This window comes from Castanea sativa, chromosome 2 (assembly GCF_040712315.1).
Source record: "Castanea sativa cultivar Marrone di Chiusa Pesio chromosome 2, ASM4071231v1".
Classification (NCBI taxonomy): domain Eukaryota; kingdom Viridiplantae; phylum Streptophyta; class Magnoliopsida; order Fagales; family Fagaceae; genus Castanea; species Castanea sativa.
Window position 1 is genome coordinate 5,609,252 of NC_134014.1, and position 72,089 is coordinate 5,681,340.

At 33.6% G+C, this 72,089-nt stretch overlaps 2 protein-coding genes and 1 long non-coding RNA gene across 7 annotated transcripts; all 3 read left to right on the forward strand.

Annotated features, from left to right (window-relative positions):
* The first annotated feature begins 14,953 nt into the window (after positions 1–14,953).
* LOC142624790 (uncharacterized) lies at positions 14,954–17,927 on the forward strand. The gene is made up of 3 exons (XM_075798540.1): positions 14,954–15,672; positions 16,881–17,300; positions 17,522–17,927. Exons 1-3 carry the CDS (start codon positions 15,368–15,370, stop codon positions 17,925–17,927), a joined length of 1,131 nt encoding a protein of 376 aa, XP_075654655.1. The 5' UTR covers positions 14,954–15,367.
* LOC142626008 (vacuolar protein sorting-associated protein 55 homolog) lies at positions 17,886–18,871 on the forward strand. Its single transcript, XM_075799771.1, has 3 exons — positions 17,886–18,026; positions 18,115–18,199; positions 18,440–18,871. Exons 1-3 carry the CDS (start codon positions 18,017–18,019, stop codon positions 18,621–18,623), a joined length of 279 nt encoding a protein of 92 aa, XP_075655886.1. The 5' UTR covers positions 17,886–18,016; the 3' UTR covers positions 18,624–18,871.
* Positions 18,872–37,058: 18,187 nt separating this feature from the next.
* On the forward strand, positions 37,059–50,756 carry LOC142623767 (uncharacterized). Of its 5 annotated transcripts, XR_012842226.1 has the most exons (5): positions 37,059–37,898; positions 38,676–38,790; positions 39,035–39,075; positions 40,343–40,405; positions 50,445–50,756. It is a non-coding gene; the product is annotated as an uncharacterized LOC142623767 (long non-coding RNA). The 5 variants fall into 5 exon arrangements; XR_012842223.1 differs by having other exon boundaries at positions 38,676–39,075; positions 50,445–50,750; XR_012842224.1 differs by lacking the exon at positions 50,445–50,756 and adding an exon at positions 48,336–48,447 and having other exon boundaries at positions 38,676–39,075.
* The last annotated feature ends 21,333 nt before the right edge of the window (positions 50,757–72,089 follow it).

Consider the following 72,089-nt stretch of genomic DNA (forward strand, 5'->3'; position numbering starts at 1 on the left):
AGAGTTTTACTCCTTATTAATTTTGGACTAAACAAAAATAATTTTATTTAAAATGATAATTTTATTTAAATATTGTGCTGATGTGAAAAATTGTGAGAGTTTCAGAGGTTTCGGTATCATATGACTTCATTAATTAATAGTGCAATTAAGAAATCATTTGTAATCTTCTAAGAAGATCAATTCAATGTTTTTCTAGCTATTTTTATTATTGCCATAAGTGAGGAAATAATATGCCCAATCAATTAAGAACACCAAATCAAAAAATACATCAATAATTAAGATGAATTGAATTATATAAAATATTTTAAAAAATAATAGAATTTAATTAATAATTGACCTACGTTAACAGAAAAATAGATACATAAAAAAATAAAAAATAAAAAGAAGGTAGCTATTCTCGCTGAAAAAACCAAATCTTTCCTTGAGGCCCAAGGAAGCAACTATATAATCTATTGCTAATTATCCATTAGAAAACCTTCCTAACGAAACATAGCCTGACAACTCTTGGCCACAGGGCTGGTGGCCGTCACTGTGGAAGATTATTGTTATGTGGTTGTTGTTGCCCGAGTCAATGGTTGAGTCTCCAAAGGCGAAGATGACAATAATATTTGGAGTTGTTGTGATATGAATAATTGGCAGAGAAACTAAGGAAAAAATGAAGAAGATTGTGAAGAAGATAGCTTTCTTAGACTCCATTGTCTTTATTTTGTTAACTAGAAAAGAAAATTAGATTGTTTTTTAGAAGAATGAAAGAGAATTTATGATAGGGTTTTGGATTTTTAGAGTTTGGTATAAATTATTAGAATTGGATGCTTTTTATGAGTCCATCTAAAGTGATTGAGTTCCTATTAGATTGGAACTATTTTTGTTACTTCTCAGTTTATGTCACTCACGTTTATTGATGCCCATTACTTGTACGTATTTTACCTAATGATTAATTAATTTTTTTGCATGAAAAATTTCAGATTTATATATATAACATTAATAAATGGCACGAAATGCAATTGAATTCTTGGTTAATTTTGGGTTTTTATTGATTGATTTTAGCATTCTTAAATAATAGAGTAGAGTAGACTTAGTAGAGTTTAGTTCAACTCAATTTCTTTTGGATTCAAACTTAATTTGTGAAGGTTTGGAAAAAAATCATGCTAACTCAATCATATATCACGTTGTTGTTGTTGTTTTTTTTTTTTTTTTTTTTACATGTAGTAATTTGGTTTTTTTATTGATTGATTTTAGCTCTCCAAAGTTGGAGATAAATTATCAATGTTTGAATTTGAGTTTAAGTTGGACTTGTTAGAGAGATAGAGTTTTACTCCTTATTAAATTTAGATTAAACAAAAATAATTTTATTTAAAAAAATGATAATGATGAGTTTGAGTTTAAGTTGGACTTGCTAGAAAGATAGAGTTTTACTCCTTGTTAAATTTGGATTAAACAAAAATAATTTTATTTAAAAAAATGATAATGATGAGTTTAAGTTGGACTTGTTAGGGAGATAGAATTTCACTTCTTATTAAGTTTGGACTAAACAAAAATAATTTTATTTAAAATGATAATTTTATTTAAATATTGTGCTGATGTGGAAAATTGTGAGAGCTTTAGAGGCTTCGGTTATATATATATATATATATATATATATATATATTAAAAAGATAGAGTTTCACTCCTTGTTAAATTTAGATTAAACAAAAATAATTTTATTTAAAAAAAAATGATAATGATGAGTTTGAGTTTAAGTTGGACTTGTTAGAAAGATAGAATTTCACTCCATATTAAATTTGGATTAAACAAAGATAATTTTATTTTAAAAAATGATAATGGTGAGTTTAAGTCGGACTTGTTAAAGAGATAGAGTTTCACTTCTTATTAAGTTTGGACTAAACAAAATAATTTTATTTAAAATGATAATTTTATTTAAATATTGTGCTTGTGGGGAGTAAAAGGACCCAAGTGGGCCTATGGGCCTTTTGGGCTGTAACATGGAGGGCCGACCTGTTCCAGGATTAAATTCTATGAGTTGGCCCCTACGCCGAGGGTCCGAGGATACAGCCGAGGGAGAGTTTCACCTCGGACAGATCCAAGAGAACTCAAGATTTTATTATAAAGGTCAAGGCACAACTCTGGAAAGACTAATGGATAAAATGGGACATCCTGAATCTTCTAGATGCACTAGTATTAAAGAAAATATCAAGAGTAAAGGCTGCCACCTCTGCATTAAAGGCTCTGCACCTACCTCCCTGGCCGCATTAATGGGGAGGTGACCCCTGAACAGTGAGGTGAAAACTTCTAGTCACTGGTCAAAAAGTATCAGGGAAAGAAGTATAAAAGGGGGGTAAAGGCCAAAGAAAGGGAGGCGGTAGCTAAGGAAGAAGGAAGAAATTGTAATCTTTAAGGAAGAAAGAGAAATACAAAAGAAGTGGTCATCGGCTCGAGTCCGAGGAGATTCATTGCAATTATTGTTCGTTATTTACCTGTATTTGTTTATAAAAGCCTGTTATCGAGCTCCCAGTACTTCTAACCTAGGTTTCAAGTCCACACTCTACAAATTTTATTGTTTAAGGCTCATTGGGCCTGAGCCCGTGATTGTTTTTGGGTCCAGGTGCAATTGTGCACTTACAGTGCTGATGTGAAAAATTGTGAGAGCTTTAGAGGCTTCGATTATATATATTAATTAGAGAGATAGAGTTTCACTTATTGTTAAATTTGGATTAAACAAAAATAATTTTATTTAAAAAATAATAATAATGATGAGTTTGAGTTTAAGTTTAACTTGTTAGAGAGATAGAGTTTCACTCATTGTTAAGTTTGGACTAAACAAAAATAATTTTATTTAAAATGATAATTTTATTTAAATATTGTGCTGATGTGAGAAATTGTGAAAGCTTCAAATGCTTCGATTATATATATATATATATAGAGAGAGAGAGAGAGAGAGTTTCACTCATTGTTAAGTTTGGATTAATTAAACAAAACTAATTTAATTTAAATATTTTACTGATATGAAAAATTGTAAGAGTTTCAAAGGCTTACGTTTTATATATATATAGTCAAATAGGCTTTTGTTAACGTTTTGGGACAGTTTACATTGCCGCGGGATAGAGTTGGTCTGTCCTAAGCTGGAGAGAAACATAATTTTTGCAATGACATGGTCAATGTAATATATTTTTGCTTCCGAGTGATCAATAATAGTGATCAATGTATTATATTTTTAGTTTTATTCATGTGTCATGCAGAAATTTTTGCATTAAAGAAACTTTTAAACCTTTAAACATTCGATTATCTCATAGCCAAAAATTATCCCATAACACATGAATAAAACTAAAAATATACTTAGAAATTCAGCATAAGTCATCATTGTAAATTGAGTTAATTTTTATATAAAACTTAAAAATCTTTCACCTACTTAATTAATCTAATTAAGTAATGTATGACTTATCCAATTTTATATGAAATAAATCAATATATAAAACAATTTTTTTTTTTGATGCAAAACAAATTTATGATGTTAAAAAATTTATAAAAAAGAAATTAATTTACGAATTTTTCTATAGTTTTAATTTTGTTATCTCTTGCATAATATGCAAAATTTTGTTCATCTTTTCAAGCAAAATAACAAAAGCAAATATAACTATATACGAGTGTATTCATTTTGTGATATAGATTTATATAGTATCATCTTGGTCATAGGGTCTACCCCTCCAAGAGAAGATTTATAGCTCTATCCCTAGTCGTGGCACACACCAATAGTGTTTTTTGCTAACAATGTGCTGTGCACATCCTTCTTTATTTGATCTGTATGAGTATATCATGTTAGTCACACCCTTCACTTCTAGAACTCCTGGTAGTCCCACCTGTCAAGATAATTTGAGAAACCTCAAAGTAAGACAGAAATCAATATTGAAGCCAGCATGTTACTCAAGTTTGTGTGCCTACTGTTTTGACCATCCTCACCGCTGGCCTTACCTCCTTTATCTGAAATTCCATATAATTATCATATAAAACTATTACAAGGTACAAATTTCCCATAAAAAATGGTAACAACTCTCGTAAAAAAATAAGGTTCATGTTAACGAGTGTCCTTAAGGCATTGGTTAATAATCAATTTTAAGAAAATTTTGGCACCACTTTCATGGGAAATGGAAAAAGCAGTCAAAACATTAATTTTTTTTTCTTTTCCTATAAAAACTTTTTTTAAATAGATTATTAATCAATGCCCTAAAGGCATTCGTTAGCATTTCTCAAAAAATAATAATAACAATAATTCCATTGGTAATGACTCCCATAAAAAAACAATGGTAAAAATAACAGCATCAATATATATCACTTATAACAAGTTACAAATTTCCCGGGAATACCGAATTCGCTGTGACACCACATTATGTTTCCAACATGATTTTCGAATATGCAAAATATATTAGATATTTTCATTGGATTACCATCATTCATAGCATAGTATACGCATCTAAAATTTACTGCATTGGAAGGCCAATCGGCTGAAGGCTTTAAGTGACACCATAGATGGGCCAAAATCAATTGGGCCACTATCAAAAAAGTGAAATTCCCAATTGGCCCAACTAATCACAGGGAAAAATTGAGGCTTTGTTAATTTATTAAAGGTATAGAACATGTGTAGTCCTAGCCCAACTTTAAAAAAGGAATGGGCTAAGGTTGATATAAGACTGGATTTTAGTGGGATCAATAGCCGTAGTGGTAAATGAATGACACGTTTTCATACCCTTTTTCCACTTCAGAACTAGTTTCATTTGGCCGGGCTTTTAAGTAGCTAATGTAGTCAAAGCCCAGTTGAAAATTTCAATCTCATTTTTCTATCGTTTTTGTATTTGTTTTGCGCTAAATTTTGTCTTGTTGGTGTCAAAATTTTTATTGCTGATGCTGTGGTCACCCAAAGAAATCAAAAGTGATGCTGTTTCGATGCTAGGCATGTAATGTTTTTTTTTTTTTTTGCTAAATTAGGCATGTAATGTTAGACAACTGGTTAAAGGTTAAGACATTTGCAGACAGGGGCGGTGTACTGAAAAAAGATGGTAAAAAATAATTAAATATTTTAAGGAATTATTAGCGCAAATTTAAGGGCACTACGTAAACTTGTATGTGTTGGGGGGATTTCTTCTATCTAAAGTTTGGAGTTGTAACCAAAAATCCTTAGAATCTGAGGTATAATCGATCATTTATGTCTAATTGATTTTATTTTAATTAATAAAATTGAGTATATGAACCAACTTTATAGCCCATAAGGAGGGATGGAGGAAGTGAAAATATTAAGAGAAAGAGAGAGAAAGAGAGATATTAAAAGAGAAAGATGCACTAATGCACTAAGCAATTGGTTTATTCTTCCATTGGTATCTAATGTTGAATTACAATCATATATTTATAGGAGACTAGCTCTAATCTCATTGGCCCATATGACCTCATCTTACTGGTTCTATTATTCTTCATTTGCATAAATAATTCCAACATGTGCTAAATGCAATTAACATGCTTGGAATTGTAATTAACTAACTAACTAAATCTTAATACAACAATTACTATCCATATGCTTATAGTATTCCTAACATTTCCCTCCCCTTCAAAACATTTTGCCCATAAGGTGTTGTCGTGAAACAACATCTTCATCAAAAGAGATCTTCCAATGAACCAATATCTTAGTAACATTTTGATCACCATATTTATGCATTTCTCTTTGACAAGCGGTCTCGTGTATATTAAGGTTTCTTCTTCGTAGATCTTTAAACTTTGCTTGAATTCTTAAGCCTTTAATGGTTCTTCAATCTTCAAGGTTTCATTGGTTCTTTGGATCTCGGATTGTTCTTGTATCCTCAAGAATTCATTTTGTTTTAGAACCATTAAAATTGTTGGCGCTTGCATCTTGGATTCTTGGATCATCGACACTTGGATTGCCAATTCCTGAATCATAAACTCTTGAATGAAAGCCTCCATTGGTTTATCAAGAATTAGTTCTTGGAAAATTATCATCATTTTCTTTATTGGTTCTTTAGACTGAACTTCAAGGGTAGCATGTACATGTATATCATCATCCACTTTAACACAAAAATCAACATCCTGGCTTGCAATAACAGCAGTAGATTCTTGAAACTTAATTTGTTCTTCAAGTTCCATTGAATCAAGAGATTGTAACTCCTCTTCTGTCATGTTCTTGAAATCCTCTTGTGATCTTGAGAGCTCTTTATTCATGGCCTTGTTAGATTTAGTCAAGGTCTTGACCTTCTCTAAAATGACATTGTGAGATTCGTACAAAACCTTGACATTCTCTGAAACTTTGTTCACCATTTGCCGTAATTCTTTCCAAAGTTCTCTTTGGTCACATTTGTCCGTATCAAAATCAACGGCTTTGATACCAATTGTTAGGAACCTGGTGGTTCCTAATGAAGATGGATAGGAATTCTAGGAAAATTAACTTAATTCGAGGTAGTCATCCTCTATAAAGAAAGAGAGAGACTAAGAGAGAGAGAGAGATGCACTAATGCATTAAGCAATTGGTTTATTCTTCCATTAATATCTAATGTTGAATTACAATAAAGTAGTTATAGGAGACTAGCTTTAATCTCATTGGCCCACATAGCCTCATCCTATTAGTTCTATTATTCCCCATGTGCATTAATAATTTCAACATGTGCGAAATGTGATTAACATGCTTGGAATTGTAACTAATTAACTGTAAATGACTGAACACAATTTACTGTAAATATTGTGTCTTTAATTTACTGTAAATGATTGAACACAAATTACTGTAAATATTGTGTCTCTAATTTACTATTGAAAGCTTGGATTTGTATTAAAAATATAAGAGCTATTCAGACCCCAAATTGAAAGATTACAACTCAGTTGATTTTACTCTAACTTAAACCAAGTGTGAAATAGAGTAAATGCGAGCAAACAAACAATAAAACTAGTTTAAGTCATATTCATCATATAACAGCAGTAAAATGAAGACTAAAAGAGTAGGGAAGAGAGATGCAAACACAAGATAACACGCCGATGTGTTATCGAAGAGGAAACTGAAGAACTCGGCGATAAACCTCTTCGTCGCCCTCCAAGCGGTAAATTGATCCACTAGACAATAAGTTGGGATACACAAATGCAGGAGACCGTCCAAGCCTAATCTACCTAATGCACCTAAACCCTTTAAGCTCTTACTCCAACAAGGCTTCTCGGAACCGTGTCTTGTTTAGCTTTCCGGATCCCGCAATACCCCCGATTGCATCCGCCAAAGCTTGGCTTCTTGCAATACTTCCTAGCAGCACCAAAACCTCACTTGACACTCAAATTGGGTGTGATAAGTGTTTGGACTATCAACCTCGAAAAGATATGGATATGGATACGGATATGGATATGGATATGGAGAGGTAGGAGTATGAGGAAAATCACAAAGAATTGTATAGATGATTGTGGGTATAACAATCACTAACTCTTAAGTGTGTACGCTAGGGTTTTCTCTCTGAAAAGCACTCCATACAATATGTGAGTAATATGGGTATATATAGTGTGAGTGAAGACATGGTGGAGCTAATAAGCCAAAACAGCAAAACATAATGTTTCGCTGGTATTTCACGGGAATGCCTAACCTGCGAACTACTCACAAAAACCAGCTGTCACCAGTTGTCATGACTCTCTACATTCCAATCATGTGCTCTGCACGTGGCTTACTTCGCAGAAAGTTTACTCGCGAAATACCCGTGAAATCCATAATTTCTTCAATGCACGCTTGAGTCTTCACACTCTCTCTCACACACGACCCATACAATGAAATTCCACATAAAATACAAGGTAAACATGATTGAACAAAATTACAATCAAATTTGGCACGGAATTAAAGCCAACACAAAATAGTTGTAAATAAAAACTTTACAACTGTAAATGACTGAACACAATGGTTCTGAAAAGGGAACATAACACTATAACTTCCATCAAACAAAAAGACACAACTGTTTGGTACTTTTAAATATATACGTGGCATTAATTTATGTAATCATGTGGTGAAATAAAGAGTGGTTAACAAAAAGTCAAACGTTTCGTTTTTATATTATAGGATCATGTTAATAGGTGTCCTTAGGATAATTGTTAATAAACTATATTAGGAAAGTTTTGATATTATTTTCGTGGGAAATATAAAAATCTGTTAACAAAATTAATTACTTTATCGTTTTCCCACAAAATTTTTCTAAAAATAGTTCTTAAACCTAATTTAGGACATTTTTTTTTAACATTTCCTTATATTATATGAGATAGATTCAAGTTACACTTGGTGTAACTTCATAAGAGTTACACATTTTTTGGACCATTGATTACTATTAGATTTAAGAGTCAAAAAACACTCATAGTAATGTCATTATTACTCCCTAAAAATTAGTGATTTAGGCATTAAATCTTCTTATTAAAGGGGGAAAAAAAACTATAGCATTAACTCTCCACTGTCTTCCATGTCATCATCTTCTTCCTCTCATCCTCTCTCACATCTTTCTTCTTACACTACGTACTTTTAGGCCATCACCATTGATTTCTTAATAGTATTTTGTCTCGAGGTACTGGAATATTTTAGAAGTATATGTCCAAAGTCACATTAGTTTTGGAGAAATATCTTATCATGACATCCTCCATTGTCGAAGGCTTTGTTCTGTTGTTGAGAGTAAATCTTTTGGTTCCATTGCTCTAATGGAATGTTGCTCATAGCAAGTTTAATAAAGTAAATGTTGTAAATCGGCATTGCAAGCTATTGGCAAATATTGGCAAATTCATGAAGATGCATTTCTTTTTAATGTAACTGTCGTCAATTGATACTTTTCAATTTCCTTGGGTTTGAAGTTTAATAGCCTGATCAATGCTAAAAAGTAATAATTGGTTCCTCATTGAATGTATTTATTTCTAGTATCTGCTATCCTTGAGTACACTTCCTATCATTTGGTTTGGTATATTGTTTTTGGGAAACATTTTTGGCTTGTTCTATAGGAGTCGCTAGGTGTTGTGATTTATTTTGATCTTTAATTTTGAGTACTATAGTAATTAGAAGCGGGAGATGACATAATGATGCGATTAGAAGTATGGGGGTGGTCTTTGATAAAATAAAACTCATATTTCGGTCACTCTTGGAGAGATAGTGGTGCTACTGATCAGCAGTGTTATGCTATGTTTGGATGTTGGGGGAAGGAGGGGGAGTAGAGTAAAGGGAGAGAGTAATTTAATTACCTTATTTGAATGTTTTTAAGGAAAGAGGGGGAGGGATTTGGAGAGGGAGGGAGTAATTTAATTACCTTATTTGGATGTTTTTTAAGGAAGGAGGGGGAGAGATTTGAAGGGGTTTGAACTATTTCTAACCTTTCATTTTTAATTTCCCCAAATTGGAGAGATTTGGAGGGAGAGTGGAGCATAAAAATATTTGACCAAATGAATTATCAAATTTACCCTCACCATATTAACAAAATTACAAATGAAAAGATTAATTATTCTCATTCCCCTTACTTAATTTTAAAAACATCCAAACAAGGTAGAGGATAACCATTCCCCTCTACTCTCCTCTCCACTAATCTCCTTCCCTCTACTCTCCTCTCTCTCAAAACTTCCAAACATAGCATTAGTAGTCAATCTTCTATTAATACGACCTTTAGTTTTCACTTGAGAATCATCTCTCCGACTAGCCTAGTGGATTTGGTGGATGTACACGCGCACTAGAGGCATTTAAACATCTTCAGGGCTGCACGAGTTAGCTAAAATTCTGCTTTAGATTTCTTTTTGAGTTTTAAGGAGAGAACGATTGTTGAGACTAATTATTTCTAAAACCCTCATGAAAAATTTTATTCAAGGTATTGCCAAAACTCAAATGGACAAAAAAAAATTTCTCCGTTTTTCAAACCATATACTGTGGTTAAGTAATGGCAAAACGATACTCGCTCCATAATAATTGAATTTGCAAAATGGTAATCATGTTTAGTAAAACAAAATAAAGATAGCTTGCATTTCCAATTTAATCTTGAGAATTTTATGAATGGTGGAGGCCTGAAAGTATAGTTCCAAAAGAAAGACAAGAGGAAGAAGATGATAATATGGCAGAAAAAAAAAAAAAAGAGTTAATGCTGTGGTTTTTTTTTTATTTTAATAAGAAGAGTTAATGCCTAAATCCCTAATTTCTAGGGAGTAATAATGACACTACTATGAATGTTTTTTGACTCTTAGATCAATAGTAGTCAATGGTTCACAAAAGGTATAACTCTTGTGAAGTTACACTAAGTGTAACTTGAATCTATCTCATATTATATATAGATATAAACAATAAAAAAGATGTTATGATATTTTCATGTGAAAATGATGTTGTACAAGTACTAATCAAAATTTGTGATATTTTCATGTAAAAAATTGATGTTGTACTAATCAAAATAGGTGAGATGATAGCCCAAATTAAATTAATGAAGCCACTTTGCTTGAATTCTCAATTGACTTGCCTATTATTTTGACCATCCTCACCACTAGGGCACTAGGCACAGTGTTACGAAACATTATGTTTCTAGCATGATTTTCAAATATGCAAAAGGTAATTTGATATTTTCATTGTTGTACCATATCATTAAAAGCAAAGCATGCGTCTAAAAAGACTATATTGGCAAGGCAATCGGCCAAAGGCTTAAGTGACATTGCAGATTGACCAAACCCAAATTAATTCGCCACTATCAAAAAAGTTTTTGTAGTACCATTCATCTCAGATATGAATCCTCTGCATATATAGAACCTGCCGATAGTTTTTTGCTTCTCAAGGTCATAAATTGATGCTATAGAAATTATTGGACCGACTTGAATCATTGAATGTCGAATCCTAAAGTGGAATTCCCAGTAGGCCAAACTAATCACACAGAAAAATTGAGGCTTTGTTAATTTATAAAAGTTATAGAACATGCGTAGTCGTAGCCCAACTTTAAATAAGGAATAGGGTGGGGTTGATATAAAACGGGCCCAAAGACTGTAGATTTATAATCAGTAGCCGTATCAAATGAATGACACATTTCATGGCCAAATCGGCCCAATACCACCATTTTTAAAAAAATGTAGGCAGAAAACACTGTTTCGGAAGTATTTGGGGATATACCACTTTTTCCAGTACTCGAGTTTGGTGAACTCGAGTACCGGATTTTACACTTCCACCGTGGCATGCCAGCATAGAATTTCTATTTTAAAAAAAATTCACCCAGTACTCGAGTTCACCAAACTCGAATACTGTATGATCTGGTACCCGAGCTTAAGGAACTCGAGTACCAATCTGGATTGACGCTGGAGCTGCTGATGGGATAATGCCGATTAATACTCGAGTTTTGTGTACTCGAGTACTGTGAATAGTACCCGAGTTGTAGAAACTCGAGTACCAATCTGGATATGCAATTTTGTACCAATCTGGATTGTCGGCCAACATGTGATGGGAATCCAGAATTATACTCGAGTTTCCTCTACTCGAGTACCTTGAATGGTACCCGAGTTCTTAAAACTCGAGTACTAATCTGGATTGCAATTTTGTACCAATCTGGATTGTCCGCCAACATGTGATGGGAATCCAGATTTATACTCGAGTTTCGTCTACTCGAGTACTTTGAATGGTACCCGAGTTCTTGAAACTCGAGTACTAATCTGGATTGCAATTTTGTGTAGATGCCCATTATACTCGAGTTTCGTGTACTCGGGTACCTTTCAAAGTACTCGAGTATAACAGACTCGAGTATTGCTCACTAATAGCGGTCATTTCTAATCTCTCATCTCTCATTTCTCACTCACTTGTACACTCTCACTCTCACTCTCCAAACCCCAAACCCATTTCATTGCCGGCAAACTCGGACTCCAAAACCCGTTTCATCACCAGCGCCGCCGTACAAACCCCAAACCCGTTTCATCGCCGGCAACCTCGCACTCAAAGGTTAGCAATTTTGGTAATTTTTTTTGTTCTTTCCATGAGTTTTTAAGTAATTGTGGTAATTTTGATTATCAATTGTGTTATTTTTTATAATTGTGTTGGATCAAAATTTTTGTTCATTGTTGTGTAAAATGCAGAGGAAACAATGAAAATTGTTGTGAAAGTTTAACAAGAAATGAAATATTGTTGGCTAGTTTTTTGTTTTGTTTATATGTTTTTTGAAAACATTGTGAAACGAAAATGAGAGTAGAGGAGGGTGCATGTTGCATTGTTGTAATTAAAAGGAGTCAAGAAATTGAAGTGAAGCTAATTCTATTAAACTATGATAAGTGTGTCTTAACATAAATAAATAAAGGGTAGCTCTGTAGATCTCAATTATTTGATCTTTTTTGATTTGGGTGTGTCTCTTTGTTCCTTGTTATGAAGTTTTAGAGGGGAATTATTGTGTTATTTATGTTACGTGGTTCTTTTTATTTTAGTTTTATTATGAAACTGTTTGATTCATTCTGTTGTTGATATGTAGGAATTTTTTTATTGCAATGAGCTGTGTTGTGTTACGTTTATTGGGAAATTCAAATTGTCATTGCTTGATAGTCTAGAATAATCCAAAATGCAATTTGTTTTGGATCAATGTTGCTAATAGGAAGTGATGATATGTATATATATATATATATATATATATATAGAAGGATGCGAGTTTGTATTTGTTGGGTCATGAATGGATTTGACATTCTTTTCCTCTTTTTGATTTCGTAGTTGTGGAAATATTCCCTATAGAATTATATTAGTTTGTGACTGTGCTATGTTGAATCATGGATATCGTGAATTTAAAAAACATGAATTGAAAGAACTCACTTATTAGAAAGAACATATTAGTTTTAAAAATAGAAAGAACACATGAATTGAAAGGCTTAGATTAGAGCCCTTTAAAGAAAATCAATCAAGTGCTTAGTGATTAGTAATGATTGTAAAAGATGAGCAACACCAAGCTGAAAGGTTTAAGTTATTTACCAAAGACATTAAATGGGCCCCTAAGAAACCAAAAGACATTTAAGAAATTTCACACACACTTTGAGAGCTTAGTGATTATTAAGTACATCCATTCACCAATACCACCAACTTTAAAAAATTTGAACCATGATTTTCCCACTACAATCAATACATTATCAGAGTTCCAATCCCCTGAAGTTTTCAATTCGTGCTCAAACATGTAAATCAGAATGATCTAAAAAACAAAATAGGAGAAACATGTAGAACCCATCACTTAAAACAATAGAAACTTAAATGGAAATCCAGTTGGAGAGAAAAATGTGAAAACCGGTTGAAGACTAACCTTTAAGATGACCAACAATCTGCTTGTTGTCTTCAGCGATAAATTCCCCCAAGTGATGGCTGAATTAAATAGAAGATTCAGTCTTGGGGGGCATCTAACCTAGAAAGTTTTAGGTAGAAGTTAATTGGAGAAATATTCACCGAGGCAAATGATAACAACGCGTAAGCCAATTGTTGGGTTGCTAAATTGGGCAAGGGAGAGAAGATGCAGCAAGTGATAATACCACTGTTATAAACTCAACTCCCAAGAGGGTCAAAATTAAACATTCAACATTGTGCTTGATATAACAAGTAGCACTACTTTGTGCTATCCCAGAAATGCAACTTCTCCCAACAGTTAAATACAATCAAGGTCATTACTTGAGATGCTTTAAACAATCAGGAAATTTCTTGCAGATTCACATGAAAAAAAAAATCAACAAATTATTTATCAAATGTTTCTGAAAAGAGGCAAAAGCTGAACAATCATGACCTGCAGTCTAGAATGCAACTGCAGAGAGATTGAGCATAATTGATGCAAGGTATCAATTACTAAACTGTGTCAAAGAAACTGTCATAACTTGTGTGTTGCAGTGGCTATTGGAAATTGCCTTTACAACTACTGAGCCTAGAAAAACCAAGTATCATCAGGTTGACATTCGTAGTCAATACTACATGCATTGTTGGCCGAGGCCGTAGAATTTACACTCAATTCACCGTCACCAAACCACCCTCATAAGGCAAGCATTATCATTACCATTATAGAAAGATCTATGCTTGTAGTTCTCGTTAATCTGCTCTATTTGAAACCAACTCGTTGCCAAAGTGTAATGATATTTTCCGGTCGTGCAAAACCAAACCATTTGCTGTTGTCTTCACTTGTTTTTGATGTTAAATTCCAGAATTTGTGCTGTGTTCTGGTGGTCATTTCAGAGTAGTACTCAACAAGCTTAACTTTTGAGCCTATCCATCATCATGCTGGCCTCCTCCATTCTTTCTCGCCAATAATCTCCTACTTTCAGATTGTGGACTATTTCTTTCAGATCTATAAGATTGCATCCCGGCATCCTTCCCAACTTTCGATCCTTCATCATCTCTTTTACCCTAGCAACATCCTCCCATTGACCTGCCACAGCATAGACATTCAGCAATAGTTGATAGTATGAGGGATTTTGAGGGTCCATATCAATGAGATGCTATCATTTTGATTTAGCTTATGGGTATTTGATGAATATGCTAATGGGCCATTAATCACCTTTAATTGATGCCAGGTATGGACCCACATCGAGCAAGACCCTCTATAGGGACTGTCTTGACGAGGCAACCCATGCATCGTTCAAGTTTGCTTTGGGATGCTCCTTTGGCAGGCGAGGTATGCACTTGTGTCCAAAATCGTAATCAATATATGTAGTAGAAAGATTTTGGGCATTATGTTTGAAGTGTAATTATTACGTGGTTAGTGAATGCTATTATTAATACTAAGCTGCTTTGTTTGCAGGAAGTGCCAGGTGTTCTGACTTGTCGTCACCGAGATAAAGGTCTGTTTGATGGTGGGTTAGATCCACGGATTGCCGCTTATATCACAGATGCGGGGTTAGATGGGCTACTTCGGGTCCCACATATGGACCTTGACCATGCACTGATCACGGCCTTAGTGGAGAGATGGCGGCCAGAGACGCACTCATTCCACTTGCCCCACGGTGTGAAGGAGGATCCTAAAAAAAAGCAAGAGCCTTCTTCACTTGACAGATCTATTACAGGAGCTGAGGGGAAGTCACCATTGCCTCCATCCTCTGACCTAAACGTGGGGGAGCTGCAGCAGCATTCTCCACTTGATGAGAAGGTTGTTGAGAGTGAGGGTCATTGGCCTCCTGTGGTAGAGCAGGATTCTGTATCTGAAGCGGGTTTGTTCAGAAGAGTCTGGAGAAAATATTTTGGCGGCGTGATGGTGGTTCCCAGAATAAAAGGCAAAGCACTATAGAAAAATGCTCTACTTCTGGTGTTAGCTCTGAGGAAAAAAGTCAAAGCACTTCTGAACAGCATTCTGCTTCTTTAAATGGCTCAGAAAAGGCAAAACTCAAGGAGAAACATGCAAAATCAACAAGTCAGGAAGCTAATCCAATATGCCAGATGCCACATTATTCTACCAATAATGATTCAGATATGGACAGCAAAACTGCTATAGGTTCTCAAGCATATGGTGACACATCAAGAACAAATCCAGGTTTCTTCAACAAGATTGTATATTGGTGTAAATTTTGGAGAACTGACCCAAATTCTGATATATTGAGTGATCAATCCAACCAAAAACTAGACCAGATTAATGATTATTCCAAAAGGCATGAGTTATTTTCTGAGGATTCTTTTTGGAGTGACATGGAATCTTTTATGGGAACACCCAATGCTTCAGTTATTGTCTCCCACTCATGGACCAGGTTTTATGCATTCACTTATTTTTCTTTGTTTTTATGCAGTTTTCTTCCTCATGCTGCTGATGACTACATTTTATCCAGCTTCTGCTGCTGTGTAGTTTAAATATTTGGTTTTGTTCCTCGTTTTCTTAGCATTGGCATAATATGAACTAGTCAAGAGAGAGAGAGAGAGAGAGAGTTCAAATTAAACTACATATAGTGACTAAATATATCAGATGCCTGGTCCTTCTGTTGGGATTTGTTTACAAGATTTTTTTTTTTCTTCATAGATTTGAGTTGAGGTGCATTAGATGGAATGATATTTAACAAAAGGTTTACAACTCCTGCCTTTGAGTATAGAAAGTTCTCTTAAATAATTAGGATATAAAAGAATTACAATTGAAAAGAGAATAGTCTATAAAATCTACAATGAGGTGCATACTTTTATTTTCTTGGTCAGTGTCAATGAGATGCATACTAATTCAGAGAATAAAAACAATGATCTCAAATACAAGGATTTTGGTTCAATAACCAAGACCCCCACCCCCATTAAATGTGTGATTGTTTCCCTTCCTTCCATAAAATCCACATTCAACAAAGAGAGGCCACATTCCAAGTAAATCAACTTCCTTGTTTGATGAACCAATTCCTCCATCCCACAAGTGAATCCACCACTCTTTAAGGCATCACCCAGTGAACCCAAAACACAAAATAAATGAAAGACTACAACTCATGAGCAACTGCACAATGCATTATTAAGTGATCCACAGTTCCACCACTACATTTGTGTGGGTTTTCTTATCATTTCACAGGTCAAGTTTTTTTCTCATCTACGCAAAGAAAGCAACTTCTGAAGCCTTGAATCACCAGATACTCTTCCAAGGAAAGCTCATTACATTGGACCCTCTTAGAGCCTCAAAAATAACTATGATGTGAGGGTTTTCATGTGTAATGTTTTGGCCTATTTGGTTTTCTCAACAAAACTGCAACTTTTGGCATAGTTTGTATCACTTGATGATCTAAATACAGATCTCAACTGATTGATGTTAATTCTGAAATTGATATTTATACTTTTGTGGTCAATGGCATTGTTGAACCTAAAAGTGCTCCAACCTTATTATTTCCTTAAATGCTATGCTATGACAACTCCTTCTGGTGTTTAAACTTGATAATTTTCTTGCACTTAATTTACCATTTGCTAATATTATTCTGCTATATGTGATTTGTGTCAGGGAAGAGATGGCACAAAATCTGCAAAATGAAGGGCCTCTGGCTCATAGATCTCTAACTGAAAGTGACCTCCTTCACTTGGTGGATTTGTTAATATCTGAGAGGAAATGGGTGGTGGAATGCCCCTCTCAGACATCACCTTTCAAACTCACTTCTTCCATTGGAAAGAGTGCTATGATTCAATCTCGCGGATCAAATGGGTTGAGCTCAATATTTTCAGGCACATCACCAAAACATGATGAAGACTTGAAGTATCAAAATATTCTTCATACTGGAGTTTCTCCACCCATCATTAACAAGAAACCTTCTGTCCGGTCTAGAAGTGATATATTAGCTTATTGTCAGAAGCTTGTGACTGAGATATTAAAGGAGTATCCAGTGGGCTATGACATGGGCTCCTTCAGAAAACTATTCCTTGAGAGGTATGGCGATCCTCTTGATGGGTCCAACTGTCTCCAATTTCTTACACAATCTTTCTCTCATATTGAGTGTGTTCATTTAAGCATCAAAATTACAAATAAAAGCCCTCCATATTGGGTTGTCATCTTTCTTTTTTTTGGTGGAAGTTTCTCCTCTTTCATTAGTTCCAGAATAAAAAATTTTCTTTTTCCAGCTTACTTGACTGTTAAGGATTGGTTGCCAGATTAATCATTCATTTTATACAGGAAATATTGGATGAAGACGATGAGAAATTACGAAATCTTAAACAAGAGTGGGGTGTTCAGATATATGCGGCTGTTGTTACAGCATTGAAAGAGATGAATGAGTATAATCCAAGCGGCCGATACATCATTCCTGAGCTTTGGAACTTCAAAGAAGATAGGAAAGCTACATTAAAGGAGGTCATCAGTTATATAGTGAAGAATATCAAGGCACTTAAGCGCAGCAAATCATTCATCTCATATTTGAAGGGAATTTCTAGCTTTTGGCTACTTGGCACTTATTATATCAGCAATGATGTTATCACCAATGATTTTAGTGATGCATCACCAAAACAGAGAGGGATTCCTAAAATGAAAGAAAAGACTAGAGCTATTTATGGCAAATAATTCAGGGTCTCTTATTTATTATTTTTATTTTTTGCTCGACTTTTCTTCGCTGTTGATAGGCTTGTGCAATATACGGCAATTGGTGGCCCATGTTATCAGGTTAGTGAGGATATTGCAAGTTCATTACCTCATTTATGATTTTTGGTACATTTTAAAGGTTGATGATTTTGATTTATTTTACCTGCAGCTCTCATGTATGTGCTGGTGCCTATGCCTTGCTTATTCTTTGGAGGTGGTTCCACTCAGTTTCTGACTAGCTGGGATGGTGGGGGGTTAGTATTGCTTAAACTAAGCCCTTTTAACATTAATATTTTTTTTTTCACGATGTAACCTGTATCCGTGTATAAACTTTGTAAATGAAACTTTGATATACATGTGTATGTTTAGTAGGTAGTGGCCTTTTTAATACTCGTCTCATACTGCTTCCAATTGAGACTTTTTATTATTATTATTATTATTATTATTTATATATTTTATAATTTTCTTTTCTGTTTGTCAATTATATAATGCAGTTGGATAGATGCTGCTAAATTTATGACTGGAGCATCGGCTGTGGGGAGCATTGTGATTCCTATTATCCTTAGACATGCTCATATGATTGAGACAGGAGCTATGCTTATCGAGTTCACATCCTTCTTCATTTTTGCTTGCACTATCATGTGTTTCCACCGAGCTAGTCTTGAAGAAGACTGGTGATAAACATCAAACATGGTGCTGAACACTTACCCCAGTGATCGTGTAACTATTTTTAAGATTATGGCGTAAATATATGGCAAAGATAGAAAAAAATTTCCTTCTTTGTAAAATCTGTTCAATCAACTTGTGTTTGGCTTTAATCCCTTACTACTTTGGGTTCTTATCGACATGGGAGTTGTGTTTGATATGTAATTTTGGCTTTTCAACATTGTGATATATAAAATTTAAAGGCTTCATTTTGTTATAAATGTGATGGACATGTTCCAATATAAAAAAATTGTCCCTAATAACATTTTCTTGGTAATCGATAATGCTCTATAAAGGTAGCATTCAGCAATGTACTCCAGAAATTAAGGCCCACGTCACACAGCTCGAGTATTAAATGGCATGATACACTTAAAAAATGGGGGCCAACCCAGATCAATACTCGAGTTTCAGGGACTCGGGTACTGTGTTAAAAGTACCCGACTACATGAAGCTCGAGTATCAAACGGCATTATTCAGGCATTATATGGAGGCCAATCCAGATTGGTACCCGAGTTTAGTGGACTCGGGTACCAGATCATACAGTACTCGTCAAACTCGAGTACCAGGGGACTTTTTTTTAATCCGAAATGCCACGCTGGCATGCCACGGTGGACCTAGAAAATCCGGTACTCGAGCTCACCAAGCTTGAGTACTAGAAAAAGTGGTATTTCCCTAAATATTTCCGAAATGTTTTTTGCCTAAATTGTTTTGAAAAAGATGGTATTGGGCCGATTTGGCCCACATTTCATACCCTTTTTCCACATGAGAAGCAGTTCATTTGGACTGGGCTTTTAAGTAGCTAATATAGTCTAAGCCCAGGTGAAAATTTTAATCGGGCCTGCTACTAGAGGTTCTTCCTCAATTACATTCATCCCCACAATAGATTACTGGTTCATTTTTCTATTGTTTTTGCTTTCGTTTTCCTCTCAATTTTATCTCGTTGGCGTCAAACTTTAATCGGGCAGTAGTGTACTGAAAATAGATGGTAAAAAAATAATTGAATATTTTAAGGAGTTAATGGTGCAAATTTAAGGGCATGCATACCCTTATATGTGTTGGTGGATTCCTTCTTTCAAAAGTTTGGAGTCGCAACTAAAAATCATCAGGATTTGAGGTGTAATTAATTACTTATGTCTAATTAATTTTATTTTAATTAATAAAGTTGAGTATTTGAACCAACTTTGAAGCCCATTAGAAGGAGAAATTATACGATCTTCATGGTGAATCACGTCATTTGTCCACCATTCCAGTAAAAAACTTTCACCTATTTAAAATTGTTGAGTCAGTATTCAGTTTTTATTATAAACTCCACAATTTTAAACAAGTGGGAGTCTTTTACTGGAATGGTGGACCACATTACTTGTTCACCATGAGAACCTTATAATTTCTCCATTAGAAGGGATGGAGGAAGTGAAAATATGATAGAAAAGAAATCCTGCGTCTAGGAAAGATGCTAAACACCTGCACTCCCAATGCTCCCTTCTCTCTTTTGTTTGGTTGTAACAAACCATTCCCAAATGCAAACTATTCATGGTAGCTGTGAACCCACTGCTCTACCTAACATCAACTAGAAATCGGATTACTCACACTGTGAGTTCCATTAGATCACTCAGTTGAAGCATTGTCCTTGGCAAATGTTATCTTATTTGCTCTCTCTCTCTCAAGGACACTCATATGCCTGCCCATATTTTATGTTTAGGTTTATTCCCTTATGAAACTAAATTCTTCAGAGATCTAAATGATCCAAGGCCCAAACCAATAGAAACAACATTGAAGAGAGGGGTTTGAGAATGAGATGAGAAAGAGGAGAGATCAAATTGTCTTTAAGGACCAAGTTAATTACTTTTAAAAAGTTTTGAACCTAATTAGTATTAGCCCAAATCTCAAGGTAGTTTATTGGAATTTACCCTTTTAATTAAAAAGAAAAAGATAAAAAATATTCCAAAACACTGAGTCATTCAACACATGTAAAACTTGGCCTCAGGGTAGCTGAGTCCCAGCGGAAGTGAGAAACACTTCCATTAGACAAGGCTCCTAATATTCCACCAACAAACGTAGCTGAATGTTTGGCCACAATTCCTATTCAAGCTCCACCAAGATGTCATCGTCTACTCGTAAATAGAAAGTGAAATATTTTCATGTTTCCTTGATACATGCATGCAATTTGTATGGTCAATCCCAATGCGTATATTAATTTATCATCAAGAAAACTATACTATTCTCTTAGGAGAATGGACAGCACAAGGCAACACGTTTGAAAATCTATGTATAATAATAATAATAATAATAATAATAATAATAATAATAATAATAGTAGGTAAAACTTAAACAAGGTTCAATTAGAATTCAATTTTGTACCATATGTTTAAATTTATGTGGAGATCATACCATAATTATCAACTTAAGTTAATGCTATGTATCCGCTTAAGTTTTTTAGTCTTTGTATCAAGTGAGTTAATGAATGCAAAATACTAAGAATTTAATATTAATGAGCTATAAAATTTAAATAAAAAAAAACTAATTACATATACTTACTGAAAATCACCACACAACAAAGATTACCACATGTTCTATCTTATTAAAATTTTTTTTAAAAAATGATCATAAGTAGAAATAAATTTAGGTAATAATTTTAATATGTGACTAATTACGTTTACTTTTAAAAAAAATTTGACGAATTATTTATATTTTTATGATAAAAATTGTGTTTAATTTTAAATGTATCTATATATATGCATGTGTTGCATTCTATTTTTTTAAAAAAATAATTTGACTAATTATTTATATATTATAATAAAAATTGTGTTTAGTTTTAAATGTATCAATGCACTTGCATGGATTACATGATAGTCTATATATATATATAATAGGTAAAATTGAGAGAAAATTCAATTATATTTCAAATTGGAATTCAATTAGAGTCTAATTTTGCTCCATGTGTCCTATCTAATCTAAGTTTTTAAATTTTTGTGCCAAGTGAGTTAATTCAATATAAAAATTGGATTTCAATTAGAGTTTAATTTTGCGACATGTGTCCCATTTAATCTAAGTTTTTAAATTTTTGTGCCAAATGAGTAAATTTATTGTAAAAAAAAGAGGAGTCCAATATAAGTAAACTATAAAAAAACATAATTTTTGAATGATTTTATATTTATGACCTTTTTTTTTATAGAGCTAAAAATAATTTAAGTTTATAAGTCATCTATATATATATATATATATGTATATATATATCCCATCTAATAAAAAATCTTTAATTTTTGTATCAAATGATTTAATTTAGTGTAGAAAATGAGGAATCCAATATAAATAAATCATAAAAAACTTAATTATATATATATATATATATATATATCTAACACTATATATAAAATTAGAGGAAGAGAGAGATTGAATGATTTTATATTTTTGAGCCTTTTTTTTTTGTATAACTAAACACAATTCAAATTTATAAGTCATCTAACCATATCATAAATATCCAATTCAAGTGAGTTATTGTGTACAAAAATCATAGAGTGTAGAATTAATGAACATAAAAATATTTAAAAAATTGACAATTTATATTTTCTACCTAATAACATTCTTCCAAGACTTTTTAAAGAGTTAATATATATATATATATATATATATATATATATATATATATATATATATATATATAAAACAATGACTATCAATAATATTTAAATTATATAATAAGTAAGAATTATACTATGCATCTTAATGTGTATCTTTTAAGTATATCCATGCATATGCATGAGGTTATAAGTTAGTATATATTAATAGGCAAAGCCTAGAGAAAGTTCAATTAGAATTTTAAATTAGAGTTCAATTTTGTGCCATGTATCCTAAATTATTTATTTTTAAAGAAAGTTTTATTTCTTAATTTTAGAATAAAATGTGGGACCACATCATAGATATTCATCCAATTGAGTTATTGAGTACAAAAATTCAAGAGTCTAGAATAAATGAACTGTAAAAAAAAAGTGTTTCACAATAACAAAAATTAAGAAGTAATAAAAAATAAAATAAAAATAAATAGTCAAGGACAGTTTATATTTTATACTTAATAATATTCTTACAAGACTTATTTTTAAAGAGTTAACAAAATATAAGAATAGTTATCAGTAGTATTTAAACTAAATATATATATATATATATATATATATATATATATATATATAGAAATTATAATATGCATCTTACTGTATATTTTTAAGTGTATCCATGCATATACATGTGGTTACAAGCTAATTCAAGTAAGATGCAAGGAAGCCAGGATATGCTTTTAACTATTCATTGTGCAAAAGGAATCAAAAGGATAAATCAAATAGGACTTCCAATCTTCAGGGCAATGATTTCACAGGTGTCAATATAGATTGCTCAAATAAATCATATTTTAAATAAGTTAAAAGTAAAATGAGGATAAAAAAAAATAATAATTAGAGATAAAATGATTATAAAAAAAACATGAGACAAATAAAAAATTCAACAAGATAAATTTTAGCAAAATAACCTTGAAAATAATTAATAAATAGATGTTGTGGAGAGTGTGAGCCAAAATACCAGGAAACCCATATGCAATGGTTGCAAACCTTCAACAAATAAATTCCATCAGAGTTATTTCTAGTTTTATTTTATAACACATATTCTGTCTTGTTCTGTTTCAAAACCAAGAAAAGTTTCTGTTGCCCGTTGCTATTGCAACATTTGTAACTTCTACAAGGTATATTATCACATTTGAGATTAAAAAGAAAACCCCCCAAAAAAAAAATGGAGATTGAAAAGAAAATAAGGTTCCAAAATCACATTCCAAATCAAACTAACATCAATGGGACAAGTCCAATCACTAATCAGTTGCATCCAACGATAGTTCAATCACCAAAAATAATACTCAAACAACAAAATCTATTAACAAAAGCAGCCTATAAATGGCACATCTCATGAATCTAAGTTTTGATATTCATCAATTCATTGGACAACATTCACCATAAAATAATTGTAGAGAGGCATTCAGCACAACAATAGTTCAAATCTAGTGTTAGAAACCTAGTAGTTCCTAATGGGCGATGGGTATGAATTGTAGGGGGTTAATGAAAATTATAGGAAAATTGACTTAATTCGAGGTAGTCACCATCCATAGAGAAATAGAGAGATTAAAAGAGAGACAGAGAGAGGGAGATGCACTAATGCACTTAGAAATTGGTTTATTTTTCATTGATATCTCATATTGGATTACAATCATGTATTTATAGGAGATTAGCTCTAATCTCATTGGCCCACATGACCTCATTCTATTAGTTCTATTATTTTCCATGTGCATTAATAATTCTAATATGTGCTAAATGTGATTAACATTGGTTCTGTTATTCCCCGTGTGCATTAATAATTTCAACATGTGCTAAATGTGATTAACATGCTTGGAATTGTAACTAACTAACTAACTAACTAAATCTCAATACAACAATTATTATCCATATGCTTATAGCATTCCTAACATTTCCCTCCCCTTGAAAACACCTTGCCTACAAGGTGCTGTTGTGAAATAGGATCTTCATCAAAGGAGACCTTCCAATAGACCAATACCGTAGTGACATTTTGATCACCATATTCATGCATTTCTCTTTGACAAGTGATCCCGTGCACATGAAAGTTTCTTCTTCGAAGATCTTAAAACTTTGCTTGAATTCTTGAGCCTTCAATGGTTCTTCAATCTTCAAGGTTTCATTGGTTCTTTGAACATTGAAATATTCTTGTATTCTCAAGCCTTCATTTGATTCTAAAACCATTAAAATTGTTGGCGCTTGTATTTTGGATTCTTGGATCACCGACACTTGGATTGTCAATTCTTTAATCATAGACTCTTGAATGGAAGCCTCCAATGGTGCATAAAAAATTGGTTCTTGGAAGATCATCATCACCTTCTTTGTTGGTTCTTTCGACTAAACTTCAAGGGCAATGTGTACATGTATATCATCATCCATTTTGACACAAAAATCAACATTCTGGCTTACAACAATAGCAGTAGATTCTTGGAACTGGATTTGTTCTTCGAGTTTCATTGAATCAAGAGATTGTAACTCCTCTTCCGTCATGTTCTTGAGACTCTCTTGTAATCTTGAGAGCTCTTCCTTCATGGCCATGTTAGATTCATCCAAGGCCTTGAACTTTTCTAAAATGGCATTGTGAGATTTGTACAAAGTCTTGAAATTATTTGAAACTTCATTCACCATTTTTAAGATTTTTTGCTGGTTCTTTTCACTCGTATCAAGATCGACAGCTCTGATACCAAATTTTAGGAATCTAGAGGTTCCTAATGGGGATGGGTATGAATTGTAAGGGAATTGATGGGAATTATAGAGTAATTGACTTAATTCGAGGTAGTCACCCTCTATAGAGAAAAAGAGAGATTAAGAGAGAGAGAGAGATGCACTAATGCACTAAGAAGTTGATTTATTCTTCAATTGATATCTCATATTGGATTACAATCATATATTTATAGAAGACTGACTCTAATCTCATTGGCTCACATAGCCTCATTCTATTAGTTCTATTATTCCTCATGTGCATTAATAATTCTAGCATGTGCTAAATGTGATTAACATTGGTTCTATTATTCCCCGTGTGCATTAATAATTTTAACATGTGCTAAATGTGATTAACATATTGGAATTATTAATGCACATGGGGAATAATAGAACTAATAGAATGAGGCCATGTAGGCCAATGAGATTAGAGCTAATCTCTTATAAATACATGATTGGAATCCAATATGAGATATTAATGAAGAATAAACCAACTTCTAAGTGCATTAGTGCATCTCCCTCTCTCTCTCTCTCTCTCTCTCTCTCTTTTAATCTCTCTATTTCTCTATGGAAGGTAACTACCTCGAATTAAGTCAATTTTCCTATAATTTTCATCAACCCCCTTACAATTCATACCCATCCCCATTAGGAACTACTAGGTTCCTAACAAGTAGTATCAGAGCCGTCAATCTTAAGATGGATGAATATGACCGGGAAGAAATCTTAAAAGATTTACGACAAATGGTGAATGAAGTTTCAAAGAAGGTAAAGGCCTTGACAGAATCTAACGAGGCTATTTCAAAGAAATTCAAGACCTTGGTTGAATCTAACAAGGCCATGAATAAAGAGCTCTCAAGATTGCAAGAGGTTTTTGAGAATTTGACGGAAGATGAGCTACAATCTCTTGATTTGACCGACCAAGAATCCATAATACATGAACCTGTTGCTGTTGGTGTGGAGCAAGAACACACTGTTGGTGTGAATACAAGTGATCCAATGGGGTTTGATGTTGGCCAAACTCATGCTTCGACAAATGGGGTTGCTTATATAATCATGAATGAAGGCAGGGACTTAACAGTCATGCATGTTGATGGCAATTCCATTGAATATGGACTTTGCTATGGGGGCTACATCTTGCTCATTAGTGGCTATCACAAAGCCAAGGAATTAGATGCTTCTTTTCTTGGTGGTAGTTGTGTGATAAATGATGGATTCCATAGCCGAGATGATCACAATTTTTATAAGAAATTGAGTTCTATATTGCTGAAGGTTAAGTTCAATACGACTGCTTTGCGTTATGCTCCTATGTCATGGGCTATGATTAATTGCTTTGGAGCTATTCGTATAATCAACAGTCAAGATGTTTTAGTGTATTGGGTTAGTGGCTGGTTTTCCCTAATGAAGGTGTCATTTTACAACAACACCTTGTGGGCAAGGTGTTTTCAAGGGGAGGAAAATGTTAGGAATGCTATAAGCATATGGATAATAATTGTTGTATTGAGATTTAGTTAGTTAGTTACAATTCCAAGCATGTTAATCACATTTAACACATGTTGGAATTATTAATACACATGAGGAATAATAGAACCAATGTTAATCACATTTAACACATGTTGGAATTATTAATACACATGGGGAATAATAGTTACAATAGGATAAGGCCATGTGGGCCAATGAGATTAGAGCTAGTCTCCTATAAATATATGATTGTAATCCAATATGAGATATCAATTGAAGACTAAACCAACTTCTTAGTGCATTAGTGCATCTCTCTCTCTCTCTCTCTTAATCTCCATTTTTCTCTACGGAGGGTGACTACCTCGAATTAAGCCAATTTCTCTATAATTCCCATAAATTCCCTTACAATTCATACCCATCCCCATTAGGAACCTCTAGGTTCCTAACATCTAGATGATTGGAAAGAAAAAAAAAATGGAAGAAGCAAGCTATAATAATAATAAAAATTTAATAGGTGAGGACATATTACTTATTACAGCAAGGAAAGAGTTATTCAGCTAAGTGGAGAACTATAGGTTACCCAACACTGTGAGTTTTGTATGCAATACACAGTTTAGACAACTATAGACTATATAATGCTTAAGCATGAAAGTGCATATTGGACTATCGTTGGTTTGTATACTATGAGCATAATTGCTCTTGGGATAACATTTCACATGATATTCACAAGCATTTTCAATTTTCACACTAAAACATTACAAAATAAATTAAATTAAATTAATAAAAAATTTTAATCATCCTAAAGGCAAAATTCTCATATACCCAGATGGCAAAGCACCAGGTAGCCATAAAAATAAAAAACCCTCAAAGAGTTCTATAGTTTTTCACATGCCTAGAATCCCAAAACTCAAAACCCCTCTAAGCAATTCTTCACATACAAGCTAATACCATTAGTTACAAAAGAACCCAGATGCTAAAACTCAGTTTTACGTATTTTTAGTCCAAAACAAAAGACAAAATAAAGCCCGAGAAGAACAAAAAACAGAAATTTAAGATACCCAAAAAGCCACACAAAAAAAAAAAAAAACCTGCTGAACTCTTCATAAATCAGTCCCTTGATGGCCATGGCCATGAGAAGAGGATTATTGTGGTCAGACTCAGAGCCATCGTATTCGCACTTGATGTTTTGACAATAATCTCACCATAGAATTAGAAATCCCATGTCAAAAGGCCATACCATGCAATTGTGAGCATGTAAATTGAGAAAGTACTTACTTTTCTTTTCTTATCAAACCGTATGTTATAAATAACCCAAATTACCAAAAACCACCCAGTTTAACACGTATTGGCACAATAAAATTTTGTGGATGAAAATGTAATTTCAAACGGGTACCAGGTTTCCCTAATTCTCTCCATAACTCCTTCATGTCTATATCTCGTGTTAAATTTTGTTCAAATCGATTTATTATTCGATTCATAAACTTATTTCTTTATGTATAATTTGAGATTATAAAATTTAAATATTTAATTAATTATATAGCATCAATCTTTGAACTTCTTGAAACACCAACCAAGGTCCAATACCAATCGTACTAAACCTTTTTTCATTAAAAAATAATAATAAAATAAAAAATAATACTAAGCCTTTTATTGCGAAGAGGAGAAAACTTCTTCTTTTTTGCTACGATTAATTGCAACTATAAACATAAAACAAACATTTGCCTTATATTTCTACTACACAACGATTTTATTTATTCATTCTTGCAAATATAGAGTCAATAAAAGTGACAACACAACTCCATAGATGACTAGACTCGTTTGTTACCGTTGTTCAAACAACAGTTTTTAATGTTTAAACACCATTACATGTATTTTCACACAATTTTTCATTTACACATATTTCTAAAAAATACACACAACATTACTAGAACATCATTCTCAAACGGGCCAAAATGGCTATGCTCCATGATCTTCAATGATGGCAACTGGAACCATTACCGGGTCCGGGCAAGTAAGTGCATGGATTAGGCCCAGAAGGTGTAAGCGGGGCTCGATCTTCTTGTGAAACTGATCCCACCTTAGTTGTCTCAAGTTAATTTGACTTCATGATGACAACCAAAGGCCTTGCGGCTTCAACAGGCTAGGCTTGCTGTTAAACATGAGCAACGTGAGCATCATCATGATCATCATCACCACCTTTACAATGGTGGAGAAAGTTTTCTCCGAAAACATGTTTTGCTCCATCAAGATATGGTTTTATGGGTTTCTAATCAGCTACAAGATATAAGATGTGTATTTTCAATGTATGTTTGTTCAATGTACAAATGGGCTTTATTTATAGTAGAAAAAAAAATTCCATGGGACAAATCACGAATTTAAGAAAAAAAAAAAAGGGTCACTAATGTGTTGGACGCTTTCTTATTATATCTATTTATTCCATCTTATTCCTTCTCCAATGAATACATCCCCAAGAGTTAAAATTTTTAACCTACATATACAAAACCCAAATCAGAAAGAGATACTCTACTCTATTTGTATATATAATATAAGTATTTAGTATTTTTAGTTTGGTAATCCCAATTTTATAAATCCCACCTTAATGCTGATCTAAACTCCATTGTATTCAATGCTTTTTGGTGTCATTGCAAATAGCCAAAACTTTTTCAATATATAAACTGTACAAGAAACAATTATTGTCCTTGCTGTTTGTGCCTTTGGACAACTATGCCGCATAGGGTAATTGTTAATAAATGATATTAGAAAAGTTTTGACAACACTTTAATAGGAAATATAAAAAATTGTCAAAAATTAATTACTTTATCATTTTTCTATAAAATATTACTATAAAAATTTTTTAAAATGCTTTTAGGAAACTCGTTAACATTTTCAAAAAAAAAAAAAAAAAATCTATTTGACTCTCTTTGGCTATGAGATAATATATTATTGTTGGATATATATCAACAATTTATTTTTGTGATTAAACAAGAAGGAACAACATACAGATCTAATTATAAGTAATAACAGAGATAGATATGATAGACAAAAGCAAGAAAAAGATACTATATATATATAAAAGAAGAAATCTGCAAATAATTAAAAACTCTTAAACCAAATGCGTGAAGGATGAAGATTCAAATCAAGTCTTGTGTTTGACACAATCTCGTTAAAGCAGGTTTTGCTCCTCACACAATCTGTGGTGCTTTGAGATTCATGGACGTCTGTCTCTCAGGATAAAATGATCTACAACACGGAAAATAAGTACACAAGGTCCGTGCTTTGTGGACTACTCTATGCCTCTTTCTCTCTCTTTGACTCAAATGAATGCACAAAACTATTTTCTCTCTGGAAGAGTTTCTCAAAAGTTGTTTTTCATGAATGAAGGATTATGAAAAATACGTTACTGAACAGGTACACTGTTTCAAAAATAACTGCTGTATATAGACTTATTGACTAAAAAATAAAATATTATTATTATTAATTGGATAAGTGGGCTTAGTCCACACATGCCTATATAAAAGATAACTAAACTAAAATTATGAAAAAAAAAATCTTAGCTCAATTTCATTTCTTGATTTATTAAGACCTTAGATTTTGTTTATATATTATCTTTAGAATAAGATTGAACACGGTCGTATATAATTGGGTAATTGAAAGATGTATGAGTTTTATATAAATTCTTAAATTTAAATTGAGCATTTATTTGGTATATGTAGTATAAGTTTTTAGCTTTAAATTTGAGTTAAGCATTTATTTGGTATCTGTAGTATATATTTTTAGTTCTAATCATGTGTTTTGTGATAATTTTTACTTTAATGAAACTTTTAACCTCTTAAACATTTAAATTTTTATTTCTAAAACATAACTTCATTTACCGCTCATAATACTAACAAACTTGTGGAAGACACTAGATGCCTAACTTGTATAACAACTATTTGACTAACAAATAACAAAACAATACATCAATCAAGAATCATTTTAGAAAACTACCATTCCATTTACTTTCTAAAAAAAAAAAAAAAAAACTCAATTTTCTTTTCAATTGACGGTCATGTAATATTTCACTCTTTCCTATCCCAACGATCAACGTACAACTTACATACTAGAATATAAGAAAAGAAACAATAAATTGAAGATAAAATATTTTACTCAAGAATATTATGAGTACACTAAGTGAAAAGTTCATTCTTGGAACTTGGTTGACAAAACCTAAAACTTCTTAGAAAATATTTTATTACTCATATCCATTTTGAATTGATAATGAAGTTTCTTTAGCTAGATGCGTTAAATATAATTGCATTAGAACCACTAAATATTTCACAAAAAGAGTGAATTTGAATAAAGTTTTATATAATTTGTATAATCTACTTGTAATCTTATTTTTTTTATTGGATATTACAAATTTAACTCTTCAAAAAAAAAAAAAAAAATCCTTAAATGAATTTTTTTTTTCAAGGGAACCAAAACTTTTTTTTTTGGGGGCTAAACTCTTAAAAATTTTGATTTTAATAAATAACATTTATAATTTATTAAAAATTAATCTGACTAGGGAGCACCAGCCCTTAGTCCCACCATAGCTCTGTCATTGCATAACCTCGTTCCATTATTAGGGGTGTCCAGGGGTTGGTCCAGGCTGAGTTTGTTCCCAACCTGCAATCGACTCAACCAAATTGGGTGAAGAACTCCTAGACTCACCCCTGACCAAGTCAGGTCAGACTGGTTAGATATGCGTCGGGTGGAGGTTAGTCTCAGTCAGAGTCAAGGAGGAGGAGATTTGGCCGAAAGTTTGCCAAATTTAATGAGATCTCGTCGAATCTACACGATATCTTGACTGATTTGACTAAAGAATGCCTCAAATTGCAAAGAATGACAACTTTTGGTGGCTGGAGATTGAAATCGGGTTTTGATGCAATGACTTGTCAACTGACCCACTAGAATTGGTTTCTAGAGGTTGAAAACCGCCATTGACCATCATAGGCATTAGATCGGGCAGTTTTTAGGTTGGCCTGGTCAGTTCCACGGGTAGGTTCGACAATGCTAACCATTATTATATACATGCAATAAAATTATTATTACGAAGAGAAAGCAATTTTTAGGTATAATATAATCATTTGGAAAATACAGATGCTTTGCATTTTCTTACTACATAACAATTTTATTCTTGTCAAGAATTTTGTAGTTCAGTAGCATAACATATACTCTTCTTTATTAAGAGAATTATGATTCAAATTTCTCTTCCTTCGTTGTACTAGTAAATTATATTAAAAAACAATTTTATTCTTGCAATTAAAAATAAACATGACTAACAAGTTGGAAGCTCCCCCATATATATCACCATAGGAAAAGCTCCGTTTTCTTCAATTATGGCAAACATTGTGCAGGTATGTACGTACATGGATCAGGGCTTGAAGGTGGAACTAGTGCTCGATCATAAGGGATTGGCACCTCGGTTGCCCCATGTTTTGACTTCATGATCACATTCAAAGGCATCGCAGCTTCAAGAGGCTTGAATTTGATGCTAAAAATAAAGAATGCCAGAATCACCACCTTTACAATGTTGGAGAGAGCTCTCCCAAAAAACCATGTTTTGCTTCATCAGGAGAGGATGTGTATTTCCAAATGTGTATTTTTCATGTTTCACAAATGCACGAGAAAGTGGATTTTTATAGAAATAATAAAGCAACCCCACCCAAAGGTTGTTAAACACGTCACAATGGCCTTTTTTTTTTTTCCCAATCTGACTCTGACGCTATGCATCACATAATGAGAAAATGGTATTAAGGAATGTCAATCATATATATATATATATATATATATATATATACTAGTCTCATCGCACGCGCTAAGCACGTGCGATGAGACTTTTCTTTTTTAGTGGTCCTATTTTGTAGAAAAAATTGTATTTAATTATTTTTTATATATATATATATATATGATTTTTATTTTAAAAATATAATTTATAAGTGAATAAATCAATTTAAAAATTAATAGGAGAGTGGTCTTATTTTTTAGGCAATATTTTAATGGGAGTTGGAGTTGCATTTTTACCGGATTGTTCTTTAGTTTTGTCTCTACTTAAACATAAGACTGTAGGGGCATCTTTGAACTAAAAAAAATGAGTTTTTACCGGATTGTCTTTTAATTTTGTCTCTATTTAAACATAGGACTGTAGGGGCATTTTTGAACTAAAAAAATAAGAATCCAAATAGGGGAAGCCTCTTAAATAGTAGTATAGACTACTACTACTATTTAAGGGGTTTCCCTGTTTGGATTCCATATTTTGGATGCTTAAAGTACCCTCATCATATTCATTTACAAGTTTTCAACTAACGAGGATAAATATGTAAATTAAAACTCCTACACTTTAAAACTCACAAACTCACGTATGCTTTGCAGTTTCTATCTCACTTTCTATATCTCATTCTTCTTCAAATTGAAGATATTTAGTTTAGCTCTACATCATCCTTTCTTTTTCTTTAGATTAAAGACATTTATTGTCAGAGGCTCTAATAAATTTTCAAGTTCTATCATTTGCAAATTCCTCTTTATTTTCTTTTCTTTGGTTCATGATTGACTTTCTTTGAGCTCTTTTTTTTTTTTTTTTTTTTTTATATATGTATCATGTTAACTTTTTTTTTTTTTTAAAATGTAATTTTGAAATGAATGGTTCCTTCATATACTCTATCATTGTACTTCTTAATGAATTGTCATTTCATGTTGTCGGTATTGTGATTCAAAGACAGGGCTGCCTTATGCTACAAAAGAAGCATTCAACCAACAAATTTTCAGGTTCTATTTTTTGCAAGTTTCTCTTTGTTTTCTTTTCTTTGGTTTATGAATGACTTTCTTTGAGTTCTACTTTTTTTTTTTTAAAATGTAATTTTGAAAATTTGATTAATGATCAAAATATAAATGATCAATTACTATTTCCTCACTTTTTTTTTCTTCCCTTCTTCGTATTTTTTTTTTCTTTTTAAGATTTTTTTTTACCATAATTGGATATGTTTTTGGCGTTAAAATTTTTTTATTTAGTTTTTTATTTAAATAGTTGATGATGTGGTGATTAGATTTTAAAGAGTCCATCATAGAGTTAAATTCTAAAAAATCTTTATCTTCTATTTCTTCACTCTTTTTTTCCTTCTTCATTTTTTTTTCTTTTTAAGAAATTTTCTATACTATTATTTAAGGGACTTTCCCTGTTTGGATTCCTCAATTTTGATGCCCAAAATATCCTCAAATTTACCAGTTTGTAAAGCTTAAATAGTAGGGTTACACATGTAAAATTATCAATTTAAAAACTCCTAAATTTTAGATAATTTGAAAAAATATTACCTACAAAATAAGAACACTCCTACTAACCCACTTTTTCTAACACATGTTTCTAATATTATATTCTTAAAAAAACCTCACGTTGAGTAAAAAAAAAAAAAAAACACAACGAAATAGTAAAATTTCGAATATTTTATTCTTAGAAAAAACCTCACGTTCAGTAAAAAAAAAAAAAAAAACTAACTAACAAAATACCCTTAATTTAATAAACTTATCTTTATCTCTAAATCATAAGAAATGGTTTAAAATATTAAATTGATAAAAATTGAAAACAAAAACCTAATGAAAAAAGTCATGTTGTATCAAAAAAATTATCTACTACGTTTCTATTTTGAAAAAAACAAATCCTACATTTTGTAAAAAAGAAACTGCCCTTTTTTTTTCAAATTCAAAAAAAGAAAAAAAAAAACCGTTTGAATTCCACTCCCACATTTTACTCCTAACAAATTGCTTGAATTCCACTCTCTCATGTTTTACTCCTAAGAAACTGCTTTACTTTACTATCAGATTTAAAAAATTTAACTTCTCTTTAACTTCTTTTGCTTATCCAGTTTTTATCTATCTATCTATACTACTATTTAAGGAGCTTCTCCTGTTTGGATCAAATTTTACTTTTGTTCCAAAATACTCCTACAACTTACATTTAAGTAAGGACAAAATTTGGTAAAAGTACTTCTTTTAACTTCCACATAAAACACTATCTACAAAATAGGACCACACTTCCAATACACTTACGTTGGTTTTCAAATTGAAATAGTTTCCTCTTCAGTTCTCCAATTCTCTCAATTCTGTGTTAATCTTCTTTTCACTATTAACATTATTTTTTTCTATTTGCTCCTGCTCAACGGTATGTGTCTCAACATTGTGTATGTTAATGTACATTGGTTTTTTCTATTTTGGTTTTTTAATTCATGAACAACTTCTTATATTCTACAAAGAAATCAAATATTTCAATCTCACCTTTAATTTCTTTCACATATTTCTTGAAGAAACATGCACTGGGGTGTTGATTTTCAAGATTTTCGTGTGCTTTGTTCTCCAACTCCAACAGACTGTTTGAACTTTGGGCTTGAAGCGTAATCAATTGCCAAAATATAAGTATCTTTGATCACCTCTATTTTGGATGCCTCATGCGTGTTGGGTTCTTTGTGTTGGTTTATGTTTGCTTTCACGTTTTCTTATATTCCTATTGTTTCACAACTCATATTACTACTCTTCAACGTGGATTGAATTCCATTGCCAATAGTATACTCTACTATATAAAACTCTCATTAATTAGTTTTTAGTTATTAAGATCGTTTACAGTAAACGTTCTTAGCCACCTGCATGAATCCTGATGAAAAGAAATTGCAGATGATTTTAATCTTGAATACAACAAGAATCCTAGATGATCTTAATTTTTTTTTTTTTTTTTTTTGAAAGCCTAGATGATCTTAATTTTCTAAGCGTGTAAATTGTAGATAAACCTTTTTTTTACCCGATAAGTATAAATCAAGTTTGGAGTCTACAATTGATTCCGTATGAAACAAAATTATACTTTGTCCCGGATTCATTGGATAGCAAATTTCCAGCCCTTACTCTACTACCGAAGTGACGGGATGGTTGTTGTTGCAACTTGCAATTACGTAGATCAAGATCAAAGTATTTAATTTTCTTTCAAAAAAAAAAAATCAAAGTATTACATATAAATAATAGAATGTAATTCTATTATCCTTTCCATATCATTATCTTATCTTATCTTATCTTTTTAATCTTTTCTTTTCTTTTCTTTTATTTGGTCAATTTGATGGGTGTTTAATATTTTCTTTAATTAATGACTATTTTTTAAGAATGGAAAGGATATATATTGATTTTTTTTTTTTTTTGTGTGGTTATTGAGTTTGACTCATTATTTTAGTGTATGTGTTTTAAGTGGTGCCCTCTCTTCCTCTAATTATTTTAGTCTGTTATTTTTCTTACATTTAAGCTTTACTCTCTATTTTTTTGTATTTTTTTAGGGTGACATATCAACAATTTGGTTAGATTGCATAGCAAGCACATTGGATGAATTCGGGTGAGCGAAGTGGGAGTCAATCTATCAAGTAGTCGTTAAAAAAACATTTTTTGTAAATATCCTACCATATGAAATTTAATATTGTTTTGTGCCTTTCATTGCACATTTGTTGATTCTGTAAGCAATTGCGATATATGCAAATTTGCTAAAACAAGAATGATACTGGAGAAGTTATCTTTAAAGATTAAATTTAAAAATTATGGTGAAAATTGCTTCTAAATGGTAGACTAATTTTTAGGGGTAAAAACCTACACCCTTAAATATATCTTATATTTAATAGTTTAAAATGTTACATCATTTTAAATTTTAATGTACATACATTTTGAAAATTGGTAAAATTTAATTGGATTCAAAATAACTTACCAAAAGACAAAAAGACTCCAAACAAACCATGCCTTTTGAATTTGTACAAAGTGTGAGTCCTTCAACGTTAGTTTCATATTTTTTTACAATTTCAAGCAAAAAAAAAAAAAAAAACATGCCAGCACTATTTTACATTTAAAATTTAAATGTAAAACTAAAAAAAAAAAACCAAACGTTGGTTTCATGTTTTGGTATTTTAATAATATATATGCCAACACTATTTTACATTTAATTTTAAAAAAAAAAACATGTCTCAGGTATTTTTATTCCTAAAATTTTGCCTATTATTTAGATATTATTTAGAAGCAACTTTTTCCATGATTTTATAATATTATCTTTAAAGAAAAGAGGAAGAAAAAAAAAACGTTTTATAGAATTTTACCCAGGTATTTTTTATTCATTAAACTTTTGGCCTTGGGTTCAAAATATTAATACATGCACAAAAAAAAAATTACATCTTTTGATATTAAACTTAAAGAATTGGTGGACTCCTCAAATGGTAATTATTTATACTAGCCTCTAAGCACGCGGGTGAGGCTCTTCTATTTTTTGAGTAAGGGTTAATTTAGAGCATTTATTATAATTTGAGATTACTACATTTTCCAATCACAAAAAAAACTTAGGAATGTAATGAGTGTCAAGCGTTTGTGGTGAAATAATTTTTTTATCACACCCTTAGATTTTTTTTTTGTGATTGAAAAATATAATAATCCTAAATTATAATAAATACTCTAAATTAACCCTTACTCAAAAAGTAAAAGAGCATCTGACGCGCATGCTCAGATGGTAGTATATAATAGCAGAAGTCTTTTGAGAGGCACAATTAAAAAACATAAATTATAAACACTGTTTGGAGCGTATAAAAGGAAAACTGACCGTAAATTACAATAAAAAATTGCTACACGGAAAAAGGAGAAAGAGAGATCGAGAGAAAAGAGATTCAAGGAAAGGCTTAAAGATTCAAAGGTAGAAAGGGAGAGAGAATTCGTCAACCACACGAAGAGAAATATCTAAACCGGCCATCTCCATCAGTTTTCCCACCACCAATCATTTGAACTAACAACGGTAGAGAGAGACAGATATAGAGAAATAGAGAGACAGAGATAGACAAAAGGGTGCCACCTAGATCTTCTGCCATCAATGTAAGCCTCCACTCACTACCCGACTATCTGAATCAGAATCGCTACTGGTAAAGTTCTGTTTTAAACTTAAAAATTTAGGGTTTTTGGTTTTTATTTGGAGAATCAATTGGGTGTTAATTATGATTTAGATTGGTATTTTAGGTCAGATTTGGTTTTGATTAAGGGATACGGTAAACAGAGAAACAGAGAAAGAGACTGAACAGTAAACAGAGAAGTTATACCATACGAAAAACTCAAAACTCAAAACCAAATGTTACCTATTCATTCCTTGAGTCTAAAAACACAAGCATCCACTGTTTCCATTCGTTAAACACAAACACCCAAAGGAAAACCCTTCCCTGCCGATTTGCTTTGCACTCTGTTCTGTTTCTTCTCTGCAACAGAGTGCAAACTTGCCCACTTAGATTTCTACCACCAAGTCAGTTTAGAGCCCCAAGAGAACGATCGTTACATCGTTTGAAGATTCTTTTAATAACCATTTGGAATAAGCCGATAAAGAAGGAGAGAGGACGATAGAGAGACGAAAAGTCTGAATAATCAGTAGATGTGAGAATTATTTAAGGGGCACCATTACAAGTTTTGACAATCGGAATCGCTCCAGGTAAAGTTCTATTTTTAATTTTACAAATTGAGGGTTTTTTTTGGGAGAATTATTTGTGCATAATTTATGATTTAGATTTGGGTATTTTGGTTTGATTGGTTATGATCTAGGTTTTTAGTTCAGGAGTAGTTTTGTTTAATTAGTTTAAACAGATGGGTTAGATTTAGGTTCGAGGGATTTTGGTTAGAAGTTGTTTTGTTTAGGGTATCTAGCTTGGCTTAAATTGGTTTTAGGTATCTAGAATCAATTTTACCGATTTGGGTCGCTTTGATTTTGAATTTGCTTTCCCATTTAGAGTAACATGAAGATTTGCTCTGTCACTCAAAACGCAAATCTTTAATAATCAAAACCACACCAAAGTTTTATTTTAAAATTTTATTTTTTTGGGTTTGTTGTTTCTGAATAGTCCCTTTTTACAAGCCAGTGGAAATCTGCGGTGAAATTTTATACAAATTAGATTTACTATGATTGCCCTGTTTTTTAAATTCCTTTCACTTGGATATCCCTGCAAAAAAAAAAAAAAAAAGTATCGGTGTATGTTCTATTAGTGCTCTCAATCATGTTATGATATTAGAATTGTGATTAGATTGGTCCATGAAAGAATCATCCTTCAATTGTGTTCTTTGTGTATGGTATGTTAGTGCTCTCAATTATGTTATGAAACTAGAATCATAGCAGATTGCAATATAGAAAACCAGAAAACCATAATTTCACTTAGAAAACATTATAAATTGCTATACACTCTAAACTTTTAGATTTTACAAAATAATGTTGCAGAGAAAAGAGGGGGCAGAGCAGCAAAGCAATAGATCATATGGCAGTTGCAGTGACTATTGAAAGTATGGAGGGAAGGTGTTTTCTTTTGTCTTGAATGATTGGGTTTAACGTTAAGGTGAGATGTGGCATTTGGGTTTGAGTTTTTACACGCTCAAAATTGATCCACGAAAGAAATACCATATTGCCAAGTAGTTTTTCTGCTGCATTATATTTTGATTTTTTTTAAAAGTTGTTTTAAAAGATTATCATGAAATTTTAGCTTGAACTGATGATGTTTCAGGCAGTCTTCTTATTACACAATGTCATTTATATGGTGAGATATGTCATTTTGCCTTACTTTGTTCAGTTCTCTTTTAAAGGGTGTTGCTGTTGCATTTCCAGTTTATTTTGCAACACAGAGGTAAGTTCTATGAAGGCAACAATTAGTTAACCCTTTTGAAAGTTTTTATTTTTACTTCAAATATTTATTTTTTTGCCTTTTGTTTCAGTGCGTAAAAAAAATCATAGTAAGTACATATGTAAATAAGAGAAGCGTTACATTAATGATAATAGCTGTGGTGATAATTGTTAAGGGTGTTAGATGTCACTGCAATGCTAGCAGCATGGTGTGAAAGAAATTTCAGGTGGTCATAGAGAGAGCAATTGTTTAGAGGTTATCAATTTGGTGGTTGTTATTGTAGTGTTGAAGATAGGGAAGACAATGCTTTGAGGAATTGGAGGAGATGCTCATTATGGTTGAGCTTAGTTATGTTGTACAATATTGATATACAGTGTTAGTACTTTTTCCTTTTCTTTCTAAAAATTGTCTGAGTGTCTTATCCATAATATATGTTGGGATTATTATGGAGAAGGAAAGGAGCATCCTACATTCTATATGTGAACTTGATGCAATTAGCATCTACATGTGGGTTGAAAAACACCATAATCATGTTTAATTTTATGATTTCATGAAAATTTCAAATAGATTTTTTATTATTACATGCCAAAAGTTAGATGAAGCTTGCTTTAGTCTTTATATGTCGTTTTTGGATTTTTTTTTTCCTCTGAATGATTATTAATTCTTTTTGTTTGCGTCTCATGTTATTTTCGCTGATAATAAGAGAAAAGAAATAAATTTTAAGAATTCTTTTATTTTCTTGGAAATTTCAGATTTTAGATAAAGGCGTTTGATTTTTATAGGAATTGAAAATTTATGGAATATGTTAGTGTATTGGGTCAAATATTTTCAAATCTTAGCATCTATCTAGAGATGATTTCTTTGAATAGAAGGGTACCCCATACATAGCACAGGTATTAGGCTAGCTATATACAAAAGCAGAAGTTTTGCCCTACAGAAAAATATGGAGACAGAGATAGAGAGAGACATAGATACAGTCTGTAAGATCCCGCTGACTCAAACTTCTTCAAAATCAGTCCAAAGGTGAGGTAGAAATGGAGGCCAGCATTAGATACCCTTTCTTCCATCAATATGACCCTTGATTATATTTTTGATTCCATTCAAAATATCAAATCTATGCTTCTTTATTTTTCTTATTGAAGATACATAATTAGTCATAGAGCGAAAGATTTAATATAGTTCCTAGAGCTGTATATCAGTGTATGTTTCTATGAAAACCTTTCATCATATACATTGGAATTTAACAATGGATATGTTGTTTTCATTTCAGTATAAGTGTTGGTTTGTGGTGTGATGACAAAGTGAGAAGGAGTGTGAATTTGAGCTACTATAGGTAAAGTTTTTTTTCCCCTTTCTTTCTTAGATTTGGGTATGAAATATGAATTAGTTTTGAGTAATTTGGTTGGATTGATTTTTATTTAGGTATTTGGGTTACATTAGGTTTTGATTTGATTTGATTTTTTTTTTCTTTCTAAATCTGTCTTTCTCAATTTAATTTACAATAAGCCTATTTAATTATATATGCTTTTGTTATGTTTTACAAATTACTACAATTAAAATAGATTTGGGATTCACTATAAAGAAACAGAATGCTTACTAGGCTTCCCACAACTCATTCCCAACAGGTATAAGTATGTCCCAAATGCGTATTGTTGCGTTTTGTTGTTTGAGTGAAATAATTAATTATTGAATTTGAGTTCAATTATTATTTTTTACATATTCTGGATTATTTTCATAAAACCTAAGTTCTGTATATGTAAATTTAAATGCTATTTAAGAAGAATAGAAAGTAGTTTGTTCCTCTTAATATTCCTCAAGTTTCTTTTTTTTTTGGTGCTTGATCAGTATTTTTCCCCCTAAAATAGAATTAAATTCTTCTTTCATAAGAGACACCTAGTGAGCTGATACTAATTTTTGTGTTTGGTTGGAGTACTTGGTAGACCCTATTTGAGTTTTTTATTTTTTTTTTTTTTTATCAATATGCTTGATTTGTTCTTCCCCCACCCCCTATATTTGATGCTTCTTTACACAACTTATTGTATGGCGTCTACAAAGCACTATAATGGCACTCCAATGCCCAATCAAATAAGCACCGGTAGCAAGGGAGAAGGTAGCATAGGTTGTATCACTAGTAATTGACATAGCATTCGAATCAACATCTAAGCCAGATATATGGTTTTGATATTAACTTATGATGTTAGTGTTAGGATGTGTGTCCTTAAATCCTATTATATGATGCTATGTATGACATTATGTATGACGTAATGTTGTGATTAATAAAGTTGGTTTTATTATTATCTAAAATAATGATAACATGAATATATGGACATTATCATATAGTTTATGAGATGCATAGTATGTGATTTATGTGAAAAGTCACAGAAAATATAAATCACAAGTTATTTGTAAACTCAGAATTTCAGTTCGTAGTTGGTGATGAAATTGGGTATTTCATTTGCAAAGACTATTACATAACAACTAAGATGATTTGTCTTGATCATGGAAATGTAGATTTCTAGTTGGTATGTTGATATGTTGATATGTTTTAAGAGTTAAAACATATTGAACTGGACTATTGTAAGATTTATTATTTTCCTAACGACTGTCAAATGAATAATAAATCTCATGACTTTTATTTATATGAACTCTTAATCCTGAGAGGATAATGGACATGATCATGAAATGTAAGTTGCTTTGATATATCAGGAGTGAGATCTAAAGTCACGATCAAAACCTTGTATGTTGGGTAGTCACATTTAGTATTGATAGAACATATATTCTCAAGATGAAATTCATAGTCTCTTAATGGAGATACAAAATATTCACTTGAGATAATTTTAATGGGTTTGATTATTTAGAGTGTTAGGTCTAACAACTTTAATAAGGAGTTACTAAAGTATATATTTATGAAATTGGGAATTCATAAATATATGATGAATAACATAAAGGATTAAACTGGGTACTCAAGGATTAAGATGTAGTAATTTACAAAGTGGTAGTTTATATTCATGACTTTGTATTACTACGAATATTTTATGAAGGGGTTGCATGTATAATAAAGTCTTAGGACATAATTTATAAATAAGACCTACAGTGTAACTATATTTTTATAGTGGTATTAAATATAGTTAATGGTAATTTTGGACTTGTCAAAAGTTGATAGAAAAGCTCAAGGCCCATTAGAGCTAGTGTCTTATTGGTCACTTTTGATCCAACTCCAAGCCACACACTAAAACCCAATTGGAAAGGCTCAAAAGGCTAGCCCAATTAGATAATCAATTAGATACAAAGGGAGAAACATACAAAATTTCATGTGTGTGTGACATTATTGTGAAATGGTGTGTATGTGAGTATGAGACACTCTTATTCTCCCTTTGAAAACTGATTGAGAGACCACACTTCTTAGGCGTAAAATGGAATTGGAGCGAAGATTAAAATTGTTCTTGAGTATTTTTGATCTTTTATTTTGAATTTCACCGCACTAAGGTCCGCTCTCTTGATCTTGAATTCTGAAATTTACATAGTACATGTTATCAATTGTGAATGAAATAGATCCGTTAATTTTCCGCTACGTATGTTTTGTATGAGATACAAAACATGATTATCAAACAGTTAGGTTTTGTTTAATTGAAAAATATCGCATGGGAAAAATGTTTCACACTTCTTATACATATTCATGGATTTGTTGAGGGTCTCCATATTAAGAAGACTTTAGTCAAAACCTCATACTTAATATTTGTAAACAAATTGTATTATAAAAAAAATTTAGCTAATGTGTTTTCATTATCATCACAAGATGAAGATAGGCTAAGGGTGGTATAGTTATCTTATGGCCTGTTTGGAAGTTTATGATAGGCCAAAAACGTATTGACTCATTGTGATGAATTAATTGATTAATTAGCCAAGTTGAATTAATTAACCAATTTAACATACAAATGCATGGTAACACAAACAAATCACCAATAAATTAAAGTGCAGCAGAAAATAAATTTGACACGGTGATTTGTTTACGAATGGGGAAAACTTCCAAGGCAAAAACTCCACCGAGTGATTTTAAGGTCACTACTCCTGAGAATCCACTATTATCACAACAAACAGTTACAAGTAAAGGAATTCAAGTACCTTATATCAACCTACAGTCGAACCCTTACACCAATACCTAATTGGACTTGTTTTGTAGTAACAATCTCTCATTTTCAATGCACAACTCCCAGTACGTGACTAATCAATTTGATGCGCGGATCCCAGTACGCGGCTTACTCCTTTGCACGAATCCCAGTACGTGACTAACTTCACAGCAACTCTTTGATTGTTGTAGTTGATTTGCAGCAGCTTCACATAGAAACACCAATAAGATCTTCAAAGTTGGCGCAAGAGACTTTGCTTGGTTACAAAACCCAAAGGCGTACCAGAAACGCAGCAAGAACTCTTTCTTTTGTAGGAGAAGGCTAGGGTTTCAAAAAGAAAACCTTATGAAACTCTCTAGGGTTAGGTTTTTCTTTTTCCACCTTTTTTAAATAGGAGCTTAATGGGCTCTCTTATTCCAAATAGGTTTACACAAACCTTGAGCTTTCCTAATCCAATAAGAATTATACAAACTCATAAACAAATAACCTTTTAGAGTAAAAATGTTGCTGGCTATAATCTAAAACCTGTAAGTTGGATCGATCGAGACATCTGTCGAGATTTAATGAATCTCGACAGATCGAGCTTTTGTCAATGAGGTATCGAGACTTGCAATTTGCACTTTTCTTGAGCAATTCTTGAGTAATTTTCATGTCTTTAATTTAATCACTTGTAATGATCATCTTGAACCTACTTAGATTTATCCAAATACAAGTAAAGTGCGTTTTGTCAAAGGATATGCCAATTACATAAAAATATGTCCCAACAGTTTAGAGAGGGAGGAGAGTAGAGGGGAGTAGAGGAGAGAAGAGTAGTGGGGAGAAGAGTAGAGGGGAATAGTTATCATCCACCTTGTTTGAATGTTTTTAAAATTAGTAAGGGAGAAGGGAGTAATTAGCCCTTCCTCTTATTTAGATGTTTTAAAAATTAGGATAGAAAGGAGAGGAAGTGATTTAAATAGACAAATTTACCCCTATTTGAAAATGGACTTGCAACATTGGTTTATGATTAATTTGTTAGATTAAATAATTATGACTATAGCATGCAATATTTTTTTTGATAATTTTTTTTTCCTAATGTGACTTAAATAATTAACATTGGTTTATGATTAAATATTTTTCTGCTTTTTTATTATACTAAAAAAAACCATCCTTAATTGATAATAATTAAAGGGGTAATTACACATAATCCACTTGTGGTTTGGGCAAAAATCACTTTGCTTACCCGTGTTTTGAAAAGTATTACTTAACCTACCTGTGGAATGTTTCCGTCAATTTCCGTAACCCATCTCAAGTCCAGCCATTACAAAAACACCTCTTAACCCCAAAACACAACATAACGCGAATCAAAACACCCAAAACTCAGACACTTTTCGAGAGAGAGACCTGTGGTGATATCAACGTGTTCTTCGTGGTTTGGAGTGTCTAGAGGGGGAAAAAACACAAGTTTCGCAACATCAAAGCTAGTGAAGGTAGTTTTGGAAAAGAAAATCAAGGTATTTGTGTCTGTTCTCGATTTAGAGTTTCAGATTTTGTTGAAGTGCCAAAATAAAAACTAGCAAAAAAAGAAAGAGAAACAAGATCAAAAGGGAGAGTTTTGTGAAAATTAATATTTGGACCCTATATTCAAAACTCTTAATTTCACGATGACGGAGAAGCTGAGGAAGATCCAGACTGCTTCTGTTTAGTTTTGAATTTTAGGAATTGGGGTTTTTTTTTTGGTTGAAAAATAGTCGTTTTTGTGCCCCTTGCTGATTGTATAATGGAAGCTGTGAGGAAGAGGCATCATAATTCTGCAGTTGCTGTAGCAGCTGTAGGACTGATTCCAAATCTTCTTTTGTGTGATCATATACCTCTGGATTTGTATCCTCTAGCACAAGATTTTCAAAATCAGAAGCAATATAGCTGCTTTCTTCACCTTCATCGCAGGTTGCCACTTCAGTTTTCTCATCCATTTTTTTCTTTAAGCGACAGAGGACAAAGGCTCTCTGGTGAGGAAGAGTTATTGTTGGTTGATACTCGTGCATAACCCAGCTGGTCTTGACCCCATCACCAACCGCAGATGATTGATTTTCAGCTATGAAAGCTAGGGTTTAGGCATAGGTATGGTTTTTTGAATTTGGGTGCCTGTTATTTCTAGCTCCCATGTAAAATCAACCAATTGGGTCAAATGGGTTTCTTCCCAAATGGTTGATTTCTTTTTGTTCTTCAAACTGATTCAGAATCTTGTGAGATTCAGAATCTTGTGAGATTTGGGAACCATAGAAATGGGTTTGGGAAAAAGTTCTAATTTCTTGAATTTGGGTGTTTGTGGTACTTGGATTTTTGTTTTTGAGGATTCTAGAGAAATGGGTCAAATGGGTTTGGTCCAAAAGATATCAAATTTGCGTGTACATGGCATTAGTAGCTATTGAGGAATCGAGGATGAATGTGTCTAAATCTGAGGTTTCTAGTATTTTGTCTCTTGATCTTTGTGAGGGATTAAATGAATTAGTCAAACGGGTTGGTGATTGAATCGAAGAGATTGAATCGAACGTGTAAATGGCCGGAAGAGATTGAACTGAAGAGTGTTTTTTTTTTTTGTGTGTATGTTCTTCATGTTCCTCATGTTTAAAATTTTTGTGAATAGATAGAGAGAAAAATACCACTTTTTGATTTGTTTATCTTACATTTTTGCTCTATTTTTTGTTTTGGGAGGAGAGAGGCATAAAATTTGAGCAAAAATACCTATTTATCCATAATTTTAATAGAGGTGGGTTACGGAAAACAAACGGAACATACCACAGGTGAGTTAAGTGATACTTTTCAAATTACGGGTAGGCAAAACGATTTTTGCCCAAACCACAGGTGGGTTATGTTTAATTACCCCATAATTAAAATAAGAAAAAAATGTTTAGTTTTTATGTTTACTAGAAAAATCAATTGATAATAATTAAAAACATTTTTCTTTAATCAGTTAATAATTTTTTTTAATTATTTTAATTGATAATAATTAAAATAAGAAAAAAATGTTTGGTCGTATTGGAAGAAGAATGGCAGGTTCTCGTTGCTTTCGAATATGTTTAGGTCCAGATCCGAGAAATTGGAATCGGATCCTATGGTTTCGACTCGCGAGCCCTCGGCTGCTACTACTACTGCGACTACTGCTGATTCTATGAGTTCGTCTTCTTCGTCTTGGTTCGCTGCGATCTTCGCTGGCCGCATGAAGAAGAAGTTGGGCCTTTTCGTTTACGACGAGTCCACCGTGGAGAGAAAGCGTTGTCTGCAAGCTGATTGGGGAATGTCGCCGGCAAGAACTGGTGATTCCAACGAGGACTGTGAACGTTCGTCGCTCGTTTGGTTTTCTAGAAAGTGCGGGTGGAGAAATTTTTTTTCAAACATTATTTTCTCGAGAAAAAAAACGTGAATTTATTATATATAATCGGTTTGTAATTTTATTGTAAAAAGGGTAAATTGAGGAATTTATTTAATCAATAATTTATCTACTTTACTCTCCCTCCAAATCTCTCCAATTTGGAGGAATTAAAAATGAGAGGTTAAAGGTAGTTGAAACCCCTCCAAATTCCTCCTCCTCCTTCCTTAAAAAACTTCCAAACAAGGTAATTGAATTACTCTCCCTCCCTCTACTCTACTGCCCCTCCTTTTTTTAACTTCCAAATAGGCCATTAGTTTTAAAACTGATTCTATTATTCCTTATAACATTTGTATTTGCCTTTCAATTTTTTATAATATAAATTTTATTTTAAAGTCTAATGTTAGTTTATTTCAACAATTAGTTAAATTAAAGAACATTGCCTTGTGAATTATAATATATTTTATAATACATTGTATTATTATATTAAGTTCATTGTTTTTTTAATATGTAAAATGACCTCGTGCATTGCGCGGGTTAAATGCTAGTTAATTATAAAGTATGAAACCAGTGTGCCAAATTTTTGACCGAATGGTGTATGTAATGTAAGTCTATGATATGCGTACTATTACATCTTTTTTGTGGGTAATTACTAATTATACAATCCTCCAAGCTTTATCATAATGCATGAAAATTGGAAAGAAGAGATGAAAATGTGTCTTTATGTCCATCAGGTTAACGACCAAAACGTTGTTCCATGCATGGCCCTGCCCCATATTTGGTAGCATAACAAGCCCTTTTTAAATTAATTCAGTAAGTCTAAAGCTATAACAAAATTCACAATAAATTTCAAAATTGTTAAGGTATGAGATTATAAGTGGTGTACAATAGAAGTAAAATTGATTGTGGCCTCATATATAATCACAATCTCCCTCCTTAACAAGTGTGAAATTTATTATGTTTGTAGTTAATTTCTACTATTGTTGTAAACAATTATGTGCCCAACCTAGAAACCATAATATTCAAAGTGATTCCATATATATATATAATCTACAATTTATATAAAGCCAAAGACTTGTGATTTTTAGTTGGCATCATAATATAGTACTATATAAGTTTTTTGTGTCAAATTACGCTTGATGTATCTAGTACTATTGTAGGCACTGCTCTAGCAACGCCAATAACTCTCTAGTTCTTTCTTCGAATCTATACATCACAATTTTACACTTCATTATTTTAATATTTATTTTTTAATTAAATTAAAATTATATTCTATATTTACACACTCTATTATAATCTTACTATATCTCTATCATTTCGGTAAATAAAAAAAAAAAAAATCTTACTATATCCTATTTTTTAAAATATATAATTTCATGTATAAACATAATCATAAAAGTGGCTCCTTTCTTTTATGCACATAGTAGCTTGGGCTTACCATAATGGTAAGAAGAGCATGTAGTGGCTTTAAACTTCTAGTAGCCTTAAAAGAAATTGTGCCATGCATTAAGTTAAAAAAAAAAAAAAAAAACGATTCTAGAAGTTTTATTTTCTGCTCTAAGCTCTTAACAGTTTTATTTATTTATTGTCTGAATGAGACTTGTTATCTAAACTGTAAGAGGAGGGGAGCATTACTATGCAGAAATAGTTAATTTGACTTTGAGTCAGTTGCATTGAATCCTGCAGCCACCTGCAGCCACCGTTTCTAAGTACTTTCTCTTTTACGTGCAACTGCATGTTGTACGTGACTGCAATTTAAGAGATGAAAATGTGCCTTTCATATTCAGGGGAAAATGATTGACAGAAACTTAACAAAAACTTAGAGGTATGGCACTTCAAAGTGCAATGATCGATGATGGTTATCGCTGTTTCAACATTGCTGCGTCCAAAGTGTGACTTGTTTTGGACGAGACCCCCAGATGGAAAGGGACAATAGGAGTTTTCGTCGCTATCACATTGATGTTCTCTGATTGACTAATTTCCGTTTTGTAGTTCTTTCAAAGCTTCTGTTTGGACAAAATATATCCTATTGGGATCTTTTGCATAGTTACACCTAATTTTATTGAATTTTAATTTTTTTGGAAAAGATAATATTTTTTTATTATATTTTATTGATCAATGCAATTAAGAGTTTAAATTTAGAAAACTTAATCTACTATGCTTAAGTAATTGTAACTAAAAGAGAACCTAATCAGCTGTCAATTATCACACAAAAAAGCTATTTTTATTGGTCAATTCAACCATGATTTTGAATATTAGACGATAAATTTAAGTAGAGTAGTTTTTTAATATATAAATATTAATTATCTCTCTCTCTCTATATATATAGATAGAGGTTTTCTTAACATCTCTTTTACAATTGATATTAGCTAATCCACTTTTATATATATATATATATAGAGGTTTTCTTACGTTGACTCAATTCAGCCTTGCGTCTGACCCCAAGGCAGAATTGATATTAGCTAATCCTTGGCAATTGTCATCACGTGTTTTTCATATTTGGGTCCAATTTTCTATTAAGGGTGTGTTCAGAATTCATTAAACACTTGAGTCTTGACTATTTTCCAAATGTATGTATACAGGGACGGAGCCAGGATTTTAAGTTAAGGGGGGCGATTTTGACCTCTAGTTTGGCAGCTTCTTAGTCGTGGATGTTTTTTTTTTTTTTAATTTTTAATGTGTGCATTTGCTAGGTAAAGACAAAATTATTCTATTTAAAACTTTTTAAAGGGCAATTATTTATTTGAGTAAAATCGGTTAATTAGACTTAATTTTTTTTAGCTTTGCTATTGGTGATTTTTGTTGTTGCACAAATGTTTTTGGGCTAGTATATGTTGTTTTAGATTTTAGATCTATAAAATTTTAATGGCCTTTAAAATGAGAAAAGTGCTAGAAGTATATTGATGATATAGTGAGTGATTATTGATAAGTAAAAAAGTTATGCAAGTAATAAACCCAGATGCGAACCAATAAGAATTTGTACCTCAACAGTTTATAAAAATATTGTAAATAAGTTTGTATCTTTAACGTTACTCTAAAAAGATTCAATAATATTGTTAATAGGGTAAAATGTAATTTTATAGAACAAAATTGCTAAAATTAATACATATATATATATATATATATAAATTTTTTTTTTTAAATTAGGGGGGGCCACTGCCCCCCTTAGTCAATGAATGCCTCCGTCCCTGTATGTATAGTCTCCCGTTTTACACACTTTGGTGTAAGTGTGTGTGAGACGAGGAACTACACATACTAAGTATATATAAATTAAAAAAGAAGACATTTATCGCATAACCTCGTTCCAACTACCAATAATGTTTGCATGTTCGAAGAAAAAGGGAGTGCATGCTTTCTTGCAAATGGCAGGTGGATATTTTGTGTAAAAGGCAAAAGGTATCTTTGGATTTCAAAATTTCATAAAACTCACGAAACGAGAACGTAATCAGCTGTCAATTATCACACAACCTCGTACCAATATTATAGCAGATTTTTGGTAAATCTAGCAAGTGCAACCAAGCTTTGACACTATATATATATATACACGCGCGCGGACACACAAAGAGATAACATTAAAAAACAAACATTTGGCAAATACAGTAATTTTGCCTTTTCTTACTGCATAACAATTTTATTCTTACAATTACAAATACAAGTGACTAACAACTAGGCAACGTCACCATAGATTAAGATCCTTTTCATTTATGGTTACAATTTTATTTTTTAAATCTAAAAATGTATAAAGTGCCACACTATTTAAAATTTTAAATAATATGGCGCTTGATACATAATTATTTTATTTTACTTAATATAAACCATGAAATGAATCCATTTCAAATGGAGAGGCTCTTAGGCTAACTTTTGGTTTCTTCAATTATGGCATCTTTTGTGTCCAGGTATGTAAGTACATGGATCAGGGGAAGAAGGTGGAACCTGTGCTCGTTCTTGAGGAATTGACACCTTGATTGCTGCAAGTTCTGACTTCATGACATCCAAAGGCCTTGCAGCTTCAAGAGGCTTGATGCTAAAAATAAAGAAGGCGAGAATCACAGCCTTTACAATGTTGGAAATTGAGAGAGTTTTCCCAAACAACATGTTTTGCTTCATCAAGAAAGGAAAGGATGTGTATTTGGAATGTCTTTTTTATGTCTCACAAATTGCATGAGAATGGGATTTTTATAGAATAAATAAAGCAACGACCCCTCCAACGAAAAAAATGGTTGTGAAAACACGACACAGTGATGATTAATTTAATTAATCTTGATCTGACTTTAATACTTCATAATGGGAGAAAGGGCTCCAGAAATGTCAATCATTAATTATGATTTATGAACTATGAATCCAATGTGCTGAATTTTTTGCCAAAGAGCGTATATGATCAGCAATAGCGGAAATTACGTTCTATGATAGCCCATCTTTTTAATTTGTTGACTTTTAAAAAAAAAATTTATTTATTATTATGATGAGAGGTAATTGGGTTTTCTAACCTTTATTCCGTTTGATATGGACAACTTAGTTTGAACTTTAATATAGTTTTGTACAAATTAATCATAAACTACATGATGATGCCAAAATCATCAGCAGTTGAAGTTGTCCAGATAGCTCCAAGGTAACCTGCAAGATTACAAGGGGAGGTAACAAATGGGTCACTGGTGTGTTGCCTGCGGTGAACCTCCAATGATAAAGTTAGAATGAGAGAGAATTGGAAGTTTAGCTAGTGAGAGTATATCTGTGAACGTAATCTTTTCCTAGCCATTGGAACCACCATTAATGGTGGTTTAATTTCTCTCGCCTGGTAATGCCCCCCATGGTACTTAATGCGGGATTAAGGAGGAATCTGATACTTAATGCATAAATATGAAGACCTCTGAGTTGCTACCCTCTTCACTTCGTCCGACTGTAATGGCTCAGTCAATAAAGGCTTCATTTATGGTTTGATTCCTCGTCCATCTCTATGTCTGGACGAACAATATCTTCGGGCTTATCAATTGCCCCCCATTCCTTGGTTGTCAGCATTCTTGATGATCTAAGGAATATGGAGAGTCGTCCTACGCTAAGTGTAGCCTTTGGGATTCCGTTTCTATTGCATTTATGGCAACGCAACGACGCTGCACACTTGGTGGCCACATGTCGTGATTTGGTTGGCTGGACGTGGGCACATTCGTCAACGAGGCTTTTAGCTTTCCCGCATCTCGGTTTTTGGAGAAGCCTTTAAATGCTTTTTTCTCTCTTCCTTTCCCCTTAATTTTGCTTTCTTCCTTCTGTGTTTTCTCCATCTTTGTACTTCCTATTCTCTCCGAGTTTCAGGCCACTTTGCCTCTTTTTTCTTCAGATACAACCTTTCTCTTCCGTTTTCTACTTAGTTTTCTTCGTTTTGCTTCAATTAGGGTCCCCCATTTTTCTTTTTCTCCTTTGATGTGTGACTACTCCAAGGTTAGGCGTCATTGTCCTTCAGTTTCCTTTCTTTTTGCTTGATTAGGGGCACTTCTTAGGTCTATTGGAGATTGCCCAAAGTTTGGACCCTTTATCCCTAGGGGTAGCGCCTTAGGTTTCATTTTGGCTAACCTTTCCCCTCTGTTGCGTTAGTCCCTAGATTGGTTTGGGTCTATTCGAAAGATGTCAATAGAGGTGAGGTCAAGTGAGCTAGATACGGGCTTATCATTTAGTGATAAGGCCGTGGAGGTTGATATTGCTATCTCGACATCTCCGTCTCTAAATCCTTCGTCCTCTTCATGCCCCATGTTGAGAGCCATCCATGCTCTTAAGGAAGTGTGCTCTCTAGATGAGGACACTCTCTTTAGATTCAGGGATCAGTTTTAGCTCCCTAATGAGACCAAGATTCGCCTTCCTCGTTTAGGTGAAAATGCTTGGGGTTTTAACCCAAGGGAGGTATGTTTTTACAAAGCTACCTTCTTGAGTGGCCTTAGATTCCCAGTATATCCCTTTGTAATAGAGCTTCTCCATCATCTAGGCATAGCGTCTGGGCAACTTATGCCGAATTCCTAGCGAATTATCATCAGTTTCATGGAGATATGCCGAATCCCTATTCGTTTGTAGAGATGACGAAAAAGTTTAACTAAGAGTTATATGCCAAGCTAAGGGCTAAGAAGAACAAGCCCTTGTCCAGCATCGGCCAGAAGCAACCCTGGGCGGTGAAGGAGGTCATGGAGACCATCGCCTCTACTCCCATTGTATCTGACCCCAAGGTTGCTTCTCTTGTTGTCTCCGTCGAAGAGATTACTCCTCGTCCAAAGAGGACCCGTGGTAGTGATAAAGGGAAAAGCAAGATTGACTCTAGCGTTTAGGATGATGTTGCCACTGCCATGGGAAGGGCTCACAATGTCTTCACTCCTAAGGAGTTGAAGGGTTTGAGTGCTGTTCTTTCTCACGAGCTAGTGAGTCGTCACATCCATAAGCTTGTCCAGGTACGTTTTTGCCTGAACTTTTTTTTGTCATAATTTCTTGAAGAAATTCCTATTCTGTTCATCATTATTTATTTATTTATTTTAAAGGTCCTGGGAGAGGCCATCCACCTTACCATTGAGTACCTAACTAATGAGGAAAAGGTCGTCATGGCCAATTCGAAGGTTGATGTCTTGGAGGCTGAAGGTTCCACCCTGAGGAAGGAGTTGATAGCGGCAATGGATGGTGGGAACCGGATGAAGGAGTAGATTAAGACTCTGACTGACGACCTAAAGGCGGATAAGTTGCTGACGGAACAGAAGGATGAGCAACTCCATGTAGCCAAGCGCGAAGCTTCTGCAGTTGGGGACGAGGTGGTGTCGGCTTTCCAGCTTACTAATGAGTACAACGACATCCTCCTTAGCTGGTACTTCAAGGGTTTTGAGCTACTGAGGAGGTACTTAGTGAAGCATAATCCTAGAGTGGACTTGGACAGTTTGGACTTTGAGGCCGTGAACAAGGAAATGGAAGCAAAGGAAGTCAATACTGCTGGAAAATGCTGCGAACGAGGGGGCGGGTAATGGTAGTGACGATCTTGCTACTTGAGCCTTTTAGAAAAAGTTTACTCTTTCTTCTTCTTTTTTTCTTTTGGTTGCCCCCTCTTGTTTTGGGGCTTTTTGCATTTATTTCTGAAAACTTTAAGATTTTGGTGCCCTATTTGTTTTTGGGCTTTACTTCTAAACACCATGCTTTTTGTTTTGAACATTGCATTTTATCTTATTCAAGCAACTTTGTTTCTTTTTGGCATTGAAAATTTCACTTTTCCTCTTGCAAAGATTCCGCCTCTTTCTACTAACCTTTTTCTTATTGCAATTTCCTTTAAAGGATTTATGTTATTGACCTCATCATTTGAATTATATCATTTGAAGAATTTATGTCATTGATCTCGTCATTAGACTTATATCATTTGAAGGATTTTATGTCAGTGGCCTTATCATTTGACTTATATCCTTTGAAGGATTTATGTCACTAGACATTGTCCTGGGTTAGTGCTTTTGTGGAAGCTTTATGACTTGAATAACTCCTGAATGATTCCTTTATTGAATTTCTTTAGAGCAAAACAAGAATTCTGTCAACGATTACCAATGATTATAAGCCTACTAGTGATACCCCTTTAGGTGTTCGACGTTCCAAGGACGGGGTAACTTGTTGTCGTTTAATGACTCCAAGTTGTAGCTTCCTTGTCTTGAGTAGTGAGTGACTTTGTAGGGGACCCTCCCAGGTTAGTCCCAATTTTCCATGAGCTGGGTTCTTTGTTGCAAGTGTAACTTTTCTTAGGACGAGGTCTCCTATGTTGAATTTCTCGAGCTTTACTCTCTGGTTGTAGTATCTCGACATCTTCTGTTGGTGCCTTACCATTCTTCTAGATGATCGTCTCTTATCTCATCCAGGCAATCTAGGTTCATCCTTAGTTGGTCATTGTTGGTTTCCTCGTTGAAAAATTTTCTCCTTATGCTGGTGAACCCAACTTTGACGGGGATTACGACTTCCGTGCCATAAGTAAGATTGAACGGCGTCTCTCCTATTGGGGTTTTGGTTGTGGTTCTATAGGCCCAAAGGACACTTGGTAATTCTTTAGGCCATGCGCCCTTTGCTTTATCTATCCATTAGCCTAGAGGTGCCCTGGCAACGAGAAGTGGTTTTTGATTCCGAGTCTCAAGCAAAATGATCGGAATGCCTGGTTGTCAAATTGCCTGCCATTTTTTGATATGAATGTCCTCGGTATGTCGAACCTGCAAACAATGTTCTTCCATACGAAACTTTGTATCTTTACCTCTGTGATCGTTGCCACAACATTTGCTTCTACTCACTTTGTGAAGTAATCAATTGCTACGAGTAAAAATTTTACTTGTTTACCTTAAGGCAAGGGGCCCATTGTGTCGATCCCCCATTATGAGAATGGCCATGGAGAGTTTATGATCATCATCTTCTCTCCTAGTGTTCTTTGGACATTCCCATGTTTCTGAGACTTGTCACACCTACTAACGAAGTCCTTCACTTCGTCCTCTTCGACACACTTTAAGTAGGGGAGAGAAAATCCTCTTTTGTAAAGCACTTCATTTAGGAGTGTGAATCTAATAGCTCACTTCTTTATCTTTCTTGCCTCGTTTGGATCTGATGGCAGGCAGCCATCCTTCAAGTAGGAGGTGATGGGTCCTATTCAACTCGTTTTCGACGATGCTTGTCTAGCTACTTCATCTGCTTCCATGTTCAAACTCCGTGTGACTTGTACAAATTCTACCTATTCCAAGTCTCTAGTAAGCTGGTTTGTCAACTTCAAGTATTTTTGCGTTCTCTGCTCCTTTGCTTCATAATCCCTTTTGATTTGCTTGATCACTAACCTGAAGTCACATTTTAAGAGTACCTTTTTGGCTTCCATGGACTTGGCTAATCTAAGCCCTGTCAGTATTATTTCATACTTTACCTCATTGTTGGTGGCTAAGAACTGGAGCTGGACCCCGTATTTCAAGGTGTCCCCTTCAAGTGAGGTTATAACGACTCCGACTCCGCCCCTACCTTTTGCTGATGATTTGTCAATTTGCAGCGTCCATGATTCTGCTATGTCCATCGGGCTATCTTTAGGCATGGTGAATTTGGCGATGAAGTCTTCTAGTACTTGGGCCTTTATTATTGTTTAAGGTCTATATTCAATGTCGAATTGGCTCAGCTCGACTGCCCATTGTACCATTCGGCTTGCGGCGTCTGGTTTGTTCATTGCCTTCTTAATTGGTTGGTCCGTTATGACGAGGATTGGGTTTGCTTAGAAGTATGAATGCAACTTCCGCGAAGCAACGATCAAGGCAAAAGTGATCTTCTCAATGCTTGGGTATTTCACCTCCACTCCCTGAAAGGCCTATCTTACATAGTATATAGGGCACTGGATCCTTGATTCTTCTCGAATAAGGGCTAAGCTTACTGCCGTAGTGGAGACAGCTAAATATAGGAACAAGATTTCGCCTTCTTTTGACAGGCTCAGCAATGGCGGGTTACTCAAATAGTGTTTTAGCTCCTGGAATGCTGCCTCGCATTTGTCAATCTATATGAAGGCCCATTTGAGAGTTTTGAAGAAGGGGAGGCATTTGTCCGTCGCCCTTGAGACTAAGCGATTCAATGTTGCTACCCTTCCTGTCAACCATTGCACCTCCTTGACGTTCCTTGGTGAGCTCATCTCTAGTATGGCTTGATGGAAATATGCATGTGCGCAGCGGAAAAATAAACAGATCTACTTCATTCATAAAAGTTAACATGTGCCATATTAGTTTCAGAATATGAGAACAAGAGAGTGTACCTTGGAGCGATGAATTTCAAAACCAAAAATCAGTAGCTCTTGGGAAGACTTTCAATCTTTACTCCAATTCTACTAACACCCAAGATGTGTGGTCTCTTAATCAGTTCCAAATGGAGAATGTCAAGGAGTGTCTAACACTTCTTACACCACTTCACAATGATGTTCTTACAAAAATCTCTACAGAAAATTTTGTATGTTTTTCCTTTTATGTCTAACTAATTATTCTGATTGGGCTGGCCTTTTGGGCCTTTCCAATTGGGCTTAAGTGTGTGACTTAGAGTGGAACCAAAAGGAACCAATAAGACACTAGCTCCAATGGGCCTTGGGCTTTTCTGTCAACTCTTAACAAGTCCAAAGTTACCATTAACTATATTTAATACCACTATATAAATATAGTTGCACTCTAGGCCTTATCAATAAATTATATCCCAAGACTTTATTGTACATGCAATTCCTTCATAAAGTATTCGTAGTAACACAAAATCATGAATGTAGACTGCCACTTTGTAAATTATTACATCTTATCCTTGAGTACCCGGTTTAATCCTTTAAGTTATTCATCATATATTTATGAAATCCAATTTCATAAATATATACTCTAGTAATTATTTACTAAAGTAGTTGGGCCTAATATTCTGAATAACAAACCCATTAAACTTATCTCAATGGACTATTTTGTATCTCCGTTAAGAGACTATAAATTCTATCTTGAGAATATATATTTCATCAACACTAAATGTGGTTGCCTAACATACTAAGGTTTTGACCGTAACTCTAGATCTCACTTTTGATATATCAAAGCAATCTACACCTCATGATTAAGTTCATTATTCTCTCAGGATTAAGAGTTCATGCAAATATAAGTCGTAAGTTTATTATTCATTTGACAATCGTTAGAAGAATAATAAATCTCACACCGGTCCAGTTCAATATATTTTAACTCTTAAAACATATCAACATACCAACTAAAAATCTACATTTCCATGATCAAGACAAATCATTTTAGTTGATATGTTATAATCTTTGCAGATGAAATGCCCAATTTTTATCACTGACTACGAACTACATTTTGAGTTTACAAGGAACTTGTGATTTACATTTTCTGTGATTAAATCACATAAATCACATACAATGCATCTCATGGACTATATGATAATGTCCTAATATTCATGTTACCATTATTTTTAGATAATAACAAAAAAAATTTATTAAACACAACATTAAGTCATACATAATAAAATACATAATATCATACAATAGAATTTAAGAGCACTAATCCTAATAATCTCCCACTTGCACTAAAGGCTATTGTGCACTAATCTAACTCTCATTTCCTCCAAATGTAACTCGAAAGTCCTTTGGGGCAAAGCTTTGGTAAAGGGATCCGCTAGATTCTTTGCACCATCAATCTTTGCTACAACCACATTTCCACGAGCAAAAATGTCTTGAATGATGTGATACTTTCTCTCTATGTGCTTTCCTTTCTTGTGATTCCTTGGATCCTTGGATTGTGCAATCGCTCTATTATTGTCGCAGAACAATGTAATGGGAATTTGCTCAATTCTCACAACACCAAGATTAGAAAGGAATTTCTTGAGCTAAACAGCCTCTTTTGTTGCTTCATAAGCAGCAACATACTCGGCTTCCATGGTGGAGTCGGCAATACAAGATTGCTTAATACTCCTCCAACTTATGGCTCCATCTCCCAAGGTGAAAACACATCCCGATGTGGATTTTCTGAAATCTAGATCCGACTGAAAATCTGAATCTATATAGCCAATGGGAATCAAATCCTCACAACGGTAAACAAGCATATAATCTCTCGTTCTCTGTAGATACTTGAGAATATGCTTTACAGCTTGCCAATATTTTGGTCCTAGATTTCATTAATATCGGCTGACCATGCCAACTGAATAACAAATATCTGGTCTAGTACAAAGCATGGTATACATGAGACTTCCCATAGCAGAAGCATAGGGAATTTGTCTCATCATATTTTCCTCCTCTTGAGTCTTAGGCCTTTGGTCATCAGACAGAGGAACTCTATGTCTAAAAGGAAGTAATCATTTCTTGGAGTTTTGCATGCTAAACCGTTCTAGAACCTTCTCTATATATCCAGCTTGTGACAAACCTAACATCCTATTTTTTCGATCTCGCCAAAGCTTGATCCCTAGAATATAGTTAGCTTCACACAAGTTCTTCGTATCAAATTGGCTTGACAACCAAACTTTAACCGATGACATTACTCCTACATCATTTCCAATGAGTAGAATGTCATCAACATAAAGCACTAGGAACATAACTACTTTGTCTTGATGCCTCTTGTACACACATGGTTCATCAAGATTTTGTTCAAAACCAAATGATTTAATTGCCTGATCAAATTTGATGTTTAATGACCTAGATGCTTGCTTAAGTCCATAAATGGACCTCTTCAACTTGCATACCATATGCTCTTGGTTCTTTGCTATGAAACCTTCCAGTTGCAACACGTAGATTTCTTCTTCAAGATTGCCATTTAAAAATGCAGTCTTGACATCCATTTGCCAAATCTCATAATCAAAATGAGCAGCAATGGATAAGAGAATTCTGATAGATTTAAGCATGGCTACTAGTGAAAAAGTTTCATCATAGTCGATGCCTTTTTTTTTGTGTATATCCTTTTGCCACTAGTCTTGCTTTAAAGGTTTCAACCTTTTCATTTATCCCTCTCTTACTCTTGTAAACCCATTTGCAACCAACATATTTAATGCCATTGGGCGCCTCTACAAGATCCCGAACTTGATTGGAATACATTGAATCTAATTCAGATTTCATAGCTTGGACCCAATGATGTGCATCTATATCATTCATTGCTTCATCATAAGTGTAAGGATCCGATTCAGCCTCTTTTGAGATAGCTTCATAAGTTTCTCCCAAACCTATGAATCTCACAGGAGGCCGAACAATTCTCCCACTACGACGAGGCACTTATGTACTAGACATCTTATGAGTAGTATCTTTTGGTGTATCTAATACAACTACATCATCCCTAATTTCATCCATTGGTTGTTCAACTACAATTTCATCTATTTTAGCCAAAACAACTTTACTCCTAGGATTAAAATTATTCACATAATCATCTTCCAAAAATTTGGCATGAGTGCTAACAAACACTTTGTTATCCTTATGATTATAGAATAAATAACTCTTGGTTTTCTTTGAATACCCTAAAAACATGCATACTTCCGTTTTAGATTCCAATTTATCAGACTTCCCTTTCAACACATGTGCTGGACAACCTTAAATGTGGAGATACCTCATGCTAGGCTTGCGCCCACTCCACAATTCCTTGGGTGTGTTAGGAACAGATTTTGATGGAACCAAATTCAAAATATGCACAGCAGTTTTTAGTGCATATTCCCAAAAGGAAATCGATAAAGTTGAATAGCTCATCATGGACCTAACTATTTCCAAAAGAGTTCTATTCCTTCTCTCCGTTACACCATTTTGTTGAGGAGTTCCAGGTGCAGTCAATTGGGATATAATCCCATTCTGAATTAGGTAATCCTTGAAGTCCCCAAGAAGGTATTCGCTACCTCGATCAGATCGAATGACCTTTATGCGTTTGCCTAATTGATTCTCAACTTCAACCCTAAACTCTTTGAACTTTTCAAAGGCTTGGGACTTTCGTCTCATTAAGTACACATAACGATATCTTAAGTAATCATCCGTAAAAGTGATGAAATACTCATAACCTCATTTTGCTTGGGTTGACATAGGACCACATACATCTTTATGAACTAATTCAAGCAACTCTTGGGCTCTTCTACCTTTTGCATTAAAATGTCGTTTGGTCATTTTACCTTCCAAACAAGATTCACAAACTGAAAATTCATCAAAGTCCATGGGCTGTAAAAGTCCATCTTTGATTAGTCTTTGAATCCTATTTGAATTAATATGACCCAAAAGTAAGTGCCAAAGATATGCATCATTAGAAGGAAACTTTCGCTTTAATGATTTTACATGAAAGCTACTATCTAATTCAGAATTTTATAATTCATGCTTATCAGGAGCTAAAATATAAAGCCCATCCACAATATTGCCAGAACAGATAAACATTTTATCCTTCTTTATTACAACATTGTCTTTAAGGATAATACAATACCCATATTTACCTAAATAAGTTGCAGAAATCAAATTTCTACGAACATTAGGTACAAAAAACAGTCTTCCAATATTAAAACTCTAGAATTGAAACACAAATTAAGCACTCCAACATCTACAACTGGAACTTTACTCCCATCCACTAAGGTAAGAAACAATTCTCCTTTATTCAGCTTTCTGGTCTCCTAAAACCCTTGCAAAGAATTGCAGATATGATTAGTACAACTTGAATCCACACACCAGGAATTCGTGGAATTCTGTACCAAACATATTTCAAGAAGAAAGGAAGTTTTCATACCCTTGTTCTTGTCAGCCTTAAACTTTGGACAATTTCTCTTCCAATGTCCTTTCTCACCACAATGGAAACACTTTCCTTTGTCAGCAACCCTTAAGACAATTTGCTTACCCTCTTCTTCTTCTTTTTACCCTTGCCTTTTGACTTGGGTTGAGAAGTAGAAGCTTCATCCACATTGGCTTCAACACTAGAAGTACCAAGGATGCCTTATGCCTCCACTAACTCATTCATTAATTCGGACAAAGAATAAATCTTTTTTTTCATATTGTAATTAAGTTTGAATTCCTTGAATGATTCCAGTAGTGACTGGAGTACCATATCCACTAGGGATTCTCCATCAATGTCGACACCTAAAACCTTTAATGTATTTAGATTAGAGATCATTGTAAGACAATGTTCTCTCACTGAAGTACCTTCAGCCATTTTGGTATTATAAATTTGCCTCATGGTTTCTTGTCTTGCTGAACGAACTAGCTCACCAAACATCTCCTTCATACTTTGCATAATGTCCGAAGCTAGTTCTACATCCTGCATTTGATGCTGTAGAACATTTGAAATATATGCTAGGATATAGCACTTGGCCATCTCATTAGATAACTGCCAACGATCATATCGTTGTTATTCCTCAAGAGGAGCATCTAATGAAGGAAAGCTTGGACATGGTTGAGTAAGCACATATTTGTGCTCTTTAGCTGTTAAAACAATGTCCAAATTTTTTTTCCAATTAATATAGTTAAATCTAGTCAGTTTGTTTTGATTAAGAATAACAACAAGTGGGCTAAATGATGCTATGTTCAAATCTGAAAATAATAAACATGAATATAATAAGTAAATTGGACATTATCAATTTAGCATATAAGCATATAATATGGAACCTTAAGAAAACCATAAAATAATATATGTAACGACAACCTAATCCATGTCTATAATTCCATGGTAGCAAGTTTATTATAAACACATTAATTGGTTGAAAACTATTCTTATTATTAGTGCTATCATGATGACTCTTATCAAACACTAACATTATGCCGTATTACCTTTGGCCTCTAAGTAATAATGACATAGCTCATTTGGGAGGTTAACATTACACTTAGTCTAGTGTACACCATTATCTAGAATCATGTGTAGCCACATTTCATCTTCCTTTATAGTGTTTAAACTCGTAGTACCATGAAAAAAAAAAACACCCTCCTTTGGGATCGCAAGGCATATACGCCAAGACGAGGTGCTTGTCCACACTACTTTAAACGGGTAAGTTCAATCTCGTAGTACTATGAGATAAACACCCTCCTTTAGGATTGCGAGCCATATAAGCCAAGATGAGATGCTTATCCCACACTACATTAAACCGATAATGGAGGCCGTGAGATTCAACCCTTGTATCTCTCTCCTACTAGATGTTTTAAAATATAGGTTTTTAGTTCAAAAATGCATAAACTAATTACACATAACCTTGCTCTTTATGTTAGTAAAAACACTTAGAAAAAATTCTAAATCCACAGTCCTTAATCGATCCTCAACAGATCCTCGATCGATCGAGAAATCTTTTGTTTGCTTGATCGCTCCTCAACAGATTCTCGATTGATCTAGAATCAATTGCATGAAACTTGATCGATGCTCGACAGATGCTCGATCGATCGAGCGTCGCGAATTTCAAAATTTTCAGAATTTTTCTAAGACAGTTTTTCTACGTCTTCATGTACAAAACAATCAACATACGATCATAATGAACAGAAATTGATATCAAAACTGAATTTCATTGATGCTATAGCCTTAAAGTTTAGTTTAACATACTTAAACTAAAAATTAAACAACATCATAACATCAAAAATAGTTTGTATCAATCAATAATTTCAACGACCATGTATAAAACTATTTTCTAACAATATGAAACTATTGTCTATAATTCCAAAACTTAAAACATGTTAAACAGATACGAAATGAAGACCGCTCTGATACCATTTGATGGAAATATGCATGTACGCAGCGGAAAAATAAACGGATCTACTTCATTCATAAAAGTTAACATGTGCCATATTAGTTTCAGAATATGAGAACAATAGAGTATACCTTAGAGCGATGAATTTCAAAACCGAAGATCGGTAGCGCTTGGGAAGACTTTCAATCTTCACTCCAATTCTACTAACGTCCAAGATGTATGGTCTCTCAATCAGTTTCAAAGGGAGAATATCAAGGAGTGTCTAACACTTCTTACACCACTTCACAATGATGTTCTTATAAAAATCTCTACAGAAAATTCTGTATATTTTTCCCTTTGTGTCTAACCGATTATTCTAATTGGGCTGGCCTTTTGGGCCTATCCAATTGGGCTTAAGTGTGTGGCTTGGAGTGGGACCAAAAGGGACTAATAAGACACTAGCTCCAATGAGCCTTGGGCTTTTCTGTCAACTCTTGACAAGTTCAAAATTACCATTAACTATATTTAATACCACTATATAAATATGGTTACACTCTAGGCCTTATCAATAAATTATATCCCAAGACTTTATTGTACATGCAATTCTTTCATAAAATATTCGTAGTAACACAAAATCATGAATGTAGACTGCCACTTTGTAAATTACTACATCTTATCCTTGAGTACCCAATTTAATCCTTTAAGTTATTCATCATATATTTATGAAATCTAATTTTATAAATATATACTCTAGTAACTATTTACTAAAGTAGTTAGGCCTAACATTCTGTATAACAAACCCATTAAACTTATCTTAAGGGAATACTTTGTATCTCCGTTAAGAGACTATGAATTCCATCTTGAGAATATATGTTCCATCAACACTAAATGTGGTTGCCCAACATACTGAGGTTTTGACCGTAACTCTAGATTTCACTTCTGATATATCAAAGTAACCTACACCTCATGATTAAGTCCATTATTCTCTCAGGATTAAGAGTTCATGCAAATTAAGTCATGAGTTTATTATTCATTTGACAGTCGTTAGAAGAATAATAAATCTCACACCGGTTCAGTTCAATATGTTTTAACTCTTAAAATATATCAACATACCAACGAGAAATCTACATTTCCATGATCAAGACAAATCATCTTAGTTGATATGTTATAGTCTTCGCATATGAAATGTCCAATTTCATCACCGACTACGAACTACATTTTAAGTTTACAAGGAACTTGTGATTTACATCTTCTGTGACTAAATCACATAAATCACATACAATGCATCTCATGGACTATATGATAATGTCCCAATATTCATGTTACCATTATTTTTAGATAATAACAAAACAATTTTATTAAACACAACATTAAGTCATACATAATAAAATACATAACATCATACAATAGGATTTAAGAGCACTAATCCTAACATGGCTTTCACTTTCTTTGAATTGCGTTCTATTCCTTTTTGTGACACCATAAAGCTGAGAAACTTTCTCGAGGAGACTCCAAATGCACACTTTGCTGGATTCAACTTCATCTGGTATTGTCTTAATGTTTCAAAGGTTTCTTCAAGGTCGTCTAAATGGCTTTCTACCTCTCTACTTTTGACGAGCATATCGTCCACGTATACCTCCATGTTTCTCCTGATTTACTCGCTAAACATTTGGTTCACTAACCTTTGGTAAGTGACTCCTGCATTCTTTAATTTGAATGGCATGACCCTGTAACAGTAGAGTCCTTGACTGGTGAATTCAACTTCATCTGGTATCGTTTTAATGTTTCAAAGGTTTCTTCAAGGTCGTCCAAATGGCTTTCTACCTCTCTGCTTTTGACAAGCATATCGTCCATGTATACCTCCATGTTTCTCCTGATTTGCTCGTTGAACATCTAGTTCACTAACCTTTGGTAAGTGGCTCCTCCATTCTTTAATTCGAATGGCATGACCCTATAACAATAGAGTCCTTGACTGATGATAAAGGTCGTCTTCTCTTGATCTTCTTCTAACATCTAGATCTGGTTGTATCCTAAGAACGTGTCCATAAATGTTAGGAGCTTGTGTCCCACCGTGGAATCAATGAGCTGGTCAATTTGTAGTAAGGGGAATCTGTCCTTTGGGTAAGCTTGGTTCAGGTCTATGAAATCCACACACATCCTCCATTTCCCATTTTCTTTCTTCACCATGACGACGTTAGTTAGCCACTCCGAGTAGTACACTTCACGGATGAACTTGGCGGCTAGGAGCTTGTTGACTTCGTCCTTGATGGCCTTGTTCCTTTCGGGCATAAAGACTTTTCTTCTTTATTGGACGAGATTTTTCCCTAGATCCACATTTAGTTGATGTTGAATGGAATTTTCTAAAATGTCGGGCATGTCCTCATGGCTTCACGTGAATACGTCCAAGTTTCTCTTCAGGAACTCCACTATACCTTTTTTCATATCCAGAACAAAATTTGCTCCAACGTTCATTACCTTCGCTGGCTCTCCTTCTACCAGCTCCACTGTCTCTAGCATTTCCATCGTCTCGGGGCTTTTTTCTTCGATTATCCACGTGTTGTTTTCTTTCGAGGCCAATACTGCTTAATAACACTCACGAGCTAGAACCTGGTCCCCCTTGATCACTCCCACTCCATTTTATGTAGGAAATTTTACCTTTAAACAGTGTGTCGAGGTCGTAGCTTTCCAACAGTTAAGTATGGGTCATCCAATGATGACATTGTAAGACGAAGGACAATCTACCACTAGGAAATTGAGTTTCCTCGTTATTTTCTGGGGGTACACGCCTGCTGTTACTGTCAGGGTCACTATTCCTTTTGGGTGAACCTTATCCCCATTGAAATGAGGGGGGATTCAAATGGACGAAGCCTCCTCGGGTCTACTATCAACTGCTGGAAGGCGGAGAGGTAAATGATGTTGGCAGAGCTCCCATTGTCTACTAAAATTCTTCTAGTGTTGAACCCTTCTATCATTAGCATGATGACCAGGGGATCGTCATGTGGCTGCTTCACACCTCTGGCGTCTTCCTCCAAGAAGATCATGTCTGTTGCTTTTCTCTTCCGGTGTTTCATTGGTGGTCTAATATGAACATTGTTGACTTGTCTTTGTTGCGACTTCTTGAGGGATTTGAAAGACCCCCCGTCGTTGGACCATCGTTGATCATCCTTATCTCTCCTATGCACTCTTTGGTCGCTTTCGTGGTTTATCATCGTCCTTAGGCTTTTTTTCTGATCTGGTTCGGTCTTCCTACTTTGGTCGCCAATATGTGTTTTTCTTGACGAACTTCTACAATTTCCCTTTCTAGATCAGCTCTTCTATTTGCTCCTTGAGGTCTTAGCACTCGTCAGTGTAATGTTCGTGGTCTCGGTGGAAGCGGCAATACTTTTTTTTATTTAGAGCATTAGGTGAGTTGCTCAATGGTTTCGACCATCTCAGCTGATGGTCGTCCTTAATCTGTATTAAGATCTAGTCAATCGGCATTACTAAGGGTGTGAAGTTTACCATTTTTCAAGCCTTGTCGTCCTTCCGCTTGCTCCTATCGTTGTTGGGCGGGTGGTCTCTCCTTTCCCTTTTCTACCCTTTTTGGTCGTCTTGAGAGCCCGTCTTGGATGTTCGAGGTCCACTTACTTCTATTGCTGCCAAAGCGTCCTTTGCATTCTTCTGAGCCTTTATGAGCAAATCCATCTTTGATGTTGGGGGACTCTTCGCGAGTGCCACTACGAACTCTTTGGATCTCAATCCTGCCTTGAACGTGGTTAACTACACCTAATCCTCTGCTTCATCTACCACCAGTACTTTCCTATTAAATCACTTCACGTAGGATCTTAGGGACTCTCCTTCTCCCTTTCTGATCATCAGTAAGTGATCTACTAGTCTTTTATAACGCTGCCTTCCTACAAAATGATGCACAAACAAGCTACTAAGTTGATCAAAATCATCAATGGAAGATTGTGCCAACTTACTAAACCATACTCAGGCTGCCCCCTTGAGGGTGGTTGGGAAGGACCGATACACTATTTCATTCGAGGTTTGCTGTAGGCTCAAGGTCATCTTAAAGGTGGTGATGTGATCCAGTGGGTTTTTCAACTCATCATACGATTCCAGCTGTGGAAGCTAGAATTTTGGCGAGAGGGGGTAATCGAGGACTTTCTGTGTGAATAGGGAATCTGTCCTTCTCACCATCCCGTCCAAGTTCTTTGCCATTTTTCCTTTCATTGCATTCTTGAGCTCGTCCATCTCTTTACTCATGCTCCTCAGGAGGTTGTTGCTTGCCTCATCAGACTGCTCCGTCCTCTTCGATCCATCTTCCCCTTGGCTTCCTTTTGGGTCTTGCACTTCATCTTTGTCCCTATTGTTTTTGATTCTTCTTGGTGAGCAGTTTTCTTCCTGTTGAAATCACTACCTCATTTCCTGGTTTTGTTTTGTTAATTCTTCTACACTGGCCATGAGAGGTTAGACTTGCAACACCAGGGCAGCTGACTCTGGTTGTGCACTGGACTCCATCTGGATGACAATAAGGGTAGAGCAACGATTCTGTCCTTAGGATTTGGAGAAAGAAATCTTGTTGATCTAACAGATGGCGCCAAACTGATGATGTCAAAATCATTAGTAGTTGAAGTCGTCTAGATAGCTTTGAGGTAACCTGTAAGATCACAAGGGGAGGTAACAAATGGGTCCCTAGTGTGGTGCCTGTCTATGAACCTTTGATGATAAACTTAGAATGGGAGAGAGAGAATTAGGAAATTTTAGCTGGTGAGAGTATATCTGTGATCATAATCTTTACCTTTGGTGGTGTGTGTTATATGTAGGCCTTTATTTTCCTAGCCACTGGAACCACCATTAATGGTGGTTTAATTTCTCTCGCTTGGCAACACCCCTCCATGGTACTTAATGTGGGGTTAAGGAGGAATCTAATACTTAATGCATAGATATGGAGACCTCTGAGCTGTTACCCTCTTCACTTCATTTAACTGTAATGGCTCAGTCAATAAAGGCTTCATTCATGGTTTGATTCCTCATCCATCGCTAAATCTGGTCGAACAATATCTTCGGGCTTATCACTACAGTTTTACACAAGGGGATATATATATTAGGTATGACAATACCAAGTTTGCCATAATACATGCAAATTGGAAAGAAGAGATGGAAACTTGGAAAGGGAAAGAGAATACTCCTATAATGCTATGGATGGCTAAAAAGCCTTATAATTCAACTAGTTGACAACTCATAATATTTCCAATGGATGCATCCAATGCTCAAATTCTCTCTTCCCCATTGTAATTATTGTATTATATATATATAAATAAAATGCTATGGGCAAGTCTGAGCTACAAAGATAAGTTTTTATGAAAACTTAGGCTAATGATTAATGACCAAAATGTGGTTCCATGCCTACCCCTCCCCCATGTTTGTAACATGATAAATATATATATATATATATATATATATATATTTATACAAGATAGAATTCTACTATAACCTAATCTAAGTGTATATGTGTGTGAAGCTCTCTCTTGGAGACTTGAACCCTGGCCCTTGCCCCCACACCTCACAAGCACTTATACTTGTGGAGTGACCATCACACCAAGGGGATGCGGTGGTGTAACATGATAAAATTTAGTTACACTACCTTATATGTGGTACATTAAAAATTCAAATTAAATTCAAACATATATGATTGCATTGGCTAATCAAATATAAAAAATATTATGTTTTTCATGGAAGTTAAATTCAATAAAGTTATGTATTTGAATTTAATCAAGAAACCTAATGACTTCATGGGAACAAATTTATAACTAACCTCTGTGTGTGTGAGTGCACGCGCGCGTGCATACGCGCGCCCCTGCACAACATAGATACACATATATAGACAATAAAATGCGGCAATATCTTATGTTAGAAATTCATAAAAGAAATAGATATTTTGTTTGTTTGTTATGTTTTTTTTTTCTTTATATATATATATATAAAATTGTATTGTACGTTTTTTTTCATGGTCAAAATTTTAATTGTAATTCTCATGTTATTTTTAGTACTTAGACAAACCTGAAGTAAAACATATGTCAATTTTTATAATAGTCTTAACTACACATCTTGTACATATAAAACTTTAGGGTTAACTTAAGACAACATCAAATATCAAATTATGGATCTTATTTTATCATTATATTTTAATTTTATTACTTACAAACTCATTTTATTAAAAACAATAACTTATTACATAACTAATTTGAACTCTTAATACTTTTGAAATGGGAAAAAAAAAAATTCTCTTCAATTAAAACTTTTGCTTATTTACTTTTCTTTTTCTTTTTTCCTATATTTGTTTTCCATTTTTAACTTTTGAAACCTTAGAAATATTGATAAAACATGAAGAAAAAATTTATTTATTTTTCATTGAAAATTGACATATAAAATAAATATATGAAAAAATACATAAGGAAATGTAATTTTTATTTACTTTAAAGTATAAATAAGGAGTGTTAATTTTTTTGGCGGGTAAGGGGGCAAATGCTTCCCCTGTCCCCCTCCCCTTCAGCTTCACCCTTCACTGCACTGAAAATAAGTTATATCCTTAATTTGTAGTCAGCCATTTTAAATAATTCGATAATTCTTAGTCGGCAAAAAATTTATAACCATTGAAATGATAAATCATGATTGACGTGTAATTTTACATGAAAGTAATATATATTAAAGTCCAAGCCCAAATTCACTCTTTGACCTGACCCCAACTTTTTAAATAATTCGAAGATTCTTAGTTGGAAATTTTTTTTTATACCTATTGAAATGATAAATCGTGATTGATGTGATCCTATGTGAAAGTAATATATATTAAAGTCCAAGCCCGAATTCACTCTTGGACCTAATCCCTACTTTTTAAATTATTCGATAATTCTTAGTCGGCAAAAATTTTATAACTATTAAAATGATAAATCGTGATTAACGTGTGATCCTATGTGAAAGTAATATATATTAAAGTCCAAGACTGATTTACTCTTTGACCTAGCCCCAACTTGGCACCCTAGACCATTGAGCAAGACAGGCTTCACGTAATTTTCATGTTAACAAAATTCAAACCGCAGAAGAAAACGATCTTAAAGTGGCAACCCATGGCAATGTGGGTCTTCACATTGTCATTAATTGCACATCGTAAAGAAGAAGAGCGTATCGCAGTGGCTGCCTCTTTCTTTTATGTATGTATATATAACTATTCGTTTAAAATTGGCTTTTCTTTTCTATCTTCTGCATGTGCTGTGTTGCTTAATTTTCTGTGGGTTTTGATTTGTTTGTAATAATGGTATATTAAAAAAAATAAAAAGTGTCATGTGTTCAGTCAAAAAAGACGACTCTAGAAGTTGTAATTTTCTTCTCACATAATAATAGACAATTATCATAAAGGTTTTTTTTTGCCCCCTTTAAATGGAGATTTATTATCTAATAAAGACTAAAGAGGAGAAGCATTACTATGCACAATAATTACTTTGACTTTGAGTTAGGCATGTCGTACGTGATTGCACTTAACGAAATCAAAATGTGCCTTTGGTAAAATTTGGAAAATCAAAAGGTCACATATGTCTTTAAGCTATCCTTAGGCTAAAATTTGGACCAAGAAATTGTGGGGTTGGAGATGAGAAAAGAAAGGAGGCTTCCTCTTTGGGTTTGGGTAGTAAAAATGGAAGAAGAATAAGAAGAGTTTGGGTTGGAAAAAATTCCCTCCCTTAGTCCGCTACTCAAAAGAAAATGAAATTGGGCTTCTTTCCTCTTCATAAACACTAAAAAGCCCGAAAATTAATTCTAAAAGATCCAAAAAGCTTTTTCAAGCCCAAAAGAGGAGAAAACAAGTCCAAAATAAAATGCGGAGAAAGAGTAGGCTTAAAAATGGTGCAAAAATGCACTCCCGTGAGTTTCTCCAGGGAAACTCACGGAAGTAAAAGTCCCCAAACTCAATTCATCCCAACAATGGTGCAAAATTGCACCACAAATTCAAGTTTTTTGGAATTACACCTTTTGAGGTTAGAATTGCATAAGTTCAATACACCCAAAAATGTTCGAAATTAATACAGAAAAATTTCTTGGAATTAAACCTTTTGAGGCTAGACTTTCAATATAGAATTCACATCCAACAAAAGTTGAAAACTCACCACAGATTTTTTTTCCCTACAATTACATCCAACTAGGTTAAAATCCATTCTCACAAACCAAGAATACCAACTCAATCCAAAATCTCCCTTGAATGGCTATGAAATTTAAAAATTATTGGCTCCTCTTGAACTTCAATCCCCTTGAACAACTAAGAAGTTCTAAAATCATCAATCGAGATTAAACTTCTCTCTTTGAATGGCTTCCAAAAATCATCAGCCAAGCTTGAGCTTCCCCTTGAATGGCTAAGAAGTTCCAAATCTAGAATCATTAAATAAACTTGAACTTCCCCTTGAACATTAAAAAAGTTTCCAAATCGTCGATTGACCCTTGAATGGTGTTCACTTATTTGTGTAAGTTCCACTAATGATGAGGAGCATCTACTGATCTATAGCCACACAATTTTGCAACCATGAAAATTCTTGTTTTTAAAAGAAGAATTAGGCTCAAGGGTAATATGGTTATTTCACATAAATTAAAAAAATTCCATAATTAATCTTGGGTTGAATTCTACATTATAATGGAACATCATGGAAGTTAAGGATTAATGATATTTTTATGAGCTAAGATCAAAGTATTGATTAAAATTGTGGGATTAGGGCTGGTTAATTAATTTTGATAAATATGCATGCATGGGATTAGGGCTAGTTAATTTTGATTAGTCCTTAGAAAGAATCAACCAAACCCTTAATTCTATTGGTTTAAATGGAAGGGAAAAGTAGAGATACCATCCTTGTGGATGTGGTGTACCTTTAAAAGTTAAAACATGAAGTTATCGTGTGTTTTATTTATTTTGTTTTATATTTATTAATCCTGATGAGATTTTAAACCTAGAAGCTTTACCAATCCCACTCTATTTGTAGCACTTAGAGCTGAGTCTCAATGCCAATAACCTTCGTAGATATCATGATGAGAATAGTTTCAACTTATTTCTTTCCTTGTTAATGGTTTGGGCTCTCTGGTTCAGGTTGACCACCCATTTTATAGGTATAAATGTTAGTAGTAGGTTAAAAGACAGACCTTTTTTTTTTTTTTGAGGAACAGTTAAAAGATAGACTTCGACTGTGCAACCTACCATTTTTGGATGAGAACGGATATATACAAAAAAAAAAAAAAAAAAAATCAGAGTATATAAAATTTGTTAAATATGGTCCTTCATTCTTTGACTTGGTTATTATTTACAAGAGCCAGGCAAGTTGGAATAGTCCTAGCCACCCGAACAAAAACTTATTCCTACTTTACTGGCTATGCTTCACTGATCTTTTAAATTATAATGCTTTATTTTGGGTCTT

What these genes read in the sequence shown, in the direction of transcription:
- LOC142624790 (XM_075798540.1), top strand. Translation starts at nt 15,368, where the DNA reads ATGCCACATTATTCTACCAATAATGATTCAGATATGGACAGCAAAACT. An exon ending in GTCTCCCACTCATGGACCAG is followed by an intron (nt 15,673 to 16,880) that starts GTTTTATGCATT and finishes GATTTGTGTCAG; the next exon opens with GGAAGAGATGGCACAAAATC. An exon ending in AGAAAACTATTCCTTGAGAG is followed by an intron (nt 17,301 to 17,521) that starts GTATGGCGATCC and finishes ATTGGTTGCCAG; the next exon opens with ATTAATCATTCATTTTATAC.
- LOC142626008 (XM_075799771.1), top strand. An exon ending in ACTAGCTGGGATGGTGGGGG is followed by an intron (nt 18,200 to 18,439) that starts GTTAGTATTGCT and finishes TATATAATGCAG; the next exon opens with TTGGATAGATGCTGCTAAAT.